General features: G+C 34.3%; 5 protein-coding genes and 1 long non-coding RNA gene across 7 annotated transcripts; 4 read left to right on the forward strand and 2 right to left on the reverse strand.

Annotated features, from left to right (window-relative positions):
- Positions 1–19,200: 19,200 nt before the first annotated feature.
- On the forward strand, positions 19,201–39,029 carry LOC114417973 (protein SPEAR3-like). 2 transcript variants are annotated; one of them, XR_003667962.1, is made up of 6 exons: positions 19,201–19,611; positions 19,725–19,838; positions 20,489–20,556; positions 20,713–20,758; positions 25,946–26,061; positions 26,150–26,300. XR_003667962.1 is itself a non-coding variant. In XM_028383082.1 (5 exons), exons 1-5 carry the CDS (start codon positions 19,384–19,386, stop codon positions 38,887–38,889), a joined length of 573 nt encoding a protein of 190 aa, XP_028238883.1. In that variant the 5' UTR covers positions 19,203–19,383; the 3' UTR covers positions 38,890–39,029. The 2 variants fall into 2 exon arrangements, 1 of the variants encoding a protein (XP_028238883.1); XM_028383082.1 differs by lacking the exons at positions 25,946–26,061; positions 26,150–26,300 and adding an exon at positions 38,773–39,029 and having other exon boundaries at positions 19,203–19,611.
- LOC114406158 lies at positions 21,578–24,553 on the reverse strand. Its single transcript, XM_028368759.1, has 10 exons — positions 24,539–24,553; positions 24,192–24,404; positions 23,835–24,098; positions 23,064–23,756; positions 22,704–22,957; positions 22,439–22,606; positions 22,257–22,361; positions 22,082–22,154; positions 21,901–21,996; positions 21,578–21,814 (listed from the first exon to the last, which is right to left on the reverse strand). The coding sequence occupies exons 1-10, from the start codon at positions 24,551–24,553 to the stop codon at positions 21,716–21,718; spliced, it is 1,980 nt and encodes a 659-aa protein (XP_028224560.1). The 3' UTR covers positions 21,578–21,715.
- On the forward strand, positions 31,929–37,408 carry LOC114417965. The gene is made up of 6 exons (XM_028383070.1): positions 31,929–32,120; positions 32,541–32,589; positions 33,814–33,884; positions 34,022–34,141; positions 36,886–36,997; positions 37,278–37,408. Exons 1-6 carry the CDS (start codon positions 31,944–31,946, stop codon positions 37,391–37,393), a joined length of 645 nt encoding a protein of 214 aa, XP_028238871.1. The 5' UTR covers positions 31,929–31,943; the 3' UTR covers positions 37,394–37,408.
- Positions 36,339–38,291, reverse strand: LOC114417985. Its single transcript, XR_003667963.1, has 3 exons — positions 38,185–38,291; positions 37,888–38,066; positions 36,339–36,545 (listed from the first exon to the last, which is right to left on the reverse strand). It is a non-coding gene; the product is annotated as an uncharacterized LOC114417985 (long non-coding RNA).
- Positions 39,030–62,137: 23,108 nt separating the features above from the next.
- LOC114417992 (aldehyde oxidase GLOX1-like) lies at positions 62,138–65,940 on the forward strand. Its single transcript, XM_028383104.1, has 3 exons — positions 62,138–62,652; positions 63,140–63,309; positions 64,487–65,940. The coding sequence occupies exons 1-3, from the start codon at positions 62,200–62,202 to the stop codon at positions 65,664–65,666; spliced, it is 1,803 nt and encodes a 600-aa protein (XP_028238905.1). The 5' UTR covers positions 62,138–62,199; the 3' UTR covers positions 65,667–65,940.
- Positions 65,941–67,770: 1,830 nt separating this feature from the next.
- LOC114405450 (probable xyloglucan endotransglucosylase/hydrolase protein 26) lies at positions 67,771–70,576 on the forward strand. The gene is made up of 4 exons (XM_028367977.1): positions 67,771–68,036; positions 69,076–69,176; positions 69,343–69,536; positions 69,905–70,576. The coding sequence occupies exons 1-4, from the start codon at positions 67,871–67,873 to the stop codon at positions 70,311–70,313; spliced, it is 870 nt and encodes a 289-aa protein (XP_028223778.1). The 5' UTR covers positions 67,771–67,870; the 3' UTR covers positions 70,314–70,576.
- Positions 70,577–72,089: the final 1,513 nt, after the last annotated feature.

Consider the following 72,089-nt stretch of genomic DNA (forward strand, 5'->3'; position numbering starts at 1 on the left):
TAACATCAATTTTTAATAAACCGATGTTAACATATGATATGTTAACATCAGTTTTTCTCAGAAAACCGATGTTAACGTTAACATCATTGGGTTAACATCGGTTTTTTTTTTTTTTATTGAAAATCGATGTTGGACTTATATTTTAAAATTTCAGAACCTGAGCCCTACACTTTCCTCGTGCTCTGTTCTTCGCTTCTTCTTTTTCTTCACGACCGTGAGTACAGATTCTTCAGCTTCTTTGTGCAGCTTCTTCGTGACTGTGAAACGTAGCCATGTTACCTAGGTACAACTTCTTTTTCTTCTTTGCGACCTTAGTCTTTGTTGTCTTCTTCTTGTTCTTCTTCTTTGTTTGTTTGTTTGGGGAACTTGTGCTCACTGCAAGGATGTTTGTTTGTGTGTGCTGCAAGGAGTTGGTTTGTGGAAGTCGTGCTCGATCTCGCTCGAAGGATTAGGTTTGTGGTCATTATCGTGGGCTATTTGGGGTGTTGACTTTGCATTCCATTCGGGGTGCTCACTCGTGCTTGCAAGGTGTCATTTTGAGTAAGGTAAACTATTTTGTTGAAGTTTAGGACTTTGTTGCGTGACTTTGAAGTTTAGGACTGAGTTTTGTGCTTGGTATTACATTGAGTAACAGTGTAAACTAAGACTTCTAAACATTTTGGCAGTCCATAAGAATTGTCTGTAATTAATTGCCTAAAGTTATTCTTCTGATTTGAGTTATTCATACCTTAGACATTGCAGTAAACTCTTAGCAGCAGCAGCCTCTTGCATAGCCTCAGTTGCTGCTATCTATGCCGCATCTCTGTGTTTCATTACTTCTTGTCACAAATGTCAACATAGAATAAGAACAAAATACAGTTAAAGAATTTCTCATATGAACAGAAGGATTTAGTATGCCATATAATCTTCTGAATAATCATCTAGTAAGGATATAAGTTAGGAACAATGATATGATCATATGACCAAGTTTTATACCTGTGGCATACTTATTATATAGTAGTATTCATGAATCTAACATGATACTCATTTGAGTTGTTTCAGTGTAACTCATGAGACCATTTTTTTCAAATATATTCTGTGACAACCAAGAATCAAAGAAGTAAAATGTGAAAGCAAAGGAGTTCTTAATGGATATACCCTTCCAATCTTCGAAATAGATGATGGGAGTGAAGCCCATGGAACACTTGCATCTGTCACTTTTCTATTACTTAGAGTAACTTTGACCAAGTTTCTAGGGAGTCCGCTGTTAGAAACTTCAGCTGATTTCTTTCTAATGGAAGTTCTTAGCTTACTAGACTTTTCTGGTTCTTCCATAGTTCCATTAGCATTAGCCTTCTTTGTAGGCGTTTGAATCTTATGTTGTTCCTTAGAGGGCTTTGTTGGTGCTTGGATCCTGCTCTCCTCTTTAGATAGAAACTTTTCAGTTGAAATGCTTCTCCTCCTAGGCGTCTAGTAGACCATAAAATGAAAGAAAAGGTGTATAAAATTTTTTAATTGACTTAATCCATGGAGGTAATGAATTGAAATCCAGGTCTCTCAGACTGAAACCAACTAAACTTTATAGCAGAGTATTCCACATAAATTTTTGAAGGAAAAACAATACAAAATGATGCAATTTAATCCAGCAAGCCTAGGCATTTGACATCAAGAGCTGCTTAAAAGGAGAAATGGTGACTCTGGGATAGCTTCTCTCAACTCCTTAGTTAATTATAGAAGTAGATTATATTAAGGTAGTTTTCTCAAAAATAAGGGAAGGGGTCCTCTAGGTCCTGAAATTGGTTAATAACAATAACATGTTTAATGCAGCTGCAATGTAGTATAATAGTTATGTACTCATGGTTCAGTTTTTAATGGAGCTTCAGTGTATTATAATAACTTTATACTTGTGATTCACATTCAACAATTCTGCTCTCTATCACCCTGTTAGAACTTAGAACCTTAAGCTTGATCCATCATACAATTGTTAACTGTATCAGGTATTTAAAGCCTACACAAATGTTGAGTTGCAATGAAGTTGTAATTGCAAGTTGAGAGACAGACTAAGTAACAATGAGTTAGTGATATACAAATGCTAATATATCAATTATGGTCAATAATTCGTCTTTAGTCCTTTAAAAGTGAAAATACTATAATATAGTAGATGTATCTTGTTGTCCCTTAAATTTATACAAATCAAACAGATTCTAATTGTCTTATTCTTGTTGGTTTCTAAACTTTATATAGGTTTGTGGTTGCATTCAGAGAGGAATTCTATAAGCTGTACTTGCTGACTTTGGGTGACATCAAGGAAAGGGTAAGATTTAAGCTAGGATTGCCTATTTTGAGCATTATTTAACTTTTTTATGCACTTTAAGTATATTCCTTGTTTAATTCCACTTTAAGTTGGCACCAAGTAAATTGTGATTGTTTGCAACTGCTGATATTAGGGTGTCTGACATGAGATAAGCTTGTAATTTCTCTAACAAAAGTGTCCACATTTCCATCATCATTGATTATGTGCTTTATTGCAACATTCAGATTATTTGTCATTATACCCTTATAGACCTTACCTAAAATTGAAATCCATTAATAAGATTTCCTTATACATACAGATTCAATCAAGCTTGGACAATTTATATAAATAAGTGGATGTCTTCAATTGGTTAGGCAAAGCAAAGAACCAAGATTTTAAGTTTTTAACTCTAGGAACACTTATCCAATTCCTGTAGCTCTTATTTCACAGTAATATGTATCTGTATTATGCCTAGGCATCTAGGAAATTTCGATTTAACTGTCTTATTGTATTTTGCGATTTTGTCTAGACTCATTCACGATTAGGTTAAATAATTTTTTGTCACCACTAGCTTTTCAACAAGGTGAGAAAAAAGAATCTCACCTGAAGTTCCTTTCCCAATGATATTCATTTCATTCAGATGGTTAGTGACCACATACACTTCCGTAATAGGAACTTTGGGACATGTAGTTTTCCTTAACATGTCTCCAAATGTTACTATAAAAAAAATAGTTCATGACACATGAGCATAATAACCTTAATCTATGATACTATGTAGCATGAGTTTAAAATAATTGTGGACTTAGGATTTTTTTTTTTGGGTGGGGCTGATCTGAAGTATCTTCGAGACATGAAGCATGCAGTGATAAGTATTATCAATATAACCCCTATGATTGCTCCAGTCACAATCCATATACCTTATTCCACATAAAAGCAATGATGATCAAAAGAGAGGATCACACCAGAATATGCATATTAGGAAGCACAATCATTGAAACATTTAAGCACCTATATTCCTCTTCATCTTCTGATTATTGCATTCTGTTATTTGATTTTCTACTAGAGAAAATAAGAGTGATCACAAAGGTTAACTAGCACTTCATATAAGATAACAATCCAAATTTATGTGTACACTCATCTGAATAAATATGTTGTGATCCAAGGCGTCTCAGAACTATTTTGACATACATCACATTTTCAATTTTGCTGCTTATCAATGTCACAAGAACTGCAATTCTACAGAGATTAGCTTCAATTTTTTCAGTTTTGGCATTGGTCTTTCTGGAATCTGTCTCTCCTATTGCATGTCAGACACCCTAAACTGTGATTGTTTTATTCACATTCACAATTTCCGCTTCCAATTAAAAAATAAAAAACCCTATCACACATGGCAAACCTTAACAACCTCATTGTCGCTAGCTACTTGAAAACCCCAAATTTTGGTCACTCATATTCATTCCTGCAATAGCACAAACTTACCCAGTGGGTGAGGTGATCCAAATTGGAACTTTCCATTCCCATTTTGAACATTTTCTGTTCCCCTAAATTTTAGTCTGCAACTCAATTATTATTTTTGAACTACAAGTTACTTATCTAGTATTCTTAACAGCTTTTGACAGGTAGTGCCTTGGAGGAAAGAAACAAATTTGAAAACAAATTGCTACCAGAGACAAACTGCTTCTAGAAGGTTAGTGCCACCACATCCTTACTTTAGAGTGTTTTTTGTGTGTTTTTGCTTGCTTATTCTGCCTTCTTCGTTCTGCCTTGATTGGTTATTCTGCATGCTATGTTTTTGTTGTTTCCAAAATGGTTTGTTGCTGTCAATTATTGTTGAAAGAAGATAAATATAACACCCCCACCCCTCAATACTAAGTTTACACCATCATGCCAACTTAGTAAAAAAAAAACTCAACTATGTGTGCTAGAACAAGAACGATATAATTTTTAACAGTATGCTGCCTCACTTGGACCATTTAATTGATCAAATAAAATTGGCTTCATGGAATTGGTTGAAAGCAAGGATCCTAGGCTTAAAACTCAGTTTTTATAGTTGGCATATTAATCATGTGGTGTGTCTAGCATGCCTTCATCATCAACAACGATCAAATTTGAATGGTATTATAGCAGTGGGAAATTAAATTCGGGATTTGCTTAGCAGGGGGTGGTGAGATTTTGTAGATTGTACTTTATACATGGTCTTAATTTTGTGTTGCTTCACTCCTAACCTTGAAAGAGTAGCTTGACTAGCTCCATGTTTCATTGGTGTCTATGCAACTTTTCATTGTATTCCTAGACCTTGAATTGTCTTAACCAGTGACAAAGAGCAAGTATTTGTTTCTCTCCAATCTTCCCTGCTCTTCATGTTCTCTCCCATGATTAATTTGTCATTGCCATTAAGAATGCTTACTATCAAGTATAAAATTATTAAAAAACATAAATCATTAATATAAATTATTATATTATAATTATTTAATCTATCTTTTCAACATGCACCCGTTAATATACATGATCCAAAATCCAAATCCCCGGTTCCAAAAAGTCCTAAAGTGGAAACAAACTCACTTATTATATATAGTACTCACTCCTAAACAACATTTTTATTTCATATGAACAATTTGAAATCTGCTGCTTACTGATTTTGGTCTAACCATGCATGTGCTACCATCCCATAATCAATCACTATAATTTCGTTGTTCAGTTATGAGAAAGACACATGTATGCATTTTCCATCCCATTCTCAAATGTGTTGTATTGATATAAAACTACTATTTCATTGTACTTTACCCAATACTACCCTTTTTTCTTCAATTTGACTGAACCCACCTGCATTGTCAATAAATGTCCATAACTTCACACCAAGAATGCTTACTATCTGTCTAGTGGTTGGTCTTAATTTTGGGTCAGAACGGGTGCGTGCAGCTCCTAAGCTTACCAATGTCATTAACTCCTTCAAATTGTACTCTCCATTTAGTCCCATATCTGCTAATGCCTCAAGTGTCCTTTTTCTCACCTTAAATTGATGAACCTTTTTTACCAATAGCACCTCAGGTTGCCTAAAATCCATAGCCTTAAGTCCACTTACACTCTCAAGCACCACTACACCAAAACTACCTAGTCTTGGGCACCACAACCTTAAATCCACAACTCCTAACCTTAATTAAAATCCACAGCCTCAGGTTGCTCCTATTGTTGATTACATGATGGCCATGCTCATTCCTTTACAAAAACTCAGCCACAGCAAAACTACCTAGTCTTGGGGTCATGTCAGGTTCTAGAGTCACTACTGAAGAGGTTATGTTCTTGTGAATGACTTGTTCATCCCATTCCTCATGTAGATAGAGAAGTGCAGATGCAAGTCATTTCACTATGTTATAGCTATGATGGTCAAGTTGGTGACTGAGACACACACACACACACACACACACACACTATGTTATACCTATTCATTCTGTACTCTAGTCTATACATCCAGCTAACTAGGTAGAGAGAGATATTCAGATGCTTTTTGGAAAGAGAGATTAATTTCATACTCAATCGGGACCTTATACAGTTGTGCAAAGCCATATATATCCAGAAAGTAACCCCCCTAGACCACTTTGTTAATTACTTAAACTCCATCTTCACTAATGAAATCAATTTGATTGAAAAACCTTTGTGGGATGAAAAACTAATTAATTTATGTTACCTATCTCTTTCTCAATTGCTAACAAATAGCCCACCTACTTTGTGCTGAAATTCAATTTCTTATTAGAAATTATGAGCAAAGGCAGAAAGTCTGAAATCCAATTACTCGTCCACTTGTTGGAGCATAGTAGTTTGTAGCATATAGTTTTTTGAATGTTAAATGTACTTAGCATTCTTATGCTTCTAGTTGTTTCTAAATTATGTCACAATTTACTATAGAAATTATATAATTGTTTCTTTGGAATATTATTGAAGTGTCATTTTGGTTAATTGAGTTAAACTTTTGATGGAATGTTGGCCACAAAAGTTGCTCGTAACACGGCGTGCCGTTGCACACACACATACCCTGATCACACACACCCACCCTCATCACCCTCATGACACACACACACAAACCCTCATCACACACCTTCATGACAAATACACACACACACATACACCTTCATGACACCCACACACCCCCACACACACCCACAACACGCACACACCCCCACCCACCCACCCACCCACCCACCCACACCCACACACCCCCACCCACACCCACCCACCCCCACCCCCACCCACACACCCACACCCACACACCCCACCCCCCACACCCACCCACCCACACCCCAATGTAATTTGCTATATAAACAACTATTGTTGATGTTGAGTGAACCTTAGATTCCTGTTTGAGACTGAATGCAATGATTCTTGCAAACTGTTTACATTAGTCATTGTATTTAGTCTTTAATTATCCGTTTGGATAGTTTGGGGAGACTGATATTTTTATGTTAGATTCATTCGTTAAGGTTATTATTATTTTGATTAATTTGATGAAATTTCGGTACAATGTATTTCAAGTTGTTCTCTGAGTGCATACTTGATTATCGGGAAATTAATTTCACCGATGTCATGTCGTGTACTTGGAGACCAATGCGAAATGCTACTGAAATTTAGTCAAAATTTTCAAAATAATGCTAACCCTGACGTATGAAGCTAACATAAAAGACAATCTTCCTAAATGGGATAGGGCCATACCTATAAATAAAAAAGTGAGATTTACATGCATGAAATTTCTTAGATGGATTGAAGTTGGATGAATCAAAGTCGCATGAGCCCAGAATATGAGGATGGCGTTGAGTAGTTCTTGCAATTTGCTTCCGAAAGAGGTCAACCAAATGAAGAAGGAAAATATTATTGTCCTTGCACCAATTGTTTGAACGGAAGATGACAACTACTGGACGACATACGGGAGCATCTATTATGTGATGGGATTATGAAGAATTACACGACATGGATATGGCATGGTGAAGTGACAGACATGCAGAGTGGGTCCCAATCTGAACCGCTTGGAGGACATGATTCGTGACCTTGGACAAGAGTTTTTTCAGCAAGCACACGCCCCTGTGTATGAAGGATTGCAGAGTGATTCAAAGAAGCCTTTGTATACGGGGTGCAAGAATTCCTTAACCCTGTTGTCTGCGGTGTTAAGTCTGGTTAATGTAAAGGTCAGGTATGGGTGGAGTGACAAAAGTTTTACCTCACTGCTTGAGGTAGTGCACAATCTGCTTCTAGAGGACAACATGCCACCTAAAAATTACTATAAGGCGAAAAAGATACTGTGCCCGATGGGTATGAAGTATCAGAAGATTCATGCTTGCCCCAATGATTGCATACTGTACAGGCATTAATTCCAAGAAATGTCCAAATGCCCTATCTATGGGACTTCACGGTACAAAGTGAAGGATGAAAAGGAAAACAGTTCTGATGAAAACTCAAAGAAGGGCCCTCCAGCGAAGGTTTTGTGGTATCTTCCAATCATTCCAAGGTTTAAGCATCTTTTTGCTCACGAGGACGACACAAAAGACCTTACATGGCATGCAAATGGAAGGATTTTTGATGGAATGGTTCGTCATCCGGCTGATTGCTCGTAGTGGAAGAAAATTGATGGTTTATATCCGGATTTCGGGAAAGAGTCAAGAAATCTTAGACATGGACTAGCCAGTGATGGAATGAATCCATATGGCACCTTAAGCACTCAACATAGTTCATGGCCAGTTCTGCTAGTAATTTACAATTTGCCTCCTTGGTTGTGTATGAAGCAAAAATACATGATGTTGTCTGTCATGATATCGGGCCCAAGATAGCTAGGAAATGACATTGATGTTTATCTAAGTCCATTGATTGAAGACCTGAGAAAGTTGTGGGATGAAGGGGTTTTAGTGTTTGATGCATTTTGCAAGAAGACGTTTGAAATGCGTGCAATGCTTTTTTGTACCATTAATGACTTTCCAGCATATGGGAATCTCAACGGTTACAGTGTTAAGGGTCATCATGCATGCCCCATCTGTGAAGAAAACACAAGATACATACAACTAAAACATGGAAGAAAAACAGTCTACAGTAGGCATCACCGTTTTCTAACACCCAATCATCCTTACAGACGACTGAAAAAAGCTTTTAATGGAAGTTAAGAGCACGATATTGCGCCGATACCATAGTCTGGTGAGCAGGTATACCAGCGGGTTCAACACCTGAATACTATATTTGGAAAGACCCAACAGAAGGATAAAAGTAAGACTTGCATATGGAAGAAAAGGTCCATTTTCGTTGATCTTCCCTACTGGTCTAATCTAGACGTTAGACATTGTATTGATGTTATGCATGTGGAGAAAAATGTATGTGACAGTGTGATTGGGACGCTCCTTAACATTCAAGGCAAGACGAAGGATGACTTGAATACCCGTCAAGATCTAGCTGAGATAGGGATACAATCATAGTTGCATTCAAGGTCTGATGGGAAGAAAATTTACTTGCCCCCAGCTTGTCATACTTTGTCCAAAAAGGAGAAGATAAGTTTTTGTCAGTGTCTTCGTCGGGTGAAGGTTCTACAAGGATACTCTTTAAATATTAAGAGCCTTATGCAGTTGAAGGAGTTTAAGCTTGTAAGGTTAAAGTCTCATTATTGTCACGTGTTGATGCAACAATTGTTAGTCGGGGCTATATGAGACATCTTGCCAAACAAAGTCAGGTTAGCCATAACTCGCCTGTGCTTTTTCTTCCATGCCATTTGTAGCAAGTCGTTGATCCTGTCAAGTTTAATGAGCTGGAAAATGAGGCCGCAATTATACTGTGCCAGTTGGAGATGTATTTTCCCCCTGCTTTCTTTGACATCATGATTCACTTGATTGTGCATCTGGTAAGAGAAATCAAATGTTGTGGTCCTGTTTATTTGCAGTGGATGTACCCGATTGAGCAACACATGAAGATCTTAAAAGGGTATACAAAGAATCTATATCATCGAGAAACATATATTGTTGAGAGGTACATTGCAGAAGAAGCCATTGAATTTTGTTCAGAATACATTGAGAAGGCTAAACTTGTTGGCCTTCCTGAGTCTCAGCATTATGACAAAGTGGGTGGTAAGGGTTCAAGAGGACTGCATGTGATCACTCCAAGTCTAGAAGATTTGTTACAAGCTCACTTGTATGTCTTGAACAACAATAATGAAGTTTTGCCATACATACTTAAGCATGAAGCTTTAGTCAAACAGAATAATCCAAAAATGTCAAAGAATTGGGTGTTGAAAAAGCATAATAAGACTTTTTGTGATTGGTTTAAAGATACAATCTTTGCAGATGAAAATGCTTCAGAAACATTAAGAAAGCTAGTAGATGGGTCTAAAAGAAATGTTATAAATTGGCAAGGATACAACATAAAAAAGTATTCATTTTACACAAAAGCACAAGACGACAAAAGTACAAAGTAGATTAGCAGGGTCACCCTAAGGACTGAATCTCAACACTTCACAAGTGTGCATGATGCCAATCCCTGTGTAGCTTCCATCCATTACTTTGGGTTCATTGATGAAATTTGGGAGCTTAACTATGTGAAATTTACTGTTTGTGTTTTCAAATGTAAATGGGTTGACAACAACACCAGTGTGCGCACCAATGATATTGGATTTACGTTGGTAGACCTAAAGAAACTAGGTTACCATAATGACCCTTTCATCATGGCAAAACAAGCTAGATAAGTATTTTATGTGCAAGACCCTTGTGATGAAAGGTGATGCGTGGTTCTACAGGGCAAAAAAATTGGTGTTAATGTAGAAGATGATGATTCATACATGGACACCTATATTAGTCCTTTGTCCACACAAATCACTCCTAACGTTGTCGGAGAAGAAGAAGCTGGCGACGTTCATGTTAATCGTAATGATCATGATGAAAGAGAATTAATTAACATCGTCTAATGTAATTTTCTATCTATATATTTGATTTTTCTAGATTGATTTACATAAGTCATACAATTATTTTTTGTAATGTTTATTAACCTTGGTTTTTTGTATAAAGGATCATGGCTTCTCCATTTGGCTCACCTCCTCCTCCTCCTCTTCCTCCTCCTCCTTCAGACGCATCAGCTTCGCCGTCTGCCGTGAAGCGGACATGCAAAGCCACACGTCTACGATCCTTGTCTACTAGACCACCTGGTGCTGAGAGACCAGTGGTCCACATTGATCCTGCTACCGGCAAGACCGATGGTCCCCACAGGAAGAAATTAAGAACATATTTGGGGATTGTGACGCGTGATAAGGTGGACGTCACGTACGAGAACTGAAAGGAGGTCCCTACTACTCAGAAGGACTTGATTTGGGAGGATATTCAGGTATTTTTCTTTTTTTATTTGATGTTCTTTAATTAATAGCCAAAAAATACATTATTGTAACAAACAAACCTTATTTGTTATTGTCAGGAAGAATTTGAAATCCCAAAGGCTTTTGACAGTAGGACGAAAAAGAAGTTACTTCAGACTGTCGGCGAGAGATGGAGGCAATTTAAATTAGACCTCACGAGGAAATGTGCCCTTGCAGCCGATCAGGACAATGTGGATGACACTGTCTGTGAGAAATATGACATAAGCAAGGAAAAATGGTCCTAGTTTTGCCAGACTCGCAGAGACCCTTCTTGGGAGGTATGTACCTTTCCATTTAATTTGTTTTCAAAAAACATTAACTTGTTATAATTCATTCTAGCAATTTGAAAGATTATTATTTTATTTTTGAAGGATGTGCGGAAAAAGGCACAGGCCATCCAGAAACAGAACACTGCCCCCCACATTTTGTCTCGTGGGGGTTATGAATATTTGGAGCAGAAGCTCCTGGCTGAGAAGACCCAGAAGAAGTTGGAGGAAGCTGCACAGTCAGGAAGCGTTGATGGCGTCATCAACTCTTCATCCTCCGTCAGACGCCACCTGAAGTGGAAGATGGCCCGCACCAAGAAAACAAGGGAGATGACGATTGAGGCCGCAAAGGAAATCGCTGAAAAGATCATAAGTCATTTTCAACTAACCATTAGAATTATATTTGTTTATTTTTTGAATGCCATGTACAAATGTGTCTTTTCTATGCAGGATTCCTTTGAGGAGCAGGCGTCACAGGGATCCTTCGTCCCCCATGGACGTTAGGATGTTCTCACCGCTGCTATTGGACGTCCAAAGCACCTTGGACGTGTTCGTGCTGCTGAAACTGGTGTCACCATCAAGCAATACTTCAGATCGGTTCTACGGACGTCCCGCAGCTCTTCCTCGCTGCCTCCTGAAGAATTACAACAGCTGACCCAGCAAATCAGGGACCAGCTTGAGAAGTTGATCACATAAAAAGTGACTCGGCAGCTCATGGCATCGTTCAGCTAGATGCAGTCCCAGATGCAATCTCAAGGAATTGCACTGCCTCCGAAGCCTCTGGTTGGTCTCTCAGGTCCTCGAGTAAGCACAAAGGAGAGTTGTGTTGATCCCTCAGGAAATGATCCAAAAACGGGTGACTCAGGCAGGTGCGGCTTGTACATCGAAGCAAATCCTGCCTGCCTGGTTGCCCTGGGAAGAGTTTATGAGGGATCCACTGTTGTTCATAACACTCCTTTGTTTCTTGGCCAAATAAAGATGGGTGTGGAGGAGGTTAAAGATCCAGATGCTCCCGTTCCAGTACCCACTGATGAGGTTTCCTTAGTGGGGCAGGCAATTCACACCTTCCTTGCTTGGCCGACACATCTGGTCAAACCTTTATCACAGTAGGTAGTTTACTCTTACTATATGTTTCTTCTTTTTGAATTAATTCATCCAGCGTGCCTCAAATTAGGCCATTTAACTTTGTTTCATGAACAGACAGTTGTGTCTCTGGCAAAACCACCTCAAAAGCCGGATCCGGAGGTCGATGATCCACTTTATCTGATGACATTGACCATCCCAGAGCTTTTCTTGAGGTCATACCAGGTTACATAGGATGCCACCGTGTTCGGGGTCTTTAATCTAGACTTCTCGCTCTACATAAAGCATGAAGACCTCTCTGAAATCACACACGATGGTCAATGTGCCAGCATATCAATGTTACAGTTGTGGATTCTGTAAGTTATTTTAGATTACTTTTAATTACCTAAGTTATTGCTTTCGATTCATAAATATTTAACTTTGACTTAACATGAACAGGCATCTGACTGAAACAAGTATGCGAGCGGGGAATTCTGATCTGTATGGATTCCTCGAGCCACAGTCCATTCATAGGTCTCGGCAATCACAGTTTGAGATTGAAAGTTACATAAAGAGTTGGATGCAGAGTTCAAAACACGATGCCTACCTTGGAGCCTACCTGAATGGGTAAGTCACACAAAATAACTGAATTTAATTAATGTTTACTAATATACTAACCCATATTCATCTCCATTACAGCGGACACTGGCAGATGGTGGTCATCCTGCCCAAGGAACACCTAGTTGTTTGGTTTTGTTCATTGCATAACAGGCCAGATAACTACCTTAAGGGGATAATTAACAGGTCAGCGTTCTTTTCAATACATTTGCATTGAAATACCTCAACAACACCAGGTTTTAATTGTTATTGGTCTGGAATAGTGCTTTAAAAGGTCTTGATGATGCTCCACAGCCTAAATCAAAGGCTGCTACTAGGTGGATTGTTGTCAAGGTTCGTCATTTACATAAAACTTCCACTTATATATACTTCTTATGTGTGTGTACACTAATTGTTTAATTAATATCCAAATTTCATTATGTATTTAGTGTAATAGACAAAAAGGAAGCATTGAGTGTGGCTATTATGTCATGCACTTGATGTCCATCATCATATTAGGAAGTTTCAGGAATAACTGGGAAGCAGTACGTTTATTTCAAACAAATTCAATTTTTTTATAATTTGTGTTACATTACTAACTTATCATTTATTTCATCATGCAGTATTTTAACGATCCTAGACCATTGGATCCAGAGAGATTAAAGGCACTTCAGATCCAGTGGGCACAGTATTATCTCCGAGTTAGAGCTCAGAGCTAGGATTTAGAGACATTAAGTTTAGCTTAGTTTACTTTGATTTAACATTTTTGCCATTTCCTATATTATTTGAACATTGAATTCATTTTTTGATAGTTGTTAATAATAAACCAATTATTCATTGTTTATTGTGATTAAAATTGTTTGAAAGCATAATAAAATATTTATTTGCTGTGAATTGGGTCTGAAATTGCATTTTACAAGTACAATTTTGGGTTTATTGTAAAAACAAAAAGTTTATATGAAAAAAAAACTTGAAAACAACATCGATTATTAATAAAACCGATATTAATATAGTAAACAACATCGGTTATTTAGAAAAACCGATGTCAACATACACCTTAACATCGGTTTTTCAATAAACCGATGTTGGTTATTTCTAATAATATCAGTTATTTATACATAACCGATGTTAATATACAAACGTTAACATCAGTTATTTATAAATAACCGATGTTATATATAACTAACTACAACAAAATAAGTGTATAGCTGATGGACGTTCACATCGGTTATACATAAAAAACCGATGTTAATCTATTAGTTAACATCAGTTTTCTATAGAAAACCGATGTTAATATATTAGTTAACATTGATTTTTCTAGAAAACCGATGTTAATCTATTAGTTAACATCGGTTTTATATCAAAACTGATGTCAGCGTTCATCATGTATACACTTATTTTGTTGTAGTTCTTTACATATAGCATCGGATATTTAGAAAACCGATGTAGAATGCCATAAATAATCGATGTTGAAAGTGTATTTCCTAATAGTGCGTCTGTGAGACTGAGAGTAGTAACAAAATTTGTTACGTGATTGAGCTCATTCCAACTATTATAAATACCCTATGCAAAACCTAATAAATAAATAAATAAAAGAACGAGTTGGTAGATAAATTCTCTGTTCATTCACCCTAATTTTAGGATTTCAACTATTATAAATACCCTATACAAAACCTAATAAATAAATAAATAAAAGAACGAGTTGGAAGATAAATTCTCTATTCATTCACCCTAATTATATTTTAGGATATTTTTACATCCCAACTTGAAGATTCAACCCTTGGAAATGGAGCTTGACGAGTTAATGGCATCACCATCCTTCGTCACCATTTCTGACTTATCCACTTGTAATTTTTTCATGTTTTGCTAAATTCATTGTTGTTAGGATTAGATGAACTTTATAGAATTGCTTAATATATATGAATCTTTTGATTTAATATAGTTCCTTATTATTGGAGTAATTTTCACTCTGTTCTAATAAGTCACCAAAAACATATAACCAAGAGAAGAGTTAACAATCAACAAATGGAAGCAAAGGAAAGAAAAGAAATGAGAGAAAATAGAGGAAGAAAAGCCACAAGCCACCATGTATCGAAACCCCCTACCACTGCAACAACGACCGTCTGCCACCATCGCCCAAGTTGTCGACGCCAACATCTCTATCCAAACCTACACAACCTGTGAAAAGTCACAAGCCACCATGTATCGAAACCCCCTACCACTGCAACAACGACCGTCTGCCACCATCGCCCAAGTTGTCGACGCCAACATCTCTATCCAAACCTACACAACCTGCAACAACTGTATGGAAGGAGAGGGGAAGGATGGGTGTGAGAAGGAAGGTCATTAATGGACAAAAAAATTAAAGACATTTGGAGTCTCCTATTTTAGAAAATTCATAATTTTTGTCCAATCCTTATTTTTGCCTACATTTTTTATTTCTTATATTTGAATTAATTAAGCCATTTTTTATGATATCTTAATTAAATGAATATGTTTGATATAGGGTTCAATTAGACCAAAATACAAAAAAAATGTAAATAAAATTAAGAATTTAACCAAAATTATAAATTTTTTGAAATAGAAAAACTCTATTTTAAATTTTGGAGAACCAAAATTACATATTGAACAAAATAGAAAGATCAAAATTATATTTAATCCTATAATACCCTCCAAATCATGATGACTACAGATAAACTCTTTCTTTTCCTTGTTCCTCTAATTATAAATATTGCTTCAAGTAGATACATGGTCCTAATATCTTAGATAGACTATCACATCCTAAGCCTAGGAGTACCACCAAAGACAAACTTTAAGGCAATCCTTACTTCTCATATAGTTTTTATTTCATTTTTAGTGAATTCAATTTATAGTAACAGCTAACAAGGTTTCAGGCTAAGCAATCCAAAACAAAATGGGATAAAATGGATAGATATAAATAAAAACAATTGATTTATGACTGGATTAATTGTTGTTACATTGAAACTAGGATCTTCTTGTAATCTTCAGTATCTAACTATACATCCCATGTGGTGGCATCAAAGTCTCTGCAAATGGCAGAAACAAGCATCTTCTTCTAACACTAAGTAGCAGTCACAGAACAAATTTCTAGCCTTTCTTTTAAATACAACAAAAAAACATTTAAAAAAAAGGATATCTATATATGTATTTTCAAGTGTATTCAAACCACTCATCTCTCACGGTTAGGTTGGCATACAAAACAGAATTGACCAATATTTCATTCAAAACCAGTATATAAAGAAATAATAAGAGACAACGAAAGGAGAATAAAGATCGAATGCTATCCCTTCAAAGTAAAATCTAAGAATTGTTACAACTATCAAAAGTTGAAGACAAAACTTACAGAATCAAAAGTGCCAAAGAGAGCAACCTACAAAATAACGAACTCAGGAACTCGCGAACCCACTAACTCACGAACTCACGAACTCACGAATCCACCAACCAGGAGCCAAGACAATGTCTAAAACCTACGAAACAACGAACTCACCAACCCAAAGTTAACATTCTATAGGGATAAGGTTAAAGCAACATGAAGGTTTGCCCACGTACCTAAATAGCAATAGTCACGAATGGGAACTCGTCAAGCCTGTGCGAACCCAAACACGAACCTCAATGGCAGCTTGAGTGAGGAGGACAGACAGGTCTTTCGAGCCTGAGCGATGAGGAAGAAAGGGAGAAGGAATGGCAGCTTGAGTGAGAAGGACAGACAGGTCTTTTGAGCCTGAGCGATGAGGAAGAAAGGGAGAAGGGTTTTGGTAACTGATCGCGTGGGGGGAAAATGGATTTTGGGGTTTTAAGTTATGAATAAGACAACATCGGTTTTTTAAACAAAACCGATGTTAACTTTACAATGTTAACATCGGTTTTTTCAATAACCGATGTTAAGATATTAATGTTAACATCGGTTTTTCAATAACCGATGTTAAGATATTAATATTAACATCGGGTTTTGGAAAAACCGATGTAGCATCAACTTGTTAACATTGATTTTTTTAAAATCGATGTTAATTAAGTCAACTTATTTACCAAAATACCACCGCACTTTTATTTACATCGATTTTGCAGAAAATCGATGTTAAATCAATAAATTGTAGTAGTGCCTTTTGTTCAACTAAAGATATTATATTTATTCAAACTTAATTAATTAATAACCCTACAAGACTTATACGAGTTTGTTTTAGCTAACCAAGTCTACTATAGTCTAATAAGACTAAACAAAATTGTCCTCCTTTAAAAAATACTTATACTTTATGACAGAAAAAAAATATCATTCTTGTAACGGTCTATTTGTTGTTTTTTTTTTCAAAAAACGTGACAAAACATTTTATATATTGACGTAATTATAGGAAACCTAAACTGTAGCTGGTAAACTTTGACTAAACAGGAAATAAAAACTTGCGTTTGTTGACCTTGGCTGGCTTTTCAATTGAAAGCCAGAGATAAATTTTCTTTCGTCAAATTGTTTACGCAATTCAATACATAGTATATCTAATAGGGTTTGATCCATGTTAATTAAGGACTTTTGTTGCCAACACTGATTATTTTAGCCACAAAATTTTACAGTGAAAGGATCTCCACTCTCCCTTTTTAATTTCAGATTATATATTATTAACCTTAACGACAAAAAAAAATGTATTATGAAATTTTATTTTAACAAAAAGATTTTTTAAGTTTTCTTTTAACAAAATGCATTATGAAATTTGAGTAATTTACCTGAGATGATAAGTTCAAATATAATTACCAGTTACTATTATACTAAACAAATATTTGAACTAGGTAAAAAAAAATAATATTTGAACGTGATTGTGAAGAGAAATTTCAATATTTGAATGAGGTGAGAGGCCCCAGGTCCCTAAATAGATAGGTATAGTTCAAACCAATTAATTGTCAACATTTTCAAGTCACAATTACTGATTATTTTAAGTGGATGCAGCAATGCACGATATATAAAAGCTAAATTAAATAATTAAGCAGTGCCTTTTAGGTCAGCAATTCCATCAGCCCCCAAGAAGATTAGAAGAAGAGGAAGAATGAAAAGGCAAAGAAAGTAAAGAGTAAAGAAAGGGAAGGGAAGCAGATCCCCAAATAACGTAAAGCAACAAAATCCTATTTTCTCTTTAACTATAACACTTTGTAAATATTTATAAATCTGTCATCCGCTTAAGAAACAAATAACATACTTTTGGTGGGGTTAGTGGGGTTTCTTGTAATTTGCATGTGTTCACATGTCTGGCTAACAAATTGGAGGATATTCTAACTTTCCACCACACAAACAACTCATAAAATATGACCCACAAACCATGCGTGAAACAGTTCAGTTAGATCATTTGGTATCTCTAACAATTAATTATAACCCCATTATTATTATAATCATATATTTGGTATCTCATGTTGTATACTAATCATTTTTTTAGGTATATATTGTTTGAGCTATCTCAATCTCTATGTATGCCTCCCTTCTTATTGATTAAGCAACTTTTACATTTAGATCAAGATAAAATAAATTTGTGGATTCTAATTATTAACTCTACCAGAAATCAATTACTTTTAAAAACTTCAAAATGGAAAAGATTTTCGGGATTTGCAATTCATACATGATTTGGTCTCAAATTAACATTTTAAATAATTCATTACTAAATTTGATTTATTACTTTCCCTTCTTAACAAGTTACTTGTATGGAATTTTACAGCTGGTGCTTTTCAGGTCAGGCCTTTTAGGGTACTATCAGCTGAGACAAATTGACCGAGAACTAGGAAACCACATGCAGAGTGGAACCTACTTAACTCTTTGTTATCTTTTATATATATATATATATATATATATATATATATATATATATATATATATATATATATATATATATATATATATATATTCTTGGTACACAAAGCTATGTAATCTACTTTGATAAGTGTAATCAAAACAATCTTATATAAAAGTACCCTAAAAATACCCATCAAGTAGAGAAGAATCAAAGACAATTAATTAATCACCTACATCCCACTTTAGAAGGCTTATATATGCTGATTGCAGTGAGACTGAGAAGTGCCAACCTCATCATCATCATCATCCTCGGCATATATAGCGTAACACATACTAATCAATATTTTAATAGAAAGAAAGTTTGAGCAAACATCTTAAAGAAAATCAATGCAAATATATATTCAATGAGAGCTCATATAATATGGACAATAAATAAAAAAAATTGCATATTTTATTTGCAGCCAACCTTGTGGCGCGTGGCTATATAGAGTTTTCCAATACAGCTTTTTTAACATTTTATATGAGAGACAATCGCTTTCAGAGATAGTCGATCTCCAAAGTCTGTATGACAAATAGGAAAAAAATTAATAAAAAAAAACAATCATTACTGTCTAAAAAAATTGTTAATAAGTAATCTTAAGACATTAATTAAAGAATTAAAATAAAAAAAATATTTATTATAAAGATTATAATAAAAAAACGTAAAAAAGAATCATGCATGAACAACATTTTTTTTACATATCTCAATAAAAATATTTTTTTAATTTCTTAATCAATGATTAAAATTTTTCCTAAAAAAATAATGAAGTTAAAGGGTAGAGAAAGAGAGATAAATTAGGAGCATAGAATCTAGGCGTGTATATATAACTTAACATTGAAATCTATACAAAATCTGATCCAGCGATGCAATTATTCCTGGGTTTGTTAGAAGCTTAAAAGAGAGCATAGGAGATCTCTGATTTCCTGCAAGAAAATTAAGTGGAAGCAGTTCTTCCGGGATTTGCCAAAAAGCTACCACAATCAAGACAAGAGAAGAGGCATGGATAGTAGTTATTTTGGAGAACCAAACATGGGAAATGAAAGAGTAAGTGGTTCTTCTTCATCATCTTCTTCAAGAAAAGGGAAGAAGAACAATCAAGACAAGTCAAAGCAACCCCAAAGAGGATTAGGTGTTGCTCAGTTGGAGAAAATCAGATTACATGGTCAAATGGCTTGTGGTGGCTATCATCCTCCTCTGCACTCTCCTTACCCATCTAACTTTAACAATGTAAGAGTACCTTTTTCTTTTCTCTCAAAAACTATGATAGCAATATTTTTGGCTTGGATTTTGGAATTCAATATTGGGGGGATTTTGCTAATTAATTCCTGATCAACATGCAGGAAGATCCAAGGGTGCAAACACCCTATTCATCAGTACCATCATCATCATCATCATCTTTTTCTTACTCATCTACATCATACTCACCTTCATATGGCTTCCAACCCAACATTGTGGTATGAGTAGTTTTTGGCTTTTCTTCAACCGATCTCAATTGATTTTACACTTCTACAGGCATGCTATAGCTTTATTTGTACCATATATGTTTAACTTATTCGTTTTCAATTTTTTGTGATGAGTGAACATGTTCCACACATATAGTTTCATAATTGTCAGTAACTATGACTTAAAACAATATATGCAAGTGGGCTGAAATTGTCCCCAAAGCAATTCGATCAAGGTAGTTTATTTTTCTAACCCTTGTTTTTTATAATTAGGAAATGATTTCTTCTTATTATTGAAATTTATGTATGTATATATATATATATATATAGCATAACCCTAGCAATCTTTTTTTTTTGAATCTGGATTAATTATCTCCTATATGTTTGGTTGAATTTGAAAGTGCAAGGGTAGTACTAATTAACCCTAGGAGAAAAGGGAAGGATGGGGTGTTCTGCTAATTGAAAAGTATGTGAGTTAAAAATAAAGCAATTAAAAGAGCCAAAAATGTCATTCAAATCATTTTTGTTGCAAAAACGTACAAGTAATAATTCTTGTGTTTTATAACATGTCCATGTGGGTTTAGTTATATATATATATATTATGGCAAGAGTGAGTTTGGATCGTAGATCTTGAAATTGGACAACACTGTTTGCTTGTGCAGATGTCCCTACCCGAATATGAAAGAACAAGCATTAGATATGGAGATTCACAGCCAACTAATACTGCAAGGTACTTAATTTTTCCAGCCCTATATTAGATTTTTTCTCATTATATATGAGCAAAGAGCAATACATGTTTGTTCTTCTCATTCTGTTCTATAATTCTTTGTTATCAAGAATTTCTAGGCTAATATATATCTTTAATTAATTCTTTGTTGCAAACCAGATGGGAACATTCCACTGCTCAAACTAGACCTTTACTTAACCTATATGTAAGGATTTCTTTTCAACTTGTATAAATCTCATTTAATATTCTACACAAAAAACCTATATTTGCCATCCAATAATCACTACTAGAAAATTTGGATTTTAAGTCGGTTCTTATGCCCATGTCACGACGGTTTTTAACCGTCGTTAATGCCAACGTCGTAAAATGTATGAGCTATTTTACGACGGTTATGAAAACCGTCGTTGTAAGGTTTTAATACTATGACGGTTATGTATAACCGTCTTAGTATGCGTCAAATATTACAACGTTTCTCCTATAACCGTCTTAAAGTGAACAGATAATTTTGGATTATAAAGACGGTTACGATAACCGTCTTAGTAGGTGACAATCAAAATTTACATTTTAAGACGGTTTTGAGGACCGTCTTTGTATTTTATCCCAATTTACGATGGTCTTTGTGACCGTCTTAGATGACATGTCAAGACTGCATACGAAGACGTTTTATTGGAAACGTCTTTGTATGTTAAGCCAATTTACGACGGTTATGAAAACCGTCTTTGTAGGTCTACATTATGTTGTCATTTTACGACGTTTTATAGGAAACGTCTTTGTATGTTAAGCCAATTTACGACGGTTATGAAAACCGTCTTTGTAGGTCTACATTATGTTGTCATTTTACGACGTTTTAGGGAACCGTCTTTGTATGTCTAATTTTTTTTTTTATTTACTTCGTTTTATTGATGCAATTTTTTTTACATTGATCTCTGGTACCTATAAATTATATCAGACCATGCAAATTAAATAATAACATCAAATGAAATCTGAACAATAGCATCAAATGACATAATTGTAGCCAACAATTGTAATCATGCAAATTGAATACCCTTTTTTGAATTAATGATCCTCTAATGTATCCAACATACAAAGTTGTAGCCATAATTGTTCTAATTCTTTGATGAAACCACAGGAAAAATGTACTTGTACATAATACAAATCAAATTTAGCAACTGCTTTTCCTAAAAGATAAAAAGTATGTTGCCCATTTTTGTCGAACTGATGTGATGGCCTCCACGTCTAACGATGAACCATCAGAGAACCACTACAAAATTAACATTAGAAAAAATTATTAGTAACTTAACAAATATTAACCAAAGTTACAATTGTAACTTCATGCATTATGTTTACCTTGTGCCAGTCATCTTTCAAACCGGCAGTCACGATGCACCACATCCAGTGCATGACATAATATCCGCACTCAAACCCTCCACTTTGCACATTAGTCTACATATAACATTTTTAATGGTTACTTAACATTCAACACTTAATGTATGAGAAAAACGGTTCACTACAAACAAGTATTGATTACCTTGGGTTCAACCCACCGAGGTGCACCTTGATTAGACATGCCTTCAAAAGAACTGGTTATTGTCTTCATTGCACTAGTTTAAAAAAAATAGCATATATATGACAACCATTTTTGTTGTATATGTAACAACAATTACCAACTAAAGGATGCCATGATTTGTATATTTGAATAGAACCTGTTAATTGCGCCTTTGATGTTAATATCAGGCTTCTTCCTCAGAGAACAAAACCAAACGACCGTGTTTTCCCTTGGGTGGAGAACAAATAGTTGCCAATGTGCCCTGAATTGGACAATTATAATAACAGAATTGTACAACAACAAAAAAAAAACTTAAATTCAAAGAACAATTGAACTTACTGATTCAAGTAAGCTCCTAAATACAACTGCCTTTGTGATTCCTTGACCCATGTTTCAATGTATTGTTGGCATTGTTGACGTCTTTCCTTAGCATTTTGTATAGATTGAGGCTCCAGCAAACCATATAGTGACTGATCAGCTTTGCTTCTACCGCACTCATTCATAAATCTATTTCGAAGACAAGTCATGATTATTTTAAATGTTTGAATGTAAAAATAATGGTTATCAGGTAATCAAACATAAAGGTTGTAGGAAAATGACTTACATGGTCCACAATTGTAGTATCGCTATGTTTAAACACTTGTCACCTGATATTATTTCTGCTAGATCTGCATGTGTGATGTAAAATTTTGCCCCAATCTCAGGAAGTCCAAATTGGTTCGCCTCCCACGGCACTTCCACTGGATTCTGGTACACATAAAACAATATCTTCATCAACTCTCCCAATGGATCGGATTCACCTGCAAGCTTTGCATCACTACTATGTTCAACTGGCTTCCGCACATTAAGGTCAGAATCCTAAGTCGTACAAGAAAATAAGTATTAAAATTAATCAACAACTTAACAAATATTACAAGTGTGTATTCAAATGACAATTTGGTAGGGGGATTATTATATTACTTACATAAGATAAAGGTTTCACTAGATGTCTGGGCCATCCAATGAATGAGTTCACGGCGTCCCTGACATATTGAATCTCTGAAGTGGGTAACGGGACAATGGCTTCACCATCGTATACAGTGTCAACACACACCCTTACTACATCATCTCCATAAGCAACTGTGTGTATCAAGCCACCTACTCCAAAGACCTTTCCCCCTGCCACCAGCTGTGTACTGTCACCACAAACAATGTAGAAGCCCATACTACATGTATCAAATGTAGACCGCTCGTTACCAACAACATTATTAGCAGCTTCAGCACAACTCTCTTTCGTGCTAACACGTGCAACAAATACGTCAGGGTTAGACGGTCTTGGGGGAGCTGACTGTTGCGTATGAATTTGGGATAATTCACTCTTGATCGCATCCAACTCCATTTTCATCTTGTCCATACGGTCTTTGTTCTCGTCTTCTACCTCTTTCTTCACCTCTTGCTTTATAGTTTGTATGATTTCAACCAATCTTTCGGCGGTGATCGCAGGCGAAGAACTGTGGGACCCACAGGAAGCATGTCCAAAGTAGCTGGTTATGGTCACACCATGTCCACCGGCACGAACACGTCCAGGATGCTCTGGACGACCAATGGCAGTGTTTAGGATGTCTTGACGACCATGTGGGACAAAAGCTCCCTGTGTAGCTTGTTCTTGTAATTCATCCTATGACATTGACAACAAATTAACTTGTGGTTATGGTTACAAATTACAATTTATAATTGTGCCATATATTAAACTTACAATTTTGTCTGCGATTTCTTGAGCTGCTGCAGATGTCATTTGTCCAAATTTGTTTGTCCTAGCCTTTTTCCACTTCTCATGTCTCGCAATAGGGGATGGAGGGTTGACGACCATATCTGCATTTTGACTATTTTCACCTTCATTCAGTCTTGACTTGGTTTTCTCGGCCATTAATTTTTTTTCAAGCACATCGTAGCCTCCACGAGAGAGTACATGGGGAGATTCATTGAATTTTTGAATTTCTTGTGCTTTTTTGCGTATTCCCTGTCATCATTTTCAAATACAACTCAAACATGTTTGACATTAACAACTAAATTACGTAACTAAAATGTTATGTAAAAAGATTGAAATTTAAACCTTCCAAGTAGGGGTCTGTCGAGTCTTTGCAAATTCTTCCCATGTATTTTGATCAATACCATACTTAGCAGATGGATCCTTGTTTTGTTCATCGTCATTCTCAGCATATACATATCTGGTCGTCAGGGAGGACTTAAATTGCCTCCATCTGGTCCCAACGGTGGACATAACCTTCTTCTTCGCAGTTAAACCTTCAGGTATGTCAAATTTGGCCTAAAATAATAAATAGACAAAGTTAAATTTGTTACTGCATAGACCACATTTCCACTGCAATTAAATAATATATGTACCAGTCACTAGAAGGTTGCAAGCTGCTTATAAAAAGTTGACAAAACAGTCTACTATACCTTATTGTTGTACATTACTAAAAACTACATATATGGAAGCATTTTTCCCTAATACAATGCACAGTCTAAAACTACATATATGTATCGAAATTTGCACTTGAATCAATGCTTGTCTTCAGTACGTACCCCCCAAAAAATAAAAATAAAAACTCCATTATTATTCATGAGTGTTTGCTCTTAATGGGGGGATACTAGTACCAGGTGGCACTCAATAATACAATTTTTTATTTTAGTAAATGGACAGCTCATGTTATTTTAGTAAACCTAACCTGCTGTTTCATAACTATTTTGCTTCTCTGCCAAAAATTAGAGAATATTTTTAAAATCCCAAGTAAATGCTCAAGATCTATGGGCACTGTTAAGCACAGTATTTTTGCAATTATAAGAAAAACTGTACTAAATTAATCCTGAATGTCCCCTAATTAGGCACTGATGCCAAAGCAATTGAGCTGGCTAATGTCTGCCCTTGTTTAATTACACCTTGTCGGTCTGTCATGTACCAATAACCAAATTGCAATAGCAATGCTCTTCTTTAAGATGATTGCCAAAATTTTATGTCTCATGAAGCAAGCCACCCTCTCTCCATTTAACATTGCCTTAGGATCAATATCTCAGTGAGTGCATCAATTTTGCAGAGAGATCTTCCATCCCTTAATTAAATTACCTGCTAGTACCAAGAAATGGGAATCAAGAATTCCTTTCAGTAGTATTCATGGATTAGGTACATCTGCCTGCCATAACTCCAAAATAGTGAGGGAAATACATTTGTATTTAATGAAGAAAAAAAAGACATTTATATTTTTTTTATGATATGTAATGGGAATAAGATGTAAATTATTAAGACCTTTGGTAAAAAAAACTATGGCAACGGAATACAATATTTAATCCAAGAATAAGACTTTTTAAAATGTTTATATATATGTTACATGAATTCAGAGTCTTGATGTAAATTCTCAATGAAAAAACAGAATTGAAGGCAGCACAACAATAGATGGATAAATATGTCGTCATTAACAAATTACGTACAATCAAACATATATGTCATTGATTCTTTTTCTGTTTACATTTTTATTCTTCTTTTAAGCAAGATATATATAAGGGCAAGGTGGTAATAACACTCAGAAGTTGCTCAACCTCAACAGCGCCTCATGTTTGAAATGGGGGTGTATATTGGGGCCAATATATGAAAAGACCTGTCCCATATTATTTGTCACAATTAACTTTGGTGTTCAGAAAATACATATTCTTGTGATGCCATAAAAAAACAGTTTAAGGAATGTCGTTTTTCCAGGAACAACAGTTGAAGATGAATCCACACACGTGGAAATTAATTCTAGCATCTTAGTTTCTGTCACCCCCTCCCTCCCCAAATTCAATTTTCATTGTATTTATTTTGTCATCAAACAGTTACAATGCAACCCCAAAGGGAAGCACCTGAAGATATGGTGTGCAAGGACAAGTTCTTAATCCAGAGTACAAAGGTTCCTGCCGAAACAATCAGTGAAGATGTTACTTCCCGCTTGGTATGGATATTTATTAGTCTGTGATTTTGAACTCTGGTAGATTTTGTATTAGTTTATATCTTTTGACTTATTTATTTGCTGATGGCAGTTTGTTAAAGATGGAAGTAAATATATAGAAGAAAATAAGCTGAAGGTGATCCTAATCTGCCCACCCAATTCACCAGATCTCTCTCCTATTAATGGAGATTTCAAGAATGGGCTTGACCATGAAAAAGTTCAGATATATAGTAAAGATGAAATCCAATCCCCAGAGACCATGGTCAGAGGACGCTTCACTAATGTATGGCTCTAAGCTGTTTTCTTTCCTCCACTTTTTCTCTCATAGATATTTCAAATCCCTGAGAAAGATACTTGAAGAATTTCTTAGTTACATATTTTAAGGGTTTTGTTGGTTTTTATTTCTGGATTGTTATTTTCATAATTTAAAAGGTGTATCATTATAGAGTTGCAGACTGTGTTCACCTTTCGTGTTTCCTTGAGAATGCATTCTTTTAAATTATGTAGGGGAGCCAAAAGAAGAAGCAAGGTTGAAAGTGTCAAAAAATAAGGAGTTGAATATGGTCAAGGATTTAGAAGAATTGAAGCCACAAAAAAAGTTAGAGGTTGAAGTGCCAAAAGATCTGGATTTCAACAAAATAAAGAATGCAGAGGAGTTGAAACCAGAGAAAGCAGTAGAGTTGAAAGTGTCAAAACTTCTGGTTTTGAACAAAGTAAAGAATGTAGAGGAGCTGAAACCAGAGAAGGCAGCAGAGTTGAATGTGTCAAAAGTTCTGGATTTGAACCTCGTAAATAATGTAAAGGAACTGAAGCCAGAAACAGAAACAGAGTTAAAAATGTCAAAAGATCTGGAGTTGAAAACAGTAAAGAATGCTGAGGAATTGAAGCCAGAAAAAGAAACAGAGTTAAAAATCTCAAAAGATATGGAGTTGGAAACATTTAAAAATGTTGAGGAACTGAAGCCAGAAAATGAAATAGAGTTAAAAATAACAAAAGATAGGGAGTTAAAAATCTTTTAAATTCATAACAATCCAATTCCTATTCTGACATCTAAATCAATAAGTACAACCTCTCATACTTCTATCTGCATATCAATCCAATTCATGTTTACTCATCCCATTGAGCAGAACAATCTAATTCATAAAACATCTTCATAAATATTTTCAGTTGATAGTATCCAAGGATTTAAATTACAGTTGCAATCACAGTCATGGTTACTGAAATTTCAGGCAAATGTGGCTAATACAAGCAGAAAACCTTCCAGAACTACAAACCACAGTTATGGATCCCAAATTCAAAGCCATTGTAGTTTCATAAATAACATGCAGATTCTGAGACACATGTAGTTACCAGTTTAGCGTACTTACCAAAATGTCATCCCATACAAGAACTTTTAGAGTTTCTGGGACATCCTTCCAAGTTGTATGAATGATAGGGATTTTCTCCCGTGCCACTACCCCCAGGTAACTATGAAATTTTTCTTTATGAGGGCCAGATCCTCTACCAGTAGAAGGGTTGACGTGGACAGTTGGTCGTGGTTGATCTAAGCTTTTGGCAGTCAACCTTCGCATCCTGGTAGTTTGTCTAGTCTTCTTTTTTGTGGTTTCCGTAGGAGAATCTCCTGGTGGAGGCGGGGACCTCGGGGGTGTTGCCATGCCTGCATAGAAATACGAAAATAAATTAAGCCAACTAAATTACCACAACATAAATGCATCAAATAGTAATGAAATACAAATAATAAGAAATTTAAAATGACAATGGATAAGGTAAACAAAATGGTGTTATATACCGCATTCAAGTAGATGTATTTTCCCATAAACCTTCGTCATGATCGATACGATTTGCATATACATCATCCTCCTCATTTTCATCATTTACGGGAGGCATTTCTGTGGAGAAGGTCGGCATGTCGTTAACATCAAGGGTTGAAGCATCAATATTGGGAGATATACCAATTGTTTTCCCCTGAAGAACAACTGACCATCTTGAGTCGTTGGGATCTTCAACATAGAACACCTGTCTAGCTTGTGCTGCCAGGATGAATGGCTCGTCCTTATAACCAATCCTTTGAAGGTCAACCAAAGTAAACCCCATTTTGTCTTGTCGGACACCTGCATTTCCATTAACCCATTGGCACTTGAAAACAGGCACTCTAAATTCACCATAATCAAGCTCCCAAATTTCCTTGATTTGTCCATAATAAGGCATGGACGCTCGAATAGGATGGTTATCCACTGCACTACTAAAGTGGTCTGAATGAGCATCAATGGTGACTCCACTGTTTTGTACAACACTGTGATCATCCTGCGATTTTGTGTAAAATGAATAATTGTTGATATCATACCCCTTCCAAGTAAGGACATTCAGATTAGGCCCAACAGCTAACATTGTTAATGTCTTAGAAGCAGTGTTAATTCCAAAAATTGTTTTTCTAAACCAATTAATGAAACTCCTATTGTGCTCCTGCAACACGCGCATCATATTCATGTTTGGGTGACAAGCTGCAACATATTCCTTGTGAGCATCTAAGTACGGTATAACTTCAGCAGTGTTGTTTAGTACATATAAATGCGCTTGAGAGACCTGTTCCCGATCCATGGTTACAACATTGAATCCTCGTGTACCCCTGCCTTGTCGGGTGGACTCGTGACGGCTTTCAGGAAGACCGACAGGTGAACCATTTTCAATGTACTCAGAACAAAACTCAATGGCTTCTTCAGCCACATACCTTTCAACAATGCTTGCTTCGGGGCGATATCGATTTTTCGTATAACCTTTCAATACCTTCATGTACCGCTCAACCGGATACATCCAACGCAGATAAACGGGCCCGCACAATCGTATTTCTCGAACTAGATGAACAACCAAGTGAACCATTATGTCAAAAAATGCAGGTGGAAAATACATCTCCAATTGACAAATGATAATGGAAGCCTCATTTTCCAAATCATCCAACTGTTTTGGGTCGATTACTTTGCTGCAGATGGCATTGAAGAAAAAACACAATCTAGTTATTGCAACTCTTACTTTGTCAGGCAATATACCCCGGATGGCTATAGGCAATAATTGTTGCATTAAAACGTGACAATCATGAGACTTCAAGCCAACCAATTTCATATCACTCACAGATACAAGGCTCTTTATATTTGAAGAGTATCCTTGTGGGACTTTGACATTTTTCAGACAATGACAAAAGCTTTTTTTCTCAGTCTTTGACATTGTATGAGATGCAGGCGGCAAATAAGTTCGAACACCTTTTGAAACTGGGTGCAACTGTTGTCGTATGCCCATCTCTACTAAATCTTGACGGCATTTCAAACCATCTTTTGTCTTGCCTTTAATGTTTAGCAGTGTCCCAACTAGACTATCACATACATTTTTCTCAACATGCATAACATCTAAGCAATGTCTCACATCTAAATGACACCAGTAAGGCAGATCAAAAAATATAGACTTTTTCTTCCAAAGCTGGTTGTGGGACCCATCCTTTTTTTGTGTCTTCCCATATATAGTGACGATGTTCTTCACCCGATCAAAAACTTCATGACCTGACAAAGGAATCGGTGCACTGTCAAACTCAGATGTGCCATTAAATGCCTTCTTCATTCGCCTGTATGGGTGAAAAGCTTTTAAAAATCTTCGATGTCTTGTATACACTGTCTTCTTCCCATGCTTTAATTGGAGGTAAGTTGTGTCTTTCTCACATATAGGACATGCGTGGTGGCCTTTGACGCTATATCCACTCAAATTCCCATATGCCGGAAAGTCGTTAATGGTGCAAAAAATCATTACACGCAACCTGAATGTCTCCTGAGCATTCCTGTCATACACATCAACCCCTTCTACCCACAATTTCCTGAGGTCTTCAATCAACGGAGCAAGATACACATCAATGTCATTTCCTGGCTGTCTGGGACCGGCTATCATCATACACATCATTATGTACTTCCGTTTGATGCACAACCAAGGAGGAAGGTTGTAAATCATCAGCAAAACAGGCCAGGAACTGTGGTTGCAGCTCAAGTTCCCAAAAGGATTCATTCCATCGGAGGCGAGACCAACCCTTAGGTTTCTGGGATCTTGTCCAAATTCCGGATACAACTCATCAATTGACTTCCATTGAGGAGAATCAGCAGGATGACGGAGCAATCCATCTTTAATCCTCCCATCAGCATGCCATGTTAGGTTTTTTGCGTCTTGTGCATTAGCAAACAATCGCTTAAACCTTGGTATTACTGGAAGATACCAACACACTTTTGATGGACAATCTTTGTATGTGCTTCCATCAACACTGCTTTCATCAGACTTCACTTTGTAACGTGACGCTCCACATGTAGGGCAGCTGCGCATTTCAGCAAATTGATGTCTATACAAAATACAATCATTAGGGCATGCATGTATTTTGTGGTATTCCATACCCACAGGGCATAATATCTTCTTTGCCTCGTAATGGTTCTTGGGTAATGTGTTATCTACAGGAAGCATATTCTTCAATAACAAAAGTAATTCGTTGAAACTTTTGTCACTCCACCCAAATCTTGCTTTCAAATTCACCAAACCTAAGACCGCTGATAACCGTGTGTACTTTGTGCATCCCATATACAATGGAGTCGTAGAATCAGTATCTAAGCTTTCATAGTAAGGTGAATGTGCTTGCCTAAAACCCTCTTGTCCAAGATCACGTAGCATGTCTTCTATACGATCACCAACTTCTTCGTCAACTGGAGCAGTCGAAGGGCTTGATGACATTTGTGGTAATTCACCATGCCAAATCCATTTCGTATAATTTGGACTGATACCATCACATATAAGATGTGTTCTAATGTCATCCAAAGATTGTCGTCGTCCATTCAAACAATTAACACATGGACATAAGTATAGTCCACCAATGGGTGCTGCATTATGTTTGGCAAATTGCAAGAAATCTTCAACTCCATTATCATACTCGTCACTTATGCGTGGTCTTGTCATCCAACTTCGATCCATTTTGGTGTACTGCCATAGCCCGCACATTAACCGATATGCATGTCAACCTCTCTTTTTCATAAAAAGGTATGACCCTACCCCATTCGGAAAGACAATTTTTTACTTCATTCAAACAAACAAGTTAAGACGGTTATGTTAATTTTGACAAAATTTCGGCAGCATTTCGCTTTGGTCTCCAAGTACACAACATGAAAGGGGTGACATCAATTCACGCCTATCATGTATGCACCCAGAGAACAAAGCAAGATGCATTGCTCGAAATTTAGTCAAAAATAACACAACATACTTAACTTATAAGTCAAAATGAAGTAAAAACAATTTGTCTTCCCAAACTGTCCAAACGGACAATTCAAGTTTGAATACAACAATTAATCCAAACTATCCGTATTAATCGTTGTATTCAATCTCAAACGGGGAACTATGGCTCACTCAATGAAATACAATGTACTACAAAAGAATAGTAACATGTTAACCATTGCCTATAATACTTAAGCACATAAGTGTGAGAATCACATACATACCTCGAACGATGATAGTAAGGAAATCTTGGTTGTCGGGGATGCAACTTTCAATGAGATGACAGTATGCTAAATGGAAGTGTATCAACTATATTGCTATCCTTAACAGTCGCCACACGCCTTAACAGTAACACCTGCATCATAGCAAAGCTTGTAAGACCACAATAAGAGTAGTGTTGTAGCAGTGGAGAACAGCCAACCCCCTTTTATCTTTTCCATGTTCACGCCCTAATTCTCTCTCTCAAACACACTTATATATATGTATATGGTCCCTCTTATCTTTTCCAAACCAAACATAGCAGCCTCATGTCCTAATTATAGAAAGCCACTAAGCAATTTCTTATTTCATCATATTATATAATTAGTTAATAGGGAGGGGGAATGAATCCATGCAGAGTCAAAGGAACCAATTCAAGACAAATAATATCATTAGCAATTTATAACTGTTGGGGAAAGACGAAACATTGTGCAGACAATTCCAAAAATAAAATAAAATGGAATGCTACAAAAAAAAATATTACTAATAAATTGGTTCCTCTGGATAACAGGAAGCGCAAGGTACTTTTTCCCTCTTGCTATGATGGCAGTCTTACACATATATGCAAAAAATGAGTGAATTGTTATAATGTGGCTTGTATTTATTTATGTTACGGGTTTTGCCTGATATGCAACTTGTCCCAAAAAGTCACTTGGGCAACCCAACAAGGAATTAAGAATTTCAAGTAGCTCTATGGTGGAAATAAGCAACTACTAGTTGTAATCTTCATTGATCGTACAGTGAATTTGAGTATACTGGGGGCAGGGTTTGAGCTTTGAGTGCACTATAGTGCATTATGCTTAAAAAGTAACTTCTGAAGTGGGAAGCTAAAACAATTCATGAATGTGTATTTTGTAAACTGAGTTAGACAGCGTTTGATTTTCTGCTATTGGATATCTAGTCTTTTTTTATACTATATCTCATGCATTTTGTGGTTATAGGGAGAACCTGTGAAGGTTTTTGCCAATGATAATAAAAAGATTGCTTGTGGTGAGTATCTATATCTTAATATTTCTGAAGTTTATTTGTTTCTTCCTTCTGTGTAACTTGAATGATTTACAGTAAATAATTGCAAGTCTGTGGTGAGTTTTACTGTGAATTGTTGTGCATTGGGGTAATTTACTATAGTCTTTTTGTGATTAAGCTCCTATCATTTGTCATGTGTTGTAGAAAATGGGAAAAAATATATAAAAGGGAATGATGGCTGTTGTGACTTGTGAGAGAGAAATTGTTATTTTACCCGACCAAAGTATTTTTTTTATCTGTGGGAATCGAAGATAGTGTCGGGGGGTTTACAACTACTCACACACCTTGCTCAACCAACTGAGTTAGACTCCACCACAGCATTTATAAAAGAGTAAGGGTATGTTTTAGAGTTAGGAGGGAAGGGAAAGGGATCAAGAGAGAAGGAAGGGTCAGTTAAAGGAAATGAAGGGTAAACCTTTATCCTGTTTTGAGTGTTAACTATGACAAGTAAGAGGAAATGGAGAGTTAGTTAAATTTAAATGATTGTATCATTCTTCTAAAAAAACTAACAAAATCAATCCAATATATGCCCATGCATTTTTTTTTATCCTCAAAAATATTATATGTTAGATAAAATTCAGTACAAGTCGTACTGTGATTTTTACAATCACCAATGAAGTCTCCCATGCATGACTTGGGATAAGTCGTAAAAGCATGTAAGATAGGGTTTATAAAAAGTCTCTGTTCCCTTTCCCTCCTTTTAGAAGACTCCCAATCAAGGGGAAGGCTAACCAGAAGTTTTACCTTCCCTTTCCCTCCCAAATCCCTCATCCAAACATGCCCCTGGTGTTCTGACATCTTCAATATGAAGTTTACTTCTCTAATTCACAATTTATACAACATCAGATGTTCTTGGAAAGGGGTATTGTGCCATTATAGTTGTTGGGCAATTTTAAATGGAGTGTGTCTTATTAATTTATATATATTTGAGACAAATATTTATAAAAAGGACGGATGTAATTTCAAATTTTATGCATTCATTGGGCTGAAGTTATAAAAAGTAAATTTAATAATAAAGATGTCTATTTGAACAAAAGATATTAGAAACAAGGAGGATAAGATTTCATCCCAAGAGATAAGTTAAAATCATTTTAATCTGAACTGACTTATATGCTTTGGATGTATCATACATGTCTTGATTTCAACAGTGATACAAGTTTTCTTTTCTATTGAGTTATTTGTTCTCAGATCCTGAAATGCAGAACCACATAGAGAAGGCTTTTTACAGTGGACATGCTTCGTATAGAGTTTCTCATTCGGTAATTTAATGAAAGTAGTTTTCTTAATTGTTATGAATTTCTTTCGAATGTTAGTGTCAAAATATTATTTGACCCATCAGTCTTCTTTATGAAGAACTCCTAACTATTTTATAAATATTTTTGGCTTGATATTACAGACTAGATATCTTGATATATGGGAGCCAGCCACATTGGCCATTACGAGGGAAGGTTACAGTATCAAATGCAGTGGACAAAGTGGAGTTGTAATCACAGAAAAATTTTCACCGTCCACCACTGTAAGATGTTTTATTCTTTGTTATTCTGTATGGATATTTGGCTAATTTATCATTGATTCTAGGAAATGAAGTAAAATTCTTTAATGAAATGTCCCTTTCCTCTTTTAAAACACAATTTTCTCTATTATTTCCTCTCATGCCAAGACTCTATATATAGGCAAATCTTCGGAGAAACTTTCTGGCAGTGTGGCCTGATGTTTCAGAATAATAATCATAATGTTGTGAAAGCAACAGCGTGTTTAATCTCATGGCAATTGGGTTTGTCTGAGGATATATATTAGCTATCTAGAAGAATGTTGTCAGAATATAATTACAGACTGTCTGAAATTGTAAGAAGCATTATATTGTAAAATATGTGATTGTCTGTTCAACTTTCTGGGTTGTGTTGGATGAACTGAGTTATCTCTCACCTGATAGGTTTGATGGAAACCAAAAAGAGCTAATGAATTTGACAATCAGACCATTTCTGTACACTGTTTATTTCTCTATAATAGAGCTTCTATTAAATATTTAATTAAAGTTCTAAGAAGTATGATATTTCCGAATTTGTGATTGTCTGTTGAACTTTGACCTTTGTTTGGAGTTATCTCTCCAGATAGATATCAGTAAAGCCAAAGAGTTCATGAAGTTGACATTAGATAATTTTTGACCTTTTTTATTTCTTGATGATAGAAGTAGTTAATTTTTTATTTCTCAAAGGAACAATAGTTACTCAACTGCAGGGATGCATGAGGAAAAGAGGATTAAAGATGTATCTATCACTTAGAGATAACTTGTTATAGAGTTATATAATTTTAGTTAGATTAATCCATATCATAAGATTGCTTAGGCAAGTAGAGGTGTGAACACAAAAAGTTCAGAAACAACATTAAATACAACAGAGACAGCCAACAACCAGCAATGTGAAAGGGACCACTCACACTTTCAACGACTTCACTTCCAATCTTTTCCATCTACTACAAACGGATACCTCAAGGATTTAAAATGACCTCGACTTGTTAAACTTCATTATAAGGAAGGGAAATAAAATATACAGGGTATGATGAAAAGAGCTTGAATTGAATAGAGAAAACATCTAAGTTTTTATACAAGTCTTTGTTAGCCAAAATAATATAGGATTAGAGGCAAATTCTTCACACACTATAGAGCGTTTTTAAACACCTTTATAAGCGGATCCACACTGAACAAATTATCCTAAGAGATGTTAAAGGAGTTTGTCCTTATATTGAACCTTGTGATTCCAAAACTCAGAAGAGCAATCTGGGGATTGCTCTTGTTGGAGTTGGTTGTGAACAAAACAAGGTTGATGTTAGGGTGGACAATAAGCTTCGAAAGACTAGTGAAATAGTACTTGGGTTGAGTGGAGCCTACATAGACTAAGAATACGGGTGAAAAGCCTGTAGAGGCTTACACAATAATGGTGACGGCCTATACAGGTAAGCACTCATACTAGTGGAAAGCTAGCAGAGGTTAGAAAACAATAGTGAAGGCCATGTAGAGGCTAGAAGAATATTGAGTAGTGAAACCTACAGAGGTTTAAAATACTGGTGGTGCCTGTAAAGGCTGAAGAAGAATCCTGGAAAGGTTGAGGATGTTTGAGGAGATACAGTACATTGTATTTGGTGTCTATGTTAATGAAAATCATACAGTTATAGGAACTAGAGATGCCTCCAAGATTTATGGATGAACTAATATAAATTTGTGTGTGTTGTCTTGGTTTTCTTTATGATTCTCATGCATGTGTTTACTGCATCTTCATCATATCTTTTGATGTCTTTATATTTAAACTGAGTTAACATTTTTACATTTAAACAATATTTTTGAAAGAAATTTTATTTTATTTTATTTCAGAAGCAACATCAGTGTGGTCATTTTTACATAATGTTATGCAAGTCAATGGTCATTCACTTCCAGGAAACTACAGATAATTTGTCTGATTCCACTTTTAAGTAAGGCACTAATACAGTGTGGTATCTACACAAAATGAATACAAACAAAGAAATAGTAGGGCAAACTTACACACCTTTTTTCACATGCGAACTAATATACATTGCATCTATATTCTCAACTCTGACTATACTAAATAAACCACATAATTCTCTGTGCATTCTAAATTACCCAAGTCAAAATATATTAGGAAAGTCAAAATTTGTTGGAATCTTACAAAGGGATAAAAAGGAAACAATTTTGTATGTGTTTAAGTGTCCAGATGGGGATGACATGAACTAATTTACTGAACAAACAATAAGCAAACAATGTGCATTCACTTCAACAACCAAATCCATTACAGCAAGAAAGAGTGAGAAACATAAAAGCATGTATACATACCAGCTTGCCACTTTCAGAGAACCATTTACTGAACAAACAATGTGCATTCACTTCAACAAGCTGGGCCTGTGGGTATCTGAATAGGGCAAAAGCAGGCAAGTTAATTATTGTTCTGTTTACCTGTTTTCATTGGGAAATATTGGTAGACTATTTAAAAAGTATTGACAATAGATTAATGCGCCTCTAATTGAATCGAATTGATACTGACACAATTTTGTTACATAGCTATCATTGCTGCTAACCATTTTCAATCTTTAGATTACACTTAGACATTAAATGATATAGGAAAACTAAGTATTCTAATTCCAAATATTACCGAATGATCCACTATTGTGTTAGCCTGATGGATACTCCTACTTTTTCTCTTTCTCTCTCAAATATTTATGGCTTTGCTGTACATTTACTTTCATTGGCAGAATTTCTTAGAGACCGGGTTAATTGTTGGTGGATGGGATAAATATGAAGGTGGACAAATTTATGGAGTTCCTCTGGGTGGAACAATAGTACAACAACCTTTTGCTATCGGAGGTATTTCACTGTTAAAAATGTGTTGAAGTACAATTTTATTATTATTATTTCTGTATTCATGTTCAGCTAAACATGTGAGTATCCCTATATACATATATTTTCTGTATCAATTGCCCATGTTATTCCCTTGATATCAATTACTTGTTGCAAATGTGGGCATGGGTTTTCTATTGTGTTCATTGTTATTTCTAAATTTATAATTGCTAGCCTGTTAGCATTTTCCTTGGGATGCATGGCTTTTGTTTGCAAAGCTATGTTTTACTTGATTTTTCTTTTGCAGGATCTGGCTCCAGTTACTTGTATGGTTTCTTTGACCAAGCCTGGAAAGAGGGAATGACCAAGGATGAAGCTGAGGTATGTGCTTGGATTCTTACTGCTTTGCTTTTATTAAGTTGAAAAAAAAATCACTTAAAAGTTTTTTTTAAATGCAAAAACATCTTCAGTGCCAATGAAGTTGTCGTGGATGTTAGTTTTGGGAACCTAATCTGATTTTCTCGTTGTTGCAACAAAGATATGAACACCAACTAATAGCCTAATAATTTAGAAGCTACTAGAAATTCTTAGGATGATATTTTTTGGGTGAAATTTTTGCTTGAATCTTTGTTGCTGGTAGATAATGAACCATTGCCATAGCACATGGTCTTTATTCACTTTTAAAATTGCAAAATTATTAAATTAATCACACAAACATATGCTTCAATTTTCAAACAACAATTATATGTACAATGAAGAAACCCCAAACAAAGAATGTACAGGATAGCATGTACCTTGTTAGTACTACACCCGTTCCCAGAAAAGAAACAAAAAATGGTCCAGCATTACATAAACCATACAGTCCACACGATTAAATATTAAATAAAAAATCATGAAAGGGAAAGAAGAGAAAATACCAGCAAGGCGCAATCCAATGGTCTAGCATACAACAAGTAATCACCGGTTAACACAACTAGAGTTCCAATGCAGTAGAATAATGAGCATATATTGGTCTTCTGGGCACGCCCAAGCCTTGTCTTTTTGGCCTTGATAACCTGCATTCTAACCAACACAATCAAACATGAAGCTACCCAAACTGAACCACAGGAAAAACAAATCGAAAACCAAGAGCAGAGCATTTTCACACAACACCACTAAAAATGCACAAAATTAAAACAAAATTATGACACCTAAACATGAACACCTCCTCTGACCTGAAATTAGCCCACCATGTATAAAACCTATTATGGGGAGACGATGCGGGGGACCTTCGATGGCACTCAAACAACAGGCATGGGACACGGCAGCACGAAAGCTAGATAACAGTGGGGATGAGGGAGCTAGGTTGGGACGAAAGAAAATGAGGGAGGTAGCTAGGTTCGCATGAAAGTCACGGGAGCGCGAAAATGCTAGGGCTTCTTGGTAGTAGTCAATACGCGACTAAGAAAACAAAGACGGTCTTTAGGACATAACCGTCTTTGTACCCTAGTAAAAAATTACCATTCTGCCATCTCGTAAACTCTTCAAAGGCGGTTTTCGCAAACGTGGTCGTAACATTTGAGTTTATTACAAAAATGCCACCGTGAGCCTTTCTAAGACGGTCGTAAGGAACCGCCTTAGATTCTGTGACGTAAAAAAATAAAATTATTCTGTTAATTACAAAAATGCCACCGCGTGGCATTCTAAGGCGGTTCTGTAGAACCGTCTTAGATTCAGTGTCGTAGAAAATTAATTTTCTAGTAGTGAATTAATCCATCTACAAATTGAAAATCACCTATATGTTGGTTTCTGTAATTATATAGGACTCACAACACATAGATACCAAGAAGCATAGAAGTGGTTCCAGGGGCGAAAGCAGTCAGAACTCTGAATCAAGTGACACCCAAGAACCAGATTTGGAGTTAAGACTATCTCTTTGATCTGCCACTAGTAAGAGTGGCAATTCTAGTAATTGTAATGCTTTTATTTACAATTATGAATTGAAAAAACACATGAACAAGCCAATGTGTTTGTTTTAAAGTTTCATCCGGAGATATCATATATATACTCTTGTGTCATGGAATATATATATATATATATATATATATATATATATATATATATATATATATATATATATAGAGAGAGAGAGAGAGAGAGAGAGAGAGAGAGAGAGAGAGAGAGAGAGAGAGAGAGAGAGAGAGAGAGAGAGAGAGAGAGAGAGAGAGAGAGAGAGAGAGAGAGAGAGAGAGATTAACTACTCTTTGCATAAAAGCAATGCAAACTTCTCTTTTAACGTATATTATCAAAGAAACTAAAGAGAAGTAATTGTTATGATCTCTTGCTCTTAATTATTTAATTAGGTTAATTTCAATTAGTTACTATGCAGAATATCTTTCATGATTTCCAGAATCTATCTTCGTTAATATGCTAAGCTACAAGGTTCCATATATGTGCATGAAAACTGGGAAGGGATTGATCATACGGAACTGAGCGAATATATATATATATATATATATACACACACATACACTACATTTTCTTTTCTTCAGCCAATATTAAATTGGAATATGCATGTTAGAAAGATCATTCAGAATTACTTTTGCTCAATTTTTATGTGTAAAAACCCCGTAAATTAGCTTGAAATCAAAGTCTAGATATTGCCACAGGCAGAAACACATATTGTTGTGAGTTCTTCTGTAAATGAAATTAACTTTCACTAAAAATACTAAGGTTGTATCTATACTTACTAATTAATGTTTTCCTGCAGACTTAAACTCTTGTCATTGTGAGTTTCATAGTCTCTAAGCTCAAATTTAGTTACCAGTTTGGGCAGCTAGCTCCTTGTGAGTGAGTAATGAACATAGGACCTTTATCCCTTTACCGAGAATAACATATTATTAGCAAATTACTGTACAACTTAGTAAAAGGTGGTTACAGTGGGAGGAAAGTGCGATTTCAGGAAAACTTTATTAAAGGTTCCGATTAACTTCTTTATGAACAATTATAGGAAAAGAAAATGAGATAAAATGAATTGGATTTTTCTAATAAGTTAAAATCAACTAATGAGCCATAGCTTTTGCACAAATTTAAAAATATAATTTCTATAAAAATTTTAATATATAAGTTTATTTTAACTTTGAAAAAATTTAATTTATTTTTTTAATATTATAAATGTTTATGAGAAAATATATCCAAATAGAACGTTAATGCATTTTCAATCATATTAAGAAGCTTATATGATTTGCCAGGCATAAGAACATAAAAATGGATATTTTTATTCTGTATTTTTTTTATTCTGAGCATAAAAAATGGATATGAGAGAACTTTGATCTATCAAAATATTTTTCACTTGAAATTAATTAATACTAAAACTAAGCTAAACAAAGAAAAAAATATTTTTATCTTCATTTTCTTTTTAAATGATGAAACAATCGTTTGAATCTAATTTAGAAAACTAGTATACTCCAATTACCAGTGGATTAATTAACGTAAAATTGTTTTAGTTTAACTAAAGATCTCTGATTTAAATCTTTAATATTTTCGGTTGGAAGATATATGTGATCTAGAAAAAAAAAACTAATATGATCCACTAGCTAGCTCAGCTCTAATTAAACTGATTATAAGCATGAAGTTATGAGTTTTATTATTTTCAAGTTGTTTCATCCGCAGCTAAATCGATGCATATATAGAGAGAGAAAGAGAGAGACCATTTTTCGTAGAAACGTGATACAAGAATGTAAGAACTGAAAAAGAAAAATGAAAACAGTGGAAGACAATAATTGACTAACAAATGTTAATCACTCTTCATGTCTAATATTTGAGTCGCAAAGTTGTATTCTAGAGGCACCTATTTCTTGTTTACAACAAGAAAATTGAAGCACTGTTCATGAAATGGAAATTCTGCCTCAATGTGTAATATGCAACATAGTATGGAGATTGCGTAGTAGTCAAGGGAGATTCGTTGGGTAGGTCAATTTTGTTGAAATTTATTTTTATTTTTTATCAACAGATGAATAATGATATTGTTTACGAATAATCAAGTACAGATAATAATTCTTCGTAATTAAATTTCTATCAAAGATTCTCATTAATCTCATCAAGAATCAAATGTCTGCTCCACACATTTGCAGCAGCCAGTGAGAAATTCGTTTCTCACGTGTAAAATGACAAAGATTAGGCAATCAAAATAGAAAAATATATACCTCGAGAGCAAGAAAAGTCTTTAGATGACACGTTCAGACAGGAAGTTAATCAACGGTTAAGTTGAAGGTTTTTGACAAATAGGGAAGTTTTGGTACATTTTAAAAGTTTCTTAGATGTCTTTCTAATTCTAGTTACTTCTTGATCTGCCAGTTTGTGACTTTTATTATAAGCAGCTTTAGCCTTTAGGCGCTATAGTGTGACCCTTTTTTGACAAAATTTTGACTGACACATTCAAAAGTAAAATTAAAAGAAATGGAGAAAGTTGGATTCTATAAATTAAATTAAAACTAATTTACTTAAATTACCTTAATAATTAAGACATAATATTTTTCACTATATATAGTTACATGATATAGAGCTAGCTTTGGTGACAGTGTCTATGTTTCATATGAAAAAGCTAGATTTTATTTCTATGTGTGTGTATGTATGCACAGAGTGTTAAAGCTATGCAATGAATCAACTTCTAGAGGCAAATGATGGAAAAACAGCTGTAATAATGTCAATCAGTGAAAAGAATAATGCAGACAAAATAGTTAATAGAGATCACTCCAAGTGGATGCTATTAGATCAAACATGAATAATCATAAAGGCTATATCTTCCAATTGATTAGTGCTAATACTCCATTTTGATTCTATGCATATCTCACTCATAATTTTCAAAGAATCTTGCGTTCAATTTTGCTTTCACATCGGACATATACTTTTGAAAGATAACTGAAGGAAATATAAACAAACAAATGGACATTAGTTCCAATAAAAGATCTTTATAATTTCAGACGACGAAGAATTTCTTTCGACCGTAATGTTAGAAGTTCAAATATCCTAAAGTCTTCACTTTGGAGAAGGTTTTATTTCTTACTTTATCAGGTAAAATATTAATTAAAAATAAAAAAATGCAGTGTTATTAATTTAGGATTTAATACTTTTTTCATTTTTGTAATTTAGTATTTTTTTATTTTTGTCCTTAAAAAATTCGTTTTAATCCTTATAAAATATATTTATCCTTAACCATTTTATATAGCATTTTTTTCAATGTTTAAAGCATTATTTTTTTCTCCAAAACACTATTTAAAATACTTTAAGAATAAAAAATAAAACAAATGTGTTTTGTAATGACAAAAAAAAATAATTACAAGGATAAAAAAGATATTTAAGGCTTTTAAAAAAATCAATACACTCCACATGCCTATAATATACTAATAAATATATTTCACGCATAATACACCTATTTGTTTTTTTTTATTATAATTTAAGTAAGAAATACAAGTAATTTAGATTCAAGAAAAAAAGTAAATTTTAAAATAAAAACATTTTAATTTATGGCATAAATAGTAAATATTTCAAACTAAAAAATAATATTAAAAAGTAACTAAGATTAGGATTAATTTGAGAATTTGAAATCATAAAATATTTTTTTTTAATTTGAAACATATATATAGTTAGTGTCAGTCAGGCCAACGATAATTTGACGCTGCCAAAATAGCTTTAGTCATGTACCTAAAATAGTATTGCCCACGTCGACACTAATATTAGTGCCATTCTTTTTTTAATAGTCATAACTTTCATTTTAGCGTCGACCACATTAAGCTAATGTTAAGGGCATGTTTGGGTAAGTTTTTTTAGAAGCACTTCTAAAAAAAGAAAATAAGAAAAAAAAAGATGAGATGAGTTTTTCCATAAGTAAAAATAAGCTCTCCATAAGTTAATTTTTAAAAGCTCAATAATATAGCTTCTCTAAAAGATGAGATGACATTTACAAATTAGTTAATGAAAAACTCATTTTAGCTAATGGAGAAGCTTATTTCATTTTTTTTCTTCTTATTTTCTTCTTTTAAAAGTGCTTCTAGAGAAGCTTACACCCAAACAGGCCCTAAATGGCAATTTTTGACAAAATTAATATCCACAACTATTTAAAGATAAAACTTAGAGACAGAACTTATTCTATCTCTATCAGCGACGAAAACAGAGATGAAATTTAAGAAGTAGAGATGGAAAAGGAAGTCATGGATAAGAGGCGGTGTAGTTCTATTTGGGGTGATGATGATATGAATGAGTGGCTTCTCCATCTATTGGTTTTTCGGCGAATTACTTTGCTTGTGGGATACAAATTGTTTTCAATTATCAAATCAATTTGTTAGTGACGGGTTCATTGGATTGGAGGCGGCGTGGAAGGAGAATGGGAGAGAAGTTGTTATTGTTAATATATATGCACCATGTGATAAGGTGGGAAGGAGAAACATGTGAGAGGAGTTGAGGCAGTTAAAAAGCAATAGCCATATTTGTTGTTGGTGCCTTGTGGGTGATTTTAATTGTGTTAAGGGGGCATGTGAAAGAGTAGGGGTTGGTGGGGAGGACGTAGGGGTTGGCGAGAGTGAAGAACTTAATGATTTTTTCATGAGGTGGGAATGGAGGACTTGTCTTTGGTAGGTAGGCCAAATGGAAAAGCAAGAAGTCATATTGATAGGGTATTAGCCACAAGTGTGTGGTTCGATGCATGGTCGAGTTGCTCACAATTTATTCTTGACTGGAATATATTAGCTCATTGTCCAATTCTTGTCAAGAAAAAAATTGTGGATTGGGGACCTAAGCCCTTCAAGGTTCTTGATTGTTGGCTCTTGGATAAAAGAATTATCAAATATGTGGAAGATGTAAAAGTGGATGGTTGGGGAGCATTTGTTCTTAAAGAAAAATTGAAGGCATGAAGAAAGAGCTAAAGATATGGAATGTAGAGCACTTTGGAAACTTGGAGAGAAGACAAACTCAAGTTGAAAAAGAATTGAAGTTGGAATTAAAAGAAGAAGGTGATCTTGAAGAGAAGGAGTTAGAGACGAAAAAATGGTTGCAGGAAGAATTTTGGAATGTGGCCACATGTAACGAATCTCTTTTAAGGCAAAAATCAAGGATGAAGTGGTTGGTAGATGGAGATACAAATTCCAAATTCTTTCATGATAATGTGAATTAGAAGAGAAGGAAGTGTTTACTAAAAGGGCAAAATATTGATAAGGAATGGGTCGATGAATCATATAGTGTAAAAATGGAGGTGAGAAATTTTTTGAAGATAAATTCAAGGAAGGGATGGAAAAGAGGCCAAAGTTGGATGCAATGGAATTCAAAATGATTTCACAAGAGGATAATTACTTCTTTTTGGCCAAATTTGAAGAGGAGGAAGTAAGGGAAGCGGTATGGGACTGTGGAAATTTGAAAAGTCCTGGACCGGATGGATACAACTTCAAGTTCATCAAGGTGTTTTGGTATCTCCTCAAATATGATGATGAAGTTTCTTCAAGAGTATCATAACCATGGAGTTTTTCCTAAAGGAGGAAACTCTTGTTTTATCTCACTCATACCTAAGGTTAGTGATCCACAAAGTTTGGGAGATATTAGACCAATATCACTTGTTGGTTGCATGTACAAAATATTGGCTAAAATTCTCTCAAATAGACTAAAAAGGGTGTTAAGCAAAATCATTTATGAGAGATAATTCAAGTTCTTGGGTGTAAGGTACTTGTTACAAAGTGTGTTGGTGGTTAATGAAGTGGTAGAAAAAGCTAAAAGGTTGAAAAAAAATACTTGTTATTCAAAGTGGACTATGAAAAAGCATATGATTTGGTAATTTAGGTCTTTCTATTATATATGCTTCATAGGTTGCGATTTGAGGAGAAATGGATTTTGTGGATTAAAGGATTCTTGGAGAGTAGTAGGGTGTTGATGTTGGTAAATGGGAGTCCAGACAATAGAATTCCTGGTGTCTAAAGGACTTAGACAAGAGGATCCGTTAGCGCTATTCTTATTTAACATAGTTGCTGAAGGGAACAAAAGGAACAATTGGGTGAATATCCTTCAATATGCAGATGACACTATCTTCATGGGTGAAGCCACCTTGTCCAATATGGTTACCATAAAATGTATGCTTAGATGCTTTCAAATTGTGTCTGGACTTAAGGTGAACTTTTTCAAAAGTAGATTTGGCACAATTGGGGTGAGTGATAACTGTTATGCATGCATTTTTTGTATATTGAAATCGCAAAGCAATTATCTCATTTTCTTATCTTTTATTGCTTATTTTGTATTAAAACAATAGAACTTAGCTTCTTTTGAGTTTTTATTCAGAACATACTAAAGTTAACAATTTTGGAGTAACTTTTGTCACATTTTGTGTAGAGATGAGTTGTAGCAGAGGAAGAGAAGCAGAGGAAAACAACCAATTGGTGCAAGGAAAATCCATATTCGGAGCTCTGGCTGATCCATTTCAATCCATTTTTCTTCCATTTTCTTCCCTTTCATACCACATTTATTTTTGTAAGTCTCTCATGACAATGAAAGGGTAAAAATCACCAGTTGTTGGGAGCTCTAGAGCCCAAACTCTCTGATGTAATGATTCTAAACTATCTTCTAATATAATGCTATTATTATTATTCATCCATGTGCTTATTTATATACTTATGGTTTTATCATCCATCTTTATGTACTATTTTAGGATATAAATATTCGGAAATGTTTGTATTTTTAAGAACCTGGGAAGAATATCTAAAGTGAGTCTTATCTAGGGATAGAATGGTTTCTTTTAGCATGTTCATGCATCTCTGCTCTTAATGCAAAATCATTTAGTAACCAATTACCAAGGGATTAGGAGTGATATTAAGTGGTTTAGGTTCTTTCAGTCGAGGGATCTTAGTTAGAATAAATTAGTAGATGCGGGTAATAACCATATTAATGTTAAGAAGAGAAAAATCCATTAAGATTACACCATGAGAATTTATGGCAAGCAGAGCCCCCAACACGTTCCTTAAATCACTACAACACCATCTCACAACTTTGAGCGTTTGTTTTCTCAACCTTCATTTTTCTCTGTCATTCGTGGATCAGATGTTGGAAAGGTTAGTTGGTCAGACTTTCTAGTGTTTTTGGGATGGTTATCCTGGTTATAACCAAATAGCGGTGGATCCAAAAGATCAAGAAAAGACCGTTTTCACATGCCCATTTGGTGTCTTTGCCTACAAACGGATGTCATTCGGGTTGTGTAATGCCCTTGTTGAGAAATGCATAGAGGTATTCATGGATGATTTCTCTGTGTTCGGCTCTTCCTTTGGTCTATGCTTATCCAATCTTGAATTAGTATTACAATGGTGCGTGGAAACAAATCTGGTACTAAATTAGGAGAAATGTCACTTTATGGTCAAAAAGGGAATGGTCTTACCTTTTAACTTATGTTCTTTTTGTGCAAATGACTTCTAAAAAGTAGAGAGCTTCCACATCACAAGCTAGGCTACAAGATCCCAAGCCAGAATGGGACTCCACCAGGTTCACATCAAAAGTGGCTTGGTATAGATACCAGGATAATGTTCATCTCAAGAACATCCTTCTGGATAGGAACATCGAGCCTGACTACACATAGTATGACGACTTCCTAGAGGAGTTGGAGAGAAGACGATGGCACAAGAAGCTCACCAGTCTTCCTGAGAAGAACATTGATGTAGCATTGGTGAAGGAGTTCTACTCCAACATTTATGATCCCCATGACAGCTCGCCTAAATAGTGCAAGGTCCGAGGATAGGTCATCAAGTTTGATGCTCAGACATTGAACACCTTCCTGGAGATGCCTGTGGTCTTATAGGAGGGCGAGAGGTACCCTGCCTTCTCCTAGTTTCTCCACACCTACCCCGACCACCAAGCCATTGAGGCCAAGCTCTGCCTACCTGGAGGTCGCTTCATTTTGAATGCTGAGGGAGCTCTTTGGAAGATTCTAAGGAAGGATATGACTAGCTTGGCTCATATGTGGAGTGTCCTTTCCTACTTCAACATTGCCCCTACTTCCCACACCTTTGAACTCAACATGGACCGGGCCCACCTTATTTATGAAATTATTATGAAGAAGGACATGGATTTGGGAACAATGATCTCCTCTCAGATCACCCAGATAGACCAGTCCAACTAATCCAGGCTCGACTTCCCTGCTCTTATCACGACCCTCTGCAATGCCAAGGGGGTCCACTTTGAGTCCTTGAGACCTATCATTAATTTGGCATATATACAAAAGAACTACTGGAACCCAGTAAATACTTCTGTAGTATTCCGAGGGGCCAAGAAGGCTCGGGGGCAAGCCACATAGGAGGTCCCTCCAGCACCACAACCAATTCCTATGTCTGCATCCACTCCTCCTTCATCGCTACCACCAGCTCAGGAGCTTTCGTAACCCATGTTGTAGAGCATTCATCATGGCTAGTTCTTGATCATGCAAGCATTGTAGTAGATCGACACAACACTCTACCTACCCATTATGACGCCAAAGGAATTCTTCTAGTAGGTAGCCTGGCTCGAAGATCGACCTTCTTCGTTTGAGGGGGGTGAGCCTGCTGCTGCTGCTATTGAGGAGCCTACTATTGTTGTTGTTACTGAGGATCCCACTACCGTTGTTGCTGAGGAGTCTCCTGATGTTGCTGCTACTGAGGAGGAGCCTACCACTGCCGCCACTGCTAATCCCGATGAGCCTATTCCTGCTGAGGACCCTACTGCTGATGATGTGGAGCCTGAACTTGATGAGGACTATATTTTTGATATCTCAGCGGCTCAGACTCCAGTTTGGGATCCATCATCTACACAGGATTAGGTCATCAAATTTTGGACTTTTATTTATTTATTGTTTTGTATTTATTATTGTCTTTTTTTTGTGATATTACTTGTATTGCAATACTTTGGTTTACTGCTTAATTAGAAATTTTGGATGATAGATAATCATTTGATACATTTTGATTGATTTATTTGGAAATTCTTTTTGGAAGTATGCATAGTTGAACTGACTGCAGGACTAAGATAAATTGCGCCTGGTTAGTGATTTTGTGAAGTTTCCAAATTGTGAGTGAACACATGTTGATTGATTGAGTGATGGTTTTGGGAATTGAATGTGCATGAGTGAGTGGGTTAGCTTGCATGACAGGAAATTGTGAATGAGAAACTTAATGCTTCACAGTATCGTATGAGTTGTGTACACCTTAATTGCGAGAGAAACGACTGATCTTATTGTCTGGATTTTGCATGATTCTTGAATAGCTTGAGTGCATACATGATATGGACATGATCAAGGTCTTGTTGTTTTTTATATTTCAGTCACTTGGCCAAATAGCTACACCTAAGTAAATAAATAATTGAATCCCTTGCACCCTCTTGACCCTAAATGTGAATAATTTTTCCATTGAACCCTAAGCCAAATGTTCATGCTTCTGTTATACACATACACCTTTTATAGGTTGTAGGAGAGCATTTTTATGGATCAAGAAATTTTTTTTCCAAATCTAGGGGAGTGTCTTGGATGAATTTTGTTACAAGGAATTGATTTCTCAGACAGACACAGAGAATCAAAACTATGTTCCCTTGTAGAATCTATTAAAAATAAAATAAAAATATAAAAGAAGAAAAAAAAACAACATAAAACAATAGAAAAAGGGAACAAGATCTGAAGGTAAATACATATCAATAAAATCTCCATGTGCTATGAATAATTGCTAGATACAAGGTTTGGTAGCCATGAGCAGAAATTGATTCGAGAATGCTCTCCTACAACCTAGATGTTTGAATTCTAAGAAAAACCACGATTCCGTGCTAGTCCAGCCAAGTTACAAGCCTAATAAAGTCCTTAGTGATCCATATTATGTGTGTACAATTGCATTGATTAGATGATGTGTCAATTTGAGATTTATAATTTCAGTCAGTTTAAATGATAGATACATAGTTGAAACACTTGCGTGTTGAGTGAAACACTAGCCTTGTGAGGAGTGAAGCATGATTAATCTTCTTGAATACTTGTCATGCCTGCTAACCTTTTCAATCTCTGAGTACATTCCTTGCATGATTCCATCATAAAACCATGACTTGTGTGAACTTAAGAATTGGAAATTGAACTTGTTGAAGGATATGCAATTATTTTAGTTATTGTGATTGGTTATAGCTTAAACATTGCTTTTGATCTAACTTAGTAAAGTTTAGTTTACTTTTTCTTGAGACAAGCAAAACTTTAAATTTGGGGGAGTTTGATAGGGGCTATGCATAGGTTATTTGTATATTGAAATCACATAGCAATTATCTCATTTTCTTATCTTTTATTTCTTATTTTGTGTTAAAATAATAGAACTTAGCTTCTGAGTTTTTATTCAAAAGATACTAAAATTAATGATTTTAGAGTAATTTTTGTTGTATTTTGAATAGAGTTGAGTTGTAGCAGAGACATGGAAGAGGATGAATAAACAGAAGTGTCGCGCTCAGTGCGACCTCCTCGCTTAGCAAGTCAGAATCGCTCAACCCAAGCTAGCCGCTTGGCGCAAGAAGTCACATTGGAAAACAGCTGTCACGAGCAAGTGCGCTAAGCGCGTATCCTACACTTAGCATGTGGCCACTTGATCAAGCTGGACATGCACGCTCAGCGCGAGAGTCACACTAAGCGCACAAGAGAGCTCTGATTAGTCTATTGGTTGGTGAGACATATAAAAGGAAATGAAACCTATTTTGTTTCCTTAGACACGAAGGAAGCCAACAGAAGTAGAGGAAGAGAAGTAGAGGAAAATTCATTTTCGGAGCTCTGGCCGATACATTTCAATCCACTTTTCTTCCATTTTCTTCCCTTTCATCCCACCTTTATTTTTGTAAGTCTCTCATGACAATGAGAGACTAAAATCCACCCGTTGTTGGGAGCTCTGCAATCTAAACTCTTTGTGACGTAATGATTCTAAACTATCTTCTAATATAATGTTGTTATTATTATTCATACCTGTGCTTATTTATATACTTATGGTTTGATCATCTATCTTTATGTATTGTTTTAGGATATAAATATTGGGAAATGCTTGTATGCTAAGAATTTGGAAAGAATATCTAAAGTGAGTCATATCTAGGGATAAAATGATTTCCTTTAACTTGTTTATGCATCTATGCTCTTAATGCAAATCATTTAGTAATCGATTGCCAAGGGAAAGTTGAGATAATATTTGTCTTCCAAAAGAGAGTAGAGGTCTGGGGATTAAAAATGTTTTCCTCTTTAATGAGTCTCTTTTGGCAAAGCGGAAGTGGAAGTTATTAATTGAAATAAAGGGGGAGGGTGAGGGGAAGTGTTGGTGTTAAAGTATGGAGGTTGGAGGGATCTTGAGAGAAGGAAGAGATTTCTCGAAATGCTTCCTTTTTGGTGGAGGGGTTTGTGTAAAACTTGTGGAGGTAGTAGTGACTCAAAGTGGTTTGATAAGATGGTGGCATGGAAGGTGGGGAGAGGAGAAAAAAAATAAAATTTTGGAGTGGTGTGTGGGTTGGTGATCAATTGGGTAACAATTTCCCTACTAGATAAGAGGAGAGGGTAATTGATATTGGTGAATGGGTTAAAGGGGTATGGAGGTGGAATTTAGCTTGGCATAGAGAGTGGTTTGTTTGGGAAGAGGAGGTTGTGGATAGGCTTTTATTGGAATTGAGGGGAGTTTCCTTACGAAGGAATGAGTCAAATTCATGGAAGTGGGTGCTCAATCAAATCGGGACATATTCGGTTAAAGCTACTTATGTGGTTCTCTGTGATCACCACTTTGCTTCCACCAAGGATGATGTTTTGGCTCATACCTGGAATCTAAAAGTACCTCCAAAGATAAAATAAAAAATAAAAAATTCATTGGACTTGTTAGAAACCAACTGCCAAGTGGTGATAATTTATCCAGAAGAAACGTGGATGTTGGACTTGGTAGTTTTATTTGTCCGTTCTGCAGAGACCATGAAGAGACGATGGCTCATACTTTGTTTTGTTGCACAAGAGCAGAGGGTATTTGGAAAAGTGGTTATTCGTGGATCAAACTTGACATAGCACTGCCTGGTGATGTCCGAATGCATTATTGGCAATATACGCCTTTCCCTAGAAGGAAGAATCTGCAATCACGGTGGAGAATTTTGTGGTGTGGGGTAACATGGGTCCTTTGGAATAATAGGAATAACATCATATTCAGGGGAAAAGAGTTTGATAAGCACAACATTATGTAGGAGATCTTGTTCCATGTATGGTCATGACTAAAGAATTCGGATTCCTCTTTCTCTTACTCGTATGCTCAATGGAGTGTGAACCCAGGTGTATGCTTGCTCAGGTAAAATGTTTCATGTGTGTGCAGGTTGGTGTTGGTGGATGCAAAGGATGGGCACGGTCTCCTTGGGTAGAGGAATGCATGGCGGAGGAAGTATGTGGTGGTACAAATTATGCACAGATTGCACCTCACATGGGATTGGACGTGACTAACAATTAATGTAGCATGAAGGATATGAGGTGAAGAGAAGCGCATGAATGCTTGTCACGTTGTAATTATACAATACTCATATTGGTTTTGGGTAACAACACTTATATGTTATGAGTATGTGGTTATGCAATATTTATGTGTCGTCAAAGCCATAAATGTGTTATAACCATGTTCCTCTCATAGTTCCAATAGTAGGAAAATGAATGAGTGGTTGAGAGCAGACAAGTTGGTTAAGGTTCTTCATATGTACGCACCTTTGGTACCACTGGTACCTTTATATCTTTATATATATAGGATAAACAAATATTGCTGATTAAAAAAAAAAACAGTTATTGCCTTTTATTTTATAAAACTTATAATTTAATGTTTGATTTTGTTTAATTAATAGGATAAACAAATGGGAAATGAAGAGTGTTAGAGGAAAATAGCTTTTGTTATTTACAATGGTTGCCACAATATGCTTCATCGGACTCCTTATCTATAGGAAAATGAAGAATATTAGTGGAAAACTATAGGAACTAATACTTCAACCTTTTCTTTTTATATTTGTTGTGAGCACCAAACCTTCCATATTATAACTAGAAAAATTTTAGTTGTAATTATGAATTGAGTTTCAAAAGTTCTGTTTTAAAGTAATGTCATGGATTACATGGTGTTTTTCTTGCAATATCTTCCCTTTCCACGATGTCTTTAATGGTTGTGAATTTTTCTCCTTTCAATATTTTGTTATGTTTTACCATATTATTAAGCATGTTTATACAATAATATAAGGAAAAAAATTAAACATGTTCCTTATTCACTAATAATCTTAACTTCAACACATTAATCACTTGTGTCTAATTACTTGATTATCATTAGCAAGTATACGTCTGTACTTAATTATTTTTGGGATCAACTTGTATAACCTGTTTCAACTTAACATTTCAACTTAACATTTGTGTGGTCTGCTCGTATAATATATCTCTTCATTGTATATAGCATATATTTTTCTTCATAATTAAGCAAATGACTTTGGCTATTAAGAATTTTGTTGTGGCTATGATTTGTAAAATTAGTTTGCATATAAATTTGTTTCTCTCATGTCAACTTTCAACTCAATTTACAGCATAAAAAAGCATAACATTTGTGTTATTTTTTCATGGGGGAGATAGTCAAGGAACCAACTTCTGACCTTTACAAGCTACGTCAAGGCCTAAGTGGATGTCAAATGAGTGACTTAATGAGAAAATAGGAAAGGTATAGTAGTATGTAAATGTTGGGCTTATTTATTTTCCAGTTACTACTTTTGTCAAGGGAATTTCTTCTTAATTAGCAAAAAAGGTATATTTCATTATAAGAAGGTACAAAGGGTACCCTAAGCTATATAGAAGTGTTGATCATCCTCCATCCCCGAGGTTACAAGATATTAATATGTGAATTAAATATTTCATAACCAAGGAGATCAAATAGAAATTACAACCCCTTCCATCTCTAGTTAATAATTGTAGTCTCCCGAAACGTTACCAGCACAAATGTTATGCGAGCCACATTAATGTCCTCCACCAATCAACAATTGCCTTCTTTTAGAATTACCCATATCATTTCACGTTCACTTGGCAATAAATGATATTGCATGATTCTGCCGCAACCAACTTGCAATTAGGATTTTCAATTTTGTGCTCCCTACGCAACAACAATAATAATTAGCATGCACATCAAATGTTAACTATTTGTCAAGTGTATCAAATCGTCACAAGTAATAAAGTTTTCAGAAGTTTGAGTGTCGAATTCACAGAGACTTTGTTTGTACTTAGATTAATGCAAACCCAATTTAAAAGCAAGAGATAAGAATTTAAAATAAAAGATAAAGAAAAATAGAAGATAAAGTAAAGAAAAGATAAGATATTTAAAGATAAAATTAGAAGATAAAAGAAAAAGATAAAAGATTGAAAGATCAAAATAGAAGATAAAATATTTAAATTGAGATATGATAACTACTTCTACGAAATTCAAATAAAGTCTAAATCTACTAAGTCTAACTACTTACTCCTAATAAAACCCAACGGTAAAATAAGGAATAATAACTTCTAAGAAAAAACAACAATAGAAAAATAGGGAATAAAATCTATATATTAAAATCGTTAAAACCTAACAAGTCTAATCAGCCTAGATATATGGATTCAGGATTTGTCTGTTATCAGTGAACTAATTTTGCCCCACATCTATCCATCTACTTGCCCCTGATGTCTCACAATGACAAGCCTACCTTAATTACCTATCTTCCAAATGTCCTTTGCGAAAACTCAATAACTAAGATGCATTAAGATTACATTCTAGATGTTTGCTAAAGCATGGGCATTGGGTCAATGCGAACCCTATGATTTCTTTCTTTTATTGTTCTATTAAGCGTTACCCTCTCCCGAGTGGCCTAACCCTTAAAACCGATTCACGCATTCATTCCTTATCCCTAATTAGGTTTTACCCTCTCCCGAGTGGCCTAAAGACTAACAGAAAATAAAGTCCGAAATGCATAATAAATAAGAAAGAAAAGCAGATAAAAGAACCTGGAAGGAAAACCCTCTAAAAGATAACCCGATAATTTCTTTCTTTTAGTGTTCTATTAAGCGTTACCCTCTCCCGAGTGGTCTAACCCTTAAAATAGATTCAAGTATTCATTCCTTACCCCTAATTAGGCTTTACCCTCTCCCGAGTGGACTAAATCCTAACAGAAAGCAAGTTTCGAGATACAGGATGTAAAAAGAAAGAACGGTAAATAAATAAAAGAACCTGGAGGGAATTCCTCTTTTTATTGATAACTCTTGAAATGCTCCATACATCATTGGCTTTTTAGGCCTGTCAGGCCCTAGCTAGGGGATTAGCCACTCATGGTCATGAGGGCTTTACAATGAGAAGGGGGGTGAAAGAAAGGGAGTAAATGAAACCCCTAGAAGAGGGGGTTCTGTGGTGGTCTTTTGTTCCTTGGACTGGCTCTCTATTTATAGCTGCTGAAGTGGGCTTTGGGCCTTCGTAGGCGCGCTTAGCGCGACACCCCGCACTTAGCGCGTGTACTTCCTGGCCCACTTAGCCCGTGACGCGCGCTGAGCGCGCGTATTGGGCTGAGCCTTCTTCAAATTTTATTCTTTTCTTCAAATTTTATTCTTTTCTTCAATTTTTTTTCCCTTTTAGCTTGTTACACCTCCAATTTTTATATCTGCAATCAAAATTCGAAATTAATTAAATCTTTCCAAATTGAAGCATAAATAACTGCTAAATAATTAATTCTAAGTTAATTTTAGACCGATTTTCCACTATTAATTCACTATTATTTAGCAGTTATCAACAGACATTCCCTTGCAGTAGGTATAACATGCATAACTCAAAAAAGAAACTTATCCTAAGAAAGGGAAGCTCGAGGCTGTAGTACCCAATGTGAGTTGTTTAAAGCACATACTAGTATTTAATTGCCATTGAGAAAAAGAATTAACTTCAATCTTTAACAAATTCTTTATACATATCCATGCAAAAAATTAAATGTCTCGAATAATCTTTTGGTGATAAAAAATCTCTTGTTTGAAGACGCACATATTCCTTGTCTTCCATATAATCCATACAATAGCTACCCCAAAATCATCGTTATTAGCCCACTTTTTCTATTCCCTGCCACTTCCCAATGTTGGGAAAAATGCAATTCCACAGTGTGTGGTAATATTGTGATGTCCCCAAGCCACTCATAGCACTCCTGCCAAATGGAATAGCTTTTTGAACACATAAACAACAAGTAGTTTGTAGTCTCCTCCTCAAGTAAGCATAATGGACAGAGGGTTGAAGGTATAGTCACTCCTCTCCTATCAAGATTCATTCTTGAAGGCAAGCTATTATGCATGATTCTCCAATCAAGGCATTGGACCTTTGGTGGTACATGTAGGTCCTAAATGTGTGAAAAAATGTTATCAACCATTGTATACTTCATACATCCAAAGAATTCCCCATAGGCAAATTTAACTAAAAACAAGCCATTAGATTCTTTTCTCCACCATCAACAATCCGAGGTATCAATTTTCAAATTGAAACCATCAAGTTTTCTATGTAATTCTTCTTTCAAGCTCTCCTCCCAAACAAAACTTCCTTCCTCCAACAAAGATTCCACTTACAAGTCCCATCTTCCCATATTCCCATATCTTGGATAAGAAGATTTTGTTGCATAGAAAGAACAAAGAGTCTAGAATAAGTGTGAGCAAGACTTTGTTCTTCTAGTCAATTATAAATCCAAAAATAAGCTTTGTTGTCACTCCCTATCCTCCACTTAAAGAGATTGTCAAACCACTTTGTATCATCATTCGCGACACACATATAGCACAAATCCCTCCACCAAATAGATGCATTAATTGTCATGACTTTCGGTCTTTAGAATGCCCTTTCATCTCTCATATTTTGGCTCTAGGACACACACCCTCAATGCTTCCTCATTTTGGAAAAGTCCCACCTACATTTTCTCAGGAGAGATTTGTTAAGGGAACCAATACGTTTAATGCCTAACCCTCTTGGGATTTTGGCCTACATACCTTTTCCCATCCAAACCTTTGTCAAGGGAAATTAAATTTGGAACATAGTGTGATTGCTTTATCTTTTGAAATTTAAGAGTGTCATTGATTTATCTTGACTTCCTATTAATGATATTAGCTTATTTATTGTTTTATTGATGCATTGTTTTCTTAATTTCATGTCTATTAAACAATTTTCAATTAAAATTAATTATTTGATGCTTAAAAGTTATTAACAACTAGAAATGATTTTCATTAATGGAATTTGAAATAAAGTGGTTAATTATGTTTAAAAAATGAAACAGGTTGAGATATGTAGATATGTATAATTATAAACAGAATTATATTTGTCTCTAATCAGAGACGGACTATCACAGTTTTAGAGACGGACAAAAAAATAGTGTCATTATTTTGAGATGGATGTCAATCTAACTCTGATTAGAGACGGAGCTATAATTTTAGAGACGGATGGCTCTGTCTCTAACAGACATGAATGGAAATTTTTTTATATAAATGACCAATTATACTTCCAACAGTTGATAAGAGATGAATATATAATCCTGTCTCAAAATATTCGGAAACGCCCAGATCTGTGATTAGGCTCTTTATCTAATTATTAGAGACGGAAAATTTCTTTTAGTGACAAAAGTCTTCCCTCTCTACATAAGATTTTTCTAGTAAAGATATCTACTTCGACACCAAGATAAAGTTGAATGTGGTGTTAGTTTCTATAATGTAGTTTATGCTAATGTGATTTTCTTATATTGAGTTTAGTCAAAAAAACTTATAAGTTTAAACAATTTGCTAAACTTGGGGGAAAACTTAATAAAGTAATGCATTTTTATAACTTATTGCATTCTCTGATGAGAGTTAAGGACTAATCTCACAAAATACTAAACTTAATACATTTTAGGAACTGAAATTTCCAAACAGCGGATCGATGCCCTATTAATTATATATTCCACATATTTTGCACTCTCTTATCAAATGCAATACTTGGTAAATTTTTAAGCAAATACAAGTGACCCAATCGTTCAAAGCAGCATTGCGAAATATTTATAATGAAAACTATATTATATAATTGATTTAATTTTAATTGATTTAATTTAATTATTGAGGGAATGTGTGAGAGAATGAGCATAAGAGAATTGTTTAGACTAATTTTTTAAAAACTAATTAGTTATTAAATTGATGAAAGTATAAATTTAAGTTATCCATGAGTTTAATTGTGATTCAACCATAATTTAATCGACAATAATTAAGCATATAATCTTAATATTATATAATATATTAATTAATAAATTAAAATAAAATTGTACGAAAAAATTTAAATAAAATTTCAAATTAATACAGAAAGATTAAAATATTGTATATATTTTAAGAAAATTATAATAAAAGGTTAAATAATAATAATTCATAAATAGACTTATTTGACCATTATTTATTTTTAAAAAAATCAAAGTAAAAGTTATAATATTAAAAACTGTTCTACTTTTTCGGTGAAAGTTTAAGCTAATTTGTTTATCATTAATTTTGAACGATTTTAGATTGATTTGATCCTTTTTGACTGCTTTCTATCGATTTTTTAAGTTGTATATAAATTTAATAATTTTATTGATTCATTAATCTACCATTTGAATTGACTGGTCCAATTCTACTTTTCATTTTAAGTTTATGGGCGTTTGACGAGGACAAGTTTTTTGGTACTCGAAAAATATGATTTTTGAAAAAGTCGATTTTTAAGAATTATAATTTTTGAGATTGTGGAAAATATATTTGATTAGTTATAACATATTTTTTATGAATTAAAAATTAATATAAAATATATAATTAAAACTTTTTTTTCACTGGTGAAAGTTGAATTCTGTCTGTTTGTTATTTTTTTTTACAAAAAAGTAAATTAAAATTAATTTTCGAAAATCATAAATTTTAATAATTTTTTTATTATTACATATTAAACATGGGAATCATAATTTTTCATTTTAAAATTATTGAGAAAGTAAAAATTTTAGCCTATCCAAAAGCTCCTTTGGAGTTAAAAGCATAATGGAGTCAACCAAAAATGAGCAATGGATATGCATTAACAAAATTTCACACAAATATCGATAGAAATAATAATTAATCACTGTGAAATATGAATTGAACACTGTTTTTAAAGATAAGAAAGGGATTGTGTGTCATCCTCTTGTTTCTTCTTTTTCTGTTTTTACCTGCTGAGATGGGCAAACTGTCTTAAAGCTAGACTCTCACACACGATAATAACATTCTATCTTTTTGTTATTATTTTTTACATCTATTTTTTCCTGTCTCCCATCTTGTCATACATATAGCGTGTCAAGTGTCAACCAGTGTGACTTACTTGAAAAGAAGCGAATCCATTCTTTCTGTCTACAACATTATTATAATTCTAATAATTAGAGGAAGAGAGACACTTCGAGTCTCTTTATATATTTTAAATAAAAATAAAATAAAATAAATATTTAGAAGTTAAAAAAATAAGAAAAGGAAATAGCTAACTAAAAAATAATAGAGCAGTTAGTTATAAAAAAATTTGATGAAAAATAAAATTATTTAAAATATATATATACTAAATGGGATAATTTTCATTATTAGTTGTTATAGATAATCATGGGTAAATTGTTTTTCTTTCTAGATGTTGCAAAGTATTTTTTTTATAAGAATAAATTAGACTTAAGTGAGATAGGATAGATCTTATCAGCATCAAATTACTCATGGACTCAATTGGATATTGAGTCAATAAGTCATTGATTGATGTCCATGATTCAGTTTAAAACTATTTAAGTAATTTCATAACCTGTAGACTTATACACAAAGTTTAACAAAATTTAATATATTTAAAAGATAAATTTTGAACTTATTTAAAAATCTTAAGCAACATATTATTTTTTTTTCTTCAGAATTCAGCCTACACTAACACATAATTTAAATCAACTATTTATTAAAACTATAATCGTTGCATACTGGAAAATATAATTTAATATATATAGAGAGAGACAAAATATAAAAACAAATTCAATGAAGTGAATAAACTTGTATAAAACTTATTTTATTTAGAAAATATAATTTTTTTCATTTTTTCATTATTGTTATGATAAAAAATAATTATTTTTCAAACAAGTAAGTCTATAAGATAAATACAAATTTTACTCATAGATGATAACATAAGTCAAGGGAAAGAACTTAATTTGAAAGTGGTGATAACTTTATAATGTCAAATGGTAAGATGTGATTATGCTTGGTAAAAAAGCAAGTAAATCTATAAAATTAATTTTCTAATATGAGTAATGTTCTTCAGCTTAAACTAAATTATAATTTTTAAAAATAAATAAATAAAAATTGCATGACTCAACAAGTCAATTGAATCGTCAGGTCAAGATTGAGTTGAGCCGAATCAAACCAGATCAAATGTGCATCTATTCAAATGGTGACTCGAACTAGTTAAATGTCTAAACCAACAGGTCTAGTTGAACAGTTCGAAACAAGTCTGATAACTATGAATAAGATCCTTGTTAATAATAAAATTATTTCTTTAAATATTTAATATTGAATTATCATGTTAATTTTCGTTGAGGAACCTGGTTGGCTTGATTTAGTGGTGTCTTCTTCCTCAATTTGCTTGATTTAGTGGTGTCTTTTTTCTCAATTTTTTTTTCATCCGCAACAAGACTCCAACTTCAAACTTTTGTTTAAGAAGACTGAGTCAGTGCCACTTGAACCAACATCTTGTAGGTAAAAACTATCGTGTTTTGGTATATTTGTTTGAGAAAAATATTTTTTTTATGCAGTGATGTATTTTTATTTAATTAAAAAGAAAAGGAAAAATAAAAAAATAATTTCTAAATGTAAAAACTTAGATTTTCTTTCGTTGTTTTTTTTTCTTCTTCTTTTTCCCAAACTAACAAATGCAGAGTTAATTAGTCCTCCCCGTAATGATGCTATTGCTGTATGATAAATTATGCTCGAGTAAACAGTGAAAGTGTTACCAAATGCACCTCATTTAGCATAGTAGCTTATGATAAATTATTCTCTATTCTTCTGAATTAAGCATAATATGAGTGAATCAGAAGAAGCCTTTTGTCTTTCGCACTAATATTTAGCTTATAAAAAAATTAGCTACCGCGTATACTTGATTGGTATTTGTTTAATCGAATACTAAACTAAAAAAAGTTGTCTTTATTAATAATTAGCAATAGATTATTTTTTTGTTAATTTAATCTTTATATAAAAAATAAAATCATTAATATAAACATTATGAGTTTGTTTAGGAAAAAAAGCATTATATGAGTCTATGCTAACATTATGATCTATTTTGCACATAGAGTAGTTTTAATTGATTTGATATTCAGTCTTTGATCAGGGTATTTCCATGTGAGAATGGATTTTCAACAGTGATTTTTTTATTGCATAAATACATTTTAGTCCTTGAATAAATTTTATTAATATAATATTCTATAATAAAGTGAAAGTTGAAAAGAATAATTAATGAGATCATAATACTTAATTATGTCAAAAAATAATTTCATTGTAGAGGATCTCTTTCCAGATATACACTAGTATAAGTTTAACTCCTTAAATATTGTTACAATTAGGAACTCTTGTTTTTGTTTTTATTTTTTCTGTAACATTTAGGGTACTCTTCTAATAACTGTCTTTACTAAAATTTAAATTCTGGTCAAATTTTGATTTTCCCTTGCAGGCAACTTGCACTATTGTACTCATCATTAGCCCAAAATCAATTTTCTAATTTTCCAATTAGAACATAATAAGCATTAAAAGCAACTCCTTTTCGTAAAGGTAAAGTAAGTCATTTTTAAAAAAATAATGGTCAGGTACATGCAAAATTCCGTTTAAAAAAGAAGGTACATGCACAATGGTCAGTGCAACTTGGCCCATTTATGAAACATACGTATAAAACAGGAAATAATATAGCAACCATGCATATATATGGAATGGTGATTCAATCAAAATCAGATCTTAAATTCAAGTAGTTGATAATTAATATTGGTATAAACTAATTGAAGGCGCATTCCGTACAATATCCATGTTTCACAGCAAACAGAATCACAGATAGACCTGTCACTAAGAAAAAGCAACTCTTTCAAAAGGGAAAAGGAAATGGGAAAATATTGGCAACTTGATTGAAAAGTTGTGGTCTGTTGGTTGGTAACATTTGCCTCCGGACGAAAGAATACTACATAACTTGATCCTCATGTTTGCCTTCGAATTAAAGTAGTCAATATGGTCACATTTTTTTTCCCTCAAATATATAAAAGTTAATCTGAAGAAGATATTAATTATTACCGTTAGATGTGGCCGGGGAAAAAAATAAATTTATTAATATAATGGTTTATGTCAAATTAATATAACATAAGTCAGAGAAAACACTGTTAGAAGAAAGCGTTTCACATCGGTTAAGAGACAATTTTTTATGATGGTTATTAATGATCGTCATGTGGTTATATTAAAAGGATGGAATCAAAGGGAATAGAACAATGCAAGCTGTAAAAGAGAGAATAGAACAAGACGGAACGTTGTGTTATGTCTGATAGAAACCTCTCACGTTTCTGGCACTAAACTAATTAAAAGCACAAATGTGAAATAAATAGGACTGAACATTACTTCTAATTATATATTGTTAATGAGAAGAGTTGCTAGATGTTGACTCTTCCAAACTCTTACTTTCCCACTATAAATGGTGTGTCACAAATATTGGTCCAAGAGCTTAGGCACCAGTAACTATTTATAGACTATTTTTTCATCAAGAATACATTACAAGCCTTTACTACACCACAATAAAAAAATATATTAATTAATAAGAATTTTTCATAAAAAATTGCTTCTTAATATTTTTAACCAGTGTCTTAAATGCAGTACTTGTTAGCATTTTAATTATTCTAAAATTATTCAAGTCTTTACCTACAGGTCTGAAGTATATATTGGAATACTATTATTTCATGATATTTATAGCAATGTTATCTAAAAGAGGAATATATTTTGCTAGAAATTAAGAAATCAGAAACACCTTCTACCTTGCGTTACATTCCATAAACAGAAAAGTGCTAGTTACCGTTTATTACAAGGCAATCTCCAGTGGCTAAAATCCATTTGCTATTTTGGCAAATGCTTAAACAAGCAACGCTCATATGAAAGCTCAAATGAAGGTTTATTAAACAGAAGCCTAACCTAAGGAACATAAACCAGACACACCCAAGAGATCTCTTTGAGGTTTCTCATCAAACACCTTTAGCCAACAACAATGGCACCTTTGAACAAAGTTCTTTTGCTCCTCACCTTATTGTTCCTTGCGGTGGATGCCAAATACAAAAACAAGAAAGACAAGAAGAACAGTGTTTTTCATAAGATTCCCAAATTTCCAAAATTTCCAGTTCCTATCATTGGAGGTGACCAGAAAGTTGTTGTGGATGGTGGTAATAATGCCATTGCCAAGCCCGATTTTGAAACAAACAACCTAGGGCATTGGGAGTTGATTAATAAGCAGTCGGGTGTATCCGCCATGCAAATCAATTTGATGCCCAATAACAAGATGCTTGTATATGATGCCACCGTTTACCGTACCTCTAGACTCCCATATCCAAAAGGGATGCCATGTGTTCAATGGGTTGATGACAACCTTAAGCAAAGCAAAGAAGATTGTTTTGCTCATTCAATGGAATACGATATTGAGACTAATCAAGTTCGAGCACTCACGGTTAGTGTCATCTTTATTTCTTCTTTTCACACATTACAAAATTAATTAGCTTAGTGTTGTTTAATTAAAATGTGATGCATCATACTAGTAGCATGATATACTAATAATGAGTTTAATCATTATATATTGTCAACCAATTAAAATCATAATTGATATAACTTTTAAGTTAATTATCATAAAAATTAATAAATTTATCATATTTATGATTCGATAAAAATATAAAACACTTTTTTATTTGCATCACTTCATTTTCAGTCAATTTCTTTTCATATGTTTCTTTTCATTTTCTATTGTATCAAGTATTTATCACTTTTCTCCCTCCTCTTTTGTTTTTCTCTCCATCTCTCTCATCCTTCCACTCAGCCAAAAATGAAAGGAAACCTAATGTTTAACCATGATGAAGCATTTTTCTTTTTTGTGACACGCTTTCAAATTAAAGGGCACGAGAGTTGATTAAATGCATGGCATAATGTGGACCTTGGTGCAGGTAAAGACAGATCCATGGTGCTCATGTGGAGGACTTACACCTGATGGTACCCTAGTTGTTGCTGGTGGTTTTGCAGACGGAGGGAAAACCTCCAGATACTATGGCGGTCAACCTGATTGCCAAGACTGTGACTGGAGGGAATACCCCAATAAATTGCAAGAGCCTAGATGGTACGTAGATACAGTATTTATCACTATAATGTTCATTTAAATCTTAAATCTTGACAAAACTGATTAAATTTAATCTAATTAACTTAGCTAATTAAAGTTTTATTTCTAATGATTTCAATTTTTGTTTGGAAACTCTAAATATTCCAAGGATTTGGCTTGCATTTTGAAACACCAATTATATATAGTTTGCATTATTATTATTTTTTTCTTTTGTGTATATGCTCGTACATGGAAAAACTCTTAAATACATATTATTTATCACATTATCTCACTTAGGCACTGGAGGCAAATAACATGTATAAATGCACTTTACACTTTAAATTCAACATTATATTTAGGTAACGTTTCGTGACAGATAAAATGGAATGATAAATCTTTCTCTATTCCGGTCTCTTTAATTCCACCTTCTTCAATAAAATTATATATACCATTTTTTTTTACCTCATGCATACGTTTTATTTTAATTTTAAGGAAAAATTATTTTTTGTTATTATAAGCGCACAAATTTTACCTTTTAATATTTACACTTACAAACAATCTTTTCTAATCCTTACTAAGGAGTTTAAGTTAGTTTGTCGAATAGGTGTATGAGTTATTGTAAATTTTTTAATATTTATCTTTAATTGTTATGAATAAAAAAAAATTTAGATCTTGTGTAAATATTTTCAAATCCTTTTTTTTTGTTGATATTGTTACACAAACATTACCTTTTAGTGTTTGTTATTTTATAATGGCAAGAGACCAAAAGTATTTGTGCAAAAAGTAAAAATGATCATTTTTAAGTTTAAAGATTAAAAGGGTAAAGTATGTGCAATTATAAGGCATAATTTTTTCTACTTTTAAAATATATCGAACATATATATATATATATATATATATATATATATATATATATATATATATATATATATATATATATATATATATAATATTTTCATCCCTTTTTAATATATCTACCCAATGCTACCTTGGTATTAAGCAAACGGCCTACATATTAGTTGTCTAATTAATCAAGAATATTAGTTTCATTTCATGTATATGAAAAATAGATCATACATATGATAATACCACAAGCATAATCATTTCACTTGAGAAGATGTTAGAGTATTAGACCAATATGTCTTTCCTACAAAAACCATGCATTATTGATTTGTTGTTCCACTCTTGTATATGCTAGGTATGCTACTCAAGCAATTCTTGCCAATGGAGAGTATATTGTGATAGGAGGTCGTAGATCTTTCAGCTATGAGTTCTTTCCAAAGGAAGGGCAACCTAGTGACAAACCCATATTTTTCCCATTCCTCTATGAAACCTCAGACATTGATGAAAACAATCTTTACCCTTTTGTCCACCTTTCTAGTGATGGCAATCTCTTCATCTTTGCCAACAACCGTTCCCTCCTCCTCAACCCTACCACCAACAAAGTGGTCCGCACCTACCCCGTCCTCCCCGGTGGTTCCCGGAACTACCCGGCTTCCGGCATGTCTTCCATCCTCCCTATAAAACTCGATGGCACTGAGCTAAGTAGTGCCTCCATCAAGGTAGAGGTCCTTGTATGTGGTGGCAACAGCCATGATAGTTTCATCTTAGCCGAGACTGAAAAAATTTTCAAACCAGCCATCAAAGATTGTAGTAGAATGGTGATCACAGACCCTGACCCTAAATGGGACAGTGAAGAGATGCCTTCAGGGAGAACCATGGGGGATTCTCTTGTCCTCCCCAATGGACAAATCTTGTTCATCAATGGTGCACAAAAGGGTACAGCTGCATGGTGGGATGCTGATGAACCTAACTTCACACCAGTATTGTATTTCTCTGAAAAACCTAAGGGTCAAAGGTTTAAGGTGTTGAAACCTAGCCAAATAGCTAGAATGTACCACTCAACCTCAGCAGTGCTTCCTAGTGGCAAAATTTGGGTTGGTGGTAGCAACACCCATGATACTTACAAGGACAAGGATAGGTTTCCAACTGAGACTAGGATTGAGGCTTTCTCTCCTCCTTACTTGGACCCAAAACTAGATAAATACCGACCCCAAATTGTTGAGGAATCTTCAGAGAAGAAGCTGATGTATGGAAAAAACTTTGAGACACAATTCAAATTGCAAGACACGAACCAGAAATTGACCAAGCAAGACATTAAGGTCTCCATGTATTTTCCACCTTTCACCACTCATGGCTACTCTATGAACCAAAGGTTGTTGTTTCTTAAGACTTTCATTGCTCAAAACTCTGAAGGGACTTACAAGGTTACGTCCAAGGCACCAACTTTCCGAGAGGTGGCTCCCCCAGGATATTACTTGCTCTTCATTGTCCATCGTGGAGTTCCTAGCAAGGGAATGTGGGTGCAAATTGGGTAGGATTATTACTAGCTCAATTTCAAGGCACACGTGGAGATCTTTGAACATGTTTTTATTTTAGTTTTTTTTAATATCTAGGAAATCCTCATTTTTGAAGCACAAAAAATGGAGGAAGAGAAAGTGGTGTTATTATCGCACCCTTTTCTAGTCATGTAAAAGTTAAATCATTTTAGTTCATGTACAAATAATTAGTGTCAGCTTCTACATGAGAACTATGTCATGTAAGGGGGACTTCTTCGAGTAAAGAACATGATGCAAAAGATGTTTTGATGAAGTAAAGTGAAAAATGATAATTTTACTTTTTAAGATTATTCGTTTTAGCATTATTGTATACAAGGTGATGATAAGATTTGAACTTGTTACCTCATAGAAATTATCCAAACTACCTACCATTAGTCCAATTTTAGTGAGTACATTTTTTCATATTAACTTGAAAGTATAATTATTTTTGCATTTTATATATTTTCTTTTGAACTAGCAAAATATATTGGTGATTAATTTAGTGTAATAGCAACGAAAGAATAAAAAAGAATAGATACATAGTGGGCTAATAGATAATGATGAGAAAATAAAATAAAAATGAAACAGATTCCTTATTAGTCATTTTAATTAACGTATGATTATTTCATTAATTTATAAACTCATTTAATCAAAAACAAAAAAATTATGGCAAACAATATTATCTCACCATCTCTTGTGGTATTTTTTATATGTTGTTTGAATTTATAATTTATAATTTTTTCTCAATTTTATCCTCAATATTTTAATTAAAATCTATCTTCTAATATTATACTATTTATTTTAATTTTTATTAAAATATTTTATCATTAAATAAAAATAATAAGAGTTCAAAATTAACTAAAAAATTGTAAAAATATAATTATTTTAAAACATATATATTTTTCTTAAAAAATAGAATTTATATAAATATATAATTAATTTTACGTCACCTTATATAATTATTAGCTAATTTAACTACTAATTTTACCAAAAATCAACTATATATATACGTTAATTAAGGAAGTTGGAAGAGTGAATATACGTGTGTAAGTATATATGTAACAACTAGTCAACTCTATTTTTCATTTGCCCCTCTCCATCCCCTTTATATATATATATATATATATATATATATATATATATATATATATATATATATATATATATATATATATATATATATATATTCCCCCTTAAATTTTACATCATATAAAAAATATTCTTTTATCTTAAAGAAAGAGCTAGCACAAGTAGTCCAAAAAAAAACATTATTTTCCTCGATCAGGGGTGCACGACCTTGGTGATGAACCAACAATGGTAGCCGGTAGCTGGATAGTCCATTGCACTAGTCCTAGGCACGACACTCATCATCTCTTTCTCCGCGTTCCAGCTAAGTCTGGTTTTCTTCCCAGCGTTACTCTTTAATTATCATGCACCCTACCATGTAGTAATTAAGTTGTAAACTAAACATCAATAAGTAATAATCTGTTTCCATTGATTTCAAGTTCTGATTACCAAACTCAAGTGCAGTGTTTGTTATCTTTGTTAGATTCCTTTCACTGCATACTTAGTATATATTTGTTTATTCATTTAATAGGATAATAATCAAACCGCTTAATTATGTTTGAGATTAATAATATATATTTGATTTTTATTTGAAGTTTTTTATAAAGTTTTTTTATTATTCTAAGTGATATATTAAAAATTTTGTTTTGAATTCTTATGTGGTGAGAAGAAGATTCAAAATAAAACTTTTAATATAACAGAAATATAATAATAATATTTATTATTTTTATCATTTTATTTATATTTATATTTGACATAAATAAAGTTATTTAACGTTACAGATAGCACATTTTGTTGAGTTTTAGTTTTGTTGAGTTTGTTGAGTGTTGATCTTTTATATTTATATTTGACACAAATAAAGATGAATATAATCCAAAGGACAGCTAATCTTGCCAAACTTATTTATGATACCTGACGTTAACTCTTTTGACTCTTAAAAAAACTAATTTCAACAAATCAAATCTAAAAGGAAAAGGTCAACAATACTCGGAAACCAGTTATTTAAGTTTTCAAATATTTCCAGCAGAATGTCACATCTTGCCACTATTATATATATAAAGTGATCACGAACCAGGACACTATGCATTCAAGTTTAATTTCAATCCATAGAAGATCAAACAGAGGCGGCAGAAGTTAACATGGCACAAATTGAGAAATTTTTGGTAGCTTTGTTCCTCTTTGCAATGGCACACAGTATAATCCTCGTAGATGCCACTTTTTCCAAAAGCATGTACATCACTTGGGGTTCCCGACATGCATCAATGCAGGGTGAAGACCTCCAACTTGTGTTGGATCAAACCTCAGGTGAAAACTCCATAACTGGATCCAATTTAGATTATCTCAACAGATATTTTTCTTAGGCAATAGAAAACATTTGCATTTATATATGATCAAGAAAATAATATGAAGTTGCAACCATGCTGCATTCTTTAATTTAATACTATGTTGCAATTGAAATGAATGGCGATAATGATCTAATAATCCAATTGCAAACAAGTGCAGATATATATCAGGAGAAACAAATTAAATTAATCATTAACCTATCCAATGTCATAGAGATTCGACAAAGTTTAACATTGGCTGTCGAAAGCCTAACACAACCCTCTCCTTTTATCCGGGCTTGGGACCGGCTAAGAATAGCAAAGCTATTAGAGAGAGCATCGGGGGTGTTATGTGATGTGAAGGGAATGTGAATCATCGCATTCAAGCAGGATGGATGAAATGGAGAAAAGTATCGGAGGTGTTATGTGATGCAAAGGTACCGATCAAGCTAAAGGAAAAGTTTTATCGGACTGCGGTAAGACCGGCGATTTTGTACGGAACAGAATGTTGGGCGGTCAAGAGCCAACATGAGAATAAAGTAGGTGTAGCGGAGATGAGGATGTTGCGGTGGATGTGTGGTAAGACTCGACAAGATAAAATTAGAAACGAAGCTATTAGAGAGAGGGTTGGAGTAGCGCCTATTGTAGAGAAGATGGTGGAAAATAGACTTAGGTGGTTTGGGCATGTAGAGAGAAGACCGGTAGACTCTGTAGTGAGGAGAGTAGACCAGATGGAGAGAAGACAAACAATTCGAGGCAGAGGAAGACCCAAAAAGACTATAAGAGAGGTTATCAAAAAGGATCTCGAAATTAATGGTTTGGATAGAAGTATGGTACTTGATAGAACATTATGGCGGAAGTTGATCCATGTAGCCGACCCCACCTAGTGAGATAAGGCGTTGATGTTGTTGTTGTTGTATTAACCTATCCAATGTCTTAATTGACTGCATTATGAAAAGTTTAATGAATTCCTCCATAATTTCACCTTAACTAGAGTATTCGGTGTTGCTTTTGAAATTTAGGATCCGCAGCACAAACAAAGAAAGCATTCTTATTTGGAAGTATTGAATCGAGAATCAAGCTAGTGCCTGGTAATTCTGCAGGAACAGTTACTGCCTACTATGTAAGTTCACTGTATTTTTTCCAATTAAAAAGAAAAGAAAAGAAAAACAAGTAGCAAAACTTCAGATCAGCTAACATCATCAAAATTGTGTCAGTGAATATTGTAAAAATATGTAGATTTTACAAAAGGAAAAGTGCTAATGCTTCATCACATAAACTGTGCGCAGCTATCTTCTACCGGAAGCCAGCATGATGAGATAGATTTTGAGTTCTTAGGCAACATTTCAGGACAACCATACATTGTCCATACAAACATATATACACAAGGAAATGGAAGCAGGGAGCAACAATTTTACCTCTGGTTTGACCCAACTGCTGATTTTCACAATTACACCATTCATTGGAACCCCATTGAAGTTGTGTAAGTTGAAAAGCTACTAAACTCTACCAGCACAAAGTAATTAATTCATTGTTCATTTTTCTTAGTTCTATATGAAAGAAATAGTCAATTAGTTATACCTTCTTCAATTGCATCATGATCTATGTTATTGATTTGTTATCTCAGGTGCTAGTATATTGATAGTGTACCAATTAGACTATTTAATAGTTAAACCTTAGAGATATAAGGTTGATCTAGTGATGAAGGAAAAATAGAAGGGGAGGAGAGGTCGCGGTTCGAATTCTCCCCTAAACAAAAACTAACAATAGTAACAATTAACATTTCTCAATAAAAAATAGTTAAACCTTTTTCAATTGCATCATGGTCTATATTATTGATTTTTTTCTCAGGTGGTACATTGATAGTATACCAATTAGGGCGTATCGAAACTATGAAAATGAAGGCATTGCTTACCCAAACAAGCAAGGAATGAGGGTTTATACTAGCCTGTGGAATGCAGATGATTGGGCCACTAGAGGTGGGCTTGTTAAGACCAATTGGAGTGGTGCACCATTCATAGCCAGATTTAATCATTTTAGAGCAAGGGCTTGTAAGTGGAATGGAGCAGTTAGTATCAACCAATGTGCATTAAATTTCCCTGCCAATTGGTGGACCTCTCCCACATACAAGCAATTGAGTTATGCCAAACTGGGCCAGATGAATTGGGTCAGGAACAATTACATGATCTATGATTATTGCAGAGATACCAAAAGATTCAATGGACGGATGCCTCCTGAATGCTTCAAGTCACAATTCTAAACATAAAGGAAGGCATATGCAAGCTGAAACGTGTTTTTTCATTTAATTATTGCTTTTGTCCCATTTGTTTGTGTTTCAACCTATGTGATTTCATTCTTGCTAGCCAATTCAATTGAATAATGTACACTATTTTGTGTATTGCAATATAGTTTCATCTTCATTCCATGCCCATGGGCTCTTAGTCATACCTGTATTATATTATCTGAGAGTAAATTGATTATTGGCCATTGTTTAGATGGCCATTTTATTGTTGTTATTGATCTTACCGATATATATTAGAATCCAAAAGGTTCCTACTTTCTAACATATTGTGGATAAAATTTGTGTAACCTTGTATTTGGAATTGCGTTTTCACGCCACGCTAACACAGAAGCTACATATTGTAGCATATGGTGGATGGTGGATGCAACTTTTTCATTGTCCGAATGTGCGACCCACCAACACCCACTAAGATTTTATGTATTTGTATTTAGGCTTAAATATGTTTTTGTTGTTATAAGTTAGTGTTTTTTTTTAAAAAAAAATAATTGATCCTTATAAGTTTATTTTTTTTTTAATTTTAATCATTCACGTGAGTGTTAACATTTTTTCAATTTTGATCCTTATAGATTTTAAAAGAAGAAGAAAATCACAATTAAACACAAGATTACCATCAATTCCAAAACCTATTGTATAACCTCATCCTTATCTTTTGTAGAGTTGTAGAGCCCGTTTTTTTTTTTTCTATTTTGTTTCTATTCATAACTATATTATGTTACTAGGATCTAGAATTTGTTGAGGTGTATCTTTTCTGTTATTTCCTTTTAACTTTTCTTTCATAGGTTGTATATATATACATTCCCCATTCCTTATTCATAAGAGGGAACGGGAAATCATTTTCACCCTTTTGTCTCTCAACATTTCCTTCCTTGCCTTGTGTTTCCTTTTATGGTATTAGAGCTTCTCATTGGAGCTCTGCTAATTGCCTCCCTCTATCAAAATGCCAAATACTTCCCACACAAGCAATCCTGATGTTGTCACGCCACCCTCTAATCCTTGTCTTGACCCATCTAGTCCTTATTATATTCATCCTAGTGACAACCCATCCTCTATTTCCGTCACCCCAGCTTTAATTGGCAGCAACTACCACTCTTGGTCTTGCTCCATCAAAATGGCCTTAATATCTAAAAACAAGATGGGTTTTTTGAATGGCATAATACTTGTCCCAACTATTTATCTGTCGTGGGAACGTTGTAACACCCTTATCATCTCTTGGTTGTTGAACTCTTTGTCACCACCAATTGCGCAAAGCGTCATTTTTCTTGACCGTGCCATAGATATATATAGGGACCTTCATGAACGATTTTCCCAAAGTGATCTACTCCGCATAGCAAAACTCCAAGAGGAAATTTACGGTATCCGACAAGGTTCTCGATCGGTCTCTAATTACTATACAACGCTGAAGTCATTATGGGAGGAACTCGATAATTTTTGTCCCTTCCATGTTTGCACATGCTCCACAAAACTTTATCATCAACAAGACTTCATAATACTTTTTTGAAAGGCTTAGATGACCATTTCTCTGTTGTTCGCTCTCAAATACTTTTGATGGACCCGTTACCGTCCATTAACCGTGTTTTTTCCATGGTAGCTCAACAGGAGTGTCAACATTCTTCATCATACACCATTGATGAACCAAATGCCTTCGTTAATGCTGGACAATCGGCGTATGGATAGGGACGCGGCAGGGGAGGACCTGGCGGACCACCAAGAGGCAATACCCGAACTGGTGGTTCC

This window comes from Glycine soja, chromosome 1, assembly GCF_004193775.1.
Source record: "Glycine soja cultivar W05 chromosome 1, ASM419377v2, whole genome shotgun sequence".
In the NCBI taxonomy this organism is placed as follows: domain Eukaryota; kingdom Viridiplantae; phylum Streptophyta; class Magnoliopsida; order Fabales; family Fabaceae; genus Glycine; species Glycine soja.

Bases quoted from the DNA above. Each gene is read 5' to 3' on its own strand.
- LOC114417973 (XM_028383082.1), top strand. From the start codon at position 19,384: ATGGATAGTAGTTATTTTGGAGAACCAAACATGGGAAATGAAAGAGTA. The intron at 20,557-20,712 runs GTACTTAATTTT...GTTGCAAACCAG, and splicing joins CAGCCAACTAATACTGCAAG to ATGGGAACATTCCACTGCTC. The intron at 20,759-38,772 runs GTAAGGATTTCT...GTAATTATATAG, and splicing joins GACCTTTACTTAACCTATAT to GACTCACAACACATAGATAC.
- LOC114406158 (XM_028368759.1), bottom strand. The intron at 24,099-24,191 runs GTTTAAATTTCA...AAATGATGACAG, and splicing joins GACAGACCCCTACTTGGAAG to GGAATACGCAAAAAAGCACA. The intron at 22,958-23,063 runs GTAAGTAATATA...TGTACGACTTAG, and splicing joins TAGTGAAACCTTTATCTTAT to GATTCTGACCTTAATGTGCG.
- LOC114417965 (XM_028383070.1), top strand. From the start codon at position 31,944: ATGAATCCATGCAGAGTCAAAGGAACCAATTCAAGACAAATAATATCA. The intron at 33,885-34,021 runs GTAATTTAATGA...TTGATATTACAG, and splicing joins CGTATAGAGTTTCTCATTCG to ACTAGATATCTTGATATATG. The intron at 34,142-36,885 runs GTAAGATGTTTT...TTTCATTGGCAG, and splicing joins AATTTTCACCGTCCACCACT to AATTTCTTAGAGACCGGGTT.
- LOC114417992 (XM_028383104.1), top strand. From the start codon at position 62,200: ATGGCACCTTTGAACAAAGTTCTTTTGCTCCTCACCTTATTGTTCCTT. The intron at 62,653-63,139 runs GTTAGTGTCATC...ACCTTGGTGCAG, and splicing joins ATCAAGTTCGAGCACTCACG to GTAAAGACAGATCCATGGTG. The intron at 63,310-64,486 runs GTACGTAGATAC...TGTATATGCTAG, and splicing joins AAATTGCAAGAGCCTAGATG to GTATGCTACTCAAGCAATTC.
- LOC114405450 (XM_028367977.1), top strand. From the start codon at position 67,871: ATGGCACAAATTGAGAAATTTTTGGTAGCTTTGTTCCTCTTTGCAATG. The intron at 68,037-69,075 runs GTGAAAACTCCA...TTTGAAATTTAG, and splicing joins TGTGTTGGATCAAACCTCAG to GATCCGCAGCACAAACAAAG. The intron at 69,177-69,342 runs GTAAGTTCACTG...AACTGTGCGCAG, and splicing joins GAACAGTTACTGCCTACTAT to CTATCTTCTACCGGAAGCCA.